Source organism: Aotus nancymaae, unplaced genomic scaffold, assembly GCF_030222135.1.
Source record: "Aotus nancymaae isolate 86718 unplaced genomic scaffold, 86718_ANA_hifiasm-v0.15.2.pri h1tg000033l, whole genome shotgun sequence".
Taxonomy (NCBI): Eukaryota; Metazoa; Chordata; class Mammalia; order Primates; family Aotidae; genus Aotus; species Aotus nancymaae.
The window spans coordinates 12134904-12206992 of NW_026988447.1; the positions used below are offsets into that span (position 1 = coordinate 12134904).

The 72089-nt window shown below is 35.9% G+C and overlaps 1 long non-coding RNA gene across 1 annotated transcript; it reads left to right on the top strand.

The window, feature by feature from the left end:
- The first annotated feature begins 17515 nt into the window (after nucleotides 1–17515).
- LOC135277722 (uncharacterized) lies at nucleotides 17516–35814 on the top strand. Its single transcript, XR_010345320.1, has 3 exons — nucleotides 17516–17611; nucleotides 34674–34758; nucleotides 35346–35814. It is a non-coding gene; the product is annotated as an uncharacterized LOC135277722 (long non-coding RNA).
- The last annotated feature ends 36275 nt before the right edge of the window (nucleotides 35815–72089 follow it).

The window sequence follows — 72089 nt, forward strand, 5'->3', positions numbered from 1 at the left end:
CCATCTGGCCCACCTCTTTTCAAAGCTTATGTGATTAGATTGGTTCCACCTGGAGAATTCAGGTACTTTTCTATATTGAAGCCAATTGATTAATTGCCTTAATTCTGTAAAAACATTACTACCTCTTTGGCATGTCCTTGCATATTCACAGTTTCTGGGGATTATGGCACGGACATCTTTGGGGGAGTTGTTACCCTACCTAATACAGCCTTCCCTTGCTTGCAAATAAAGGAGTAGAGCTAGGTAGAAGAGGTAGATTATATCAGGAAACAGAGTGGGGCAAGAAAGGGCAGCAGCCAGAGGCCCATGAATGGCTTTCAAGGGGAATTAGAATGCACAAAGATGTGGAGGTTTGTGGCAGCATCACATCGGCAACAGCTGATCTCACAAGGCTCTCCAGTCCAGGCCTCCCCATGGTGCTGCACCCTTCTGCCTGGGAACCTCACTCCATCTCATCCCCATTTACCTACCTGCCACCTCCTCATCCTTTATTGATCAGTTTAGTGTTTTTTTTTTCCTCCAAGGAGCCTTCTTTGACAAGGCCACTCTGGCTGGATTCGCTGTTTATCTCTTTATTTTATTTTATTTTATTTTTGAGATGAAGTCTCTGTCACCCAGATGCCTTTATAATGCCTTTATAAAACTGGAATGCAGTGATGCGATCTCAGCTCGCTGCAATCTCCACCTCCCGGTTTAAGCGATTCTCCTGCCTCAGCCTCCCGAGTAGCTGGGACTACAGATGCCCGCCACCACGCCTGGCGAATTTTTGTATTTTTAGTAGAGATGGGGTTTCACCATATTGGCCAGGCTGGTCTCAAACTCCTGACCTTGTGATCTGCCCACCCTGGCCTCCCAAAGTGCTGGGATTACAGGCGTGAGCCACCTTGACTGGCCAGCTATTTATTTCTCTACATTCTTCTCATTCAGAAATATCCCTCTATGCCCATGCCCTGTGCATATGTTTACCTCTTCTAAATCTCCTACTATACTGTAAGTTCAAAGAAGACCTGCAAGTTTTCCCCTGCCCCCCACTGATTATGTTCCCTGTTCTCAGTACAGTACCCAGGTTCTAGAACATGCTCAATACACAAGTATGTGTTTAAATGAAGGACTTGCTAAAAGAAATAAATTATATTATGACTCTGGGCTTCACTGCTAACCAAATGAAATTTTCTGTAGAAGGCTAACTGGATAAAGGAGATAGTGGAGTGTTTTTCAGAAGGTGCCAAGCCCTGATAAGAGTTAGGAGTGACTGTAGATTCTCAGCAAATCTGGGTGTAGATTTGAGCCAGATAACACTCTTATTACAACCAGAATTTTGATTTTCTCCATAATTATAGGAACTGGAAAAACTGTATTACATATACCCTCATGTCCTTTAGAGGGAAACTAGACTTGAAGTTTCTAGGATTGCATTTAAATCTCAACTCTGACCCTTTCTGGGTTGTTAGACCATGAAACAAGTCATACAACCTTCCTCACATATATCTAGCTTCCTGCCGGTATTTATGAAAGTGTGTTAAATACTAAAAATTCCTCTAACATGTAAGATATGGTTAGCCTAAATAATGGATGAGAGCTTCACGTCACTGTTAACATTGGGTGGACCAAGGGGTAACTAGATTATCTGCGTAACATGACCCCTCTCAAGCTATGTGCACATTTGCCTGGCGCCTACTGCTGCAGTGCTTGGATGCTAGAACAGACACATTAGACTAAATTAATTACTCAGGAGTCAGGGAAAGGCCAGTCTTTTTCATTTCATCTGTGCTGCAGTCATGTGGGAGACAATTATTTTACTTTTCAGATGCACTCTGTCAAGAATTTAAAGGGTAAGAGGATAGTGAGGCTGAAAGCAGAGCTTTCCTTGCCTCCTAAAGACTGTAATTCTGCATCCAGTCAGACGAATGAAGGTACCCTTCACCACAACAGAACCTGTTCTCTAGAATGACCATCTTTTTATGTCATCTCCCCAGGGACACATGTGTGCAAGGAAAAATCAAGTCTGGTAGCAATCCATCCATTCAGGAGAAAACAAAATAAGTTTTTAATCTATAGAAGTTAACATCTGGTTAGGTTTTAGCCAGACTATTATTACTAAAATTATTCAGGAATTATTTGTTGTCATTTTCAAATTTTTAGAGGTACATTGCACGATTGCACCATTTAGTCAAATCCTTTCTGAGTTTCAGAGCTAACTAAGAAATACTTAAGAAGTTTATGATGAGACAGTCTGTGGAGACACCTAGAGAAACTTACTATTATCAGGATATGATATAGGAATTTGCATGTTTAACTAACATCCCTGAATGATTTTTTAGTAGTTCTGGAGTTTGACAATGATTGTACTGTGTAGAGAGCCAGAGTAGACCACCCACTCTGGGGGAATCAGCAGCAAGGCTGCTGTGAACTGTGGGAACTCCAGAGATGTGAAACCATAATAGGGGAATGTGTATGTCTCCAAGAAGAGCAGAGAGGCCTAGAAAAAGATAACCAGGTCTCACTGACCTTGCTGAAAGATAGTCGTTAGCTGAAGTATGAAAATTATAACCACAGGCTGTTCTAAGTAACTGTACTCTCTGTCTGCTATGTGCTTTGTGAACATATAAAAGAAAGTAATCTGAGGCAGGTCGGGGCTGAAGAGACTGATATCATCAGCTTTTTGGACCGCCTGGCCCAGATTTCTATATGTCTGTCTCTGTGTCTTTCTTTATCCCCTGTCGTTCCCTCTTAGGTCTTTGAACCCTCATGCAGTGCAGAACGCAGCACATGCCAGGGTACTGTGTAGCCTTTTATGGTCCATCTCGCTATGAAATTGGATGATTCTATCATGCCAACCAACCATTCCTGAAAGAACGCAGAGGCTACCCTCTCAAATATACAGCATTAATACTGATCTTTAAATATCTCTTGAGTTAGGGAGCTTCACACTTTCCCTCTAACTGATGCCATAATGGAGAATCTTATGTAGTAGTGCTACAGTGAAGTGCCCTAAATATCTCACGTCTTTCTTCTCCCCTTTGAGCAGGGACAAGCCAATGACAGGTAAGGCTCACAGCCTCAGTAGGCTTATAGCTCCACTAGAACAGAGCATCTGAAATACAGCAGCCATAGCACTATCTCCATGAGTATATCTTGCATGTTCCTATGTCTATACGCATGCTTGGATTTCATCTTTCAAACCGCATTCTTCTGTAGAAGATGTAGTCTGAATTTTCTAAAATATTCAGAATAAATTCGAGGGTAAAAAGGTGGGAGACAGAAGTGCGATGATGTGTGACCATGTTTTCAAAGGGATACACCAACTATTATTCCACAAGCAAAGAATTAGAATCAACTGGCTGGGTGCAGTGGCTGATGCCTGTAATCCCAGCACTTTGGGAGGCCGAGGTGGATGGATCACCTGAGCTCAGGAGTTTTAGACCAGCCTGGCCAACATGGTGAAACCCTGTCTCTACTAAAAATACAAAAATTAGCCAGGTGTGGTGGCGGGCACCTGGAATCCCAGCTACTCAGGAAGCTGAGGCAGGAAAATTGCTTAAACCTGGGAGGCGGAGGTTGCAGTGAGCTAAGATAGTGCCGTTGCACTCCTGCCTGGGTGACAGGAGTGAAACTGTGTCTCAAAAAATAAAAAATAAAAAAAGGAATTAGAATCAGCCTTATGGGTATAAGTAGGCCAGAGAGAAGACAGATGAATTGTGAAGTAATAAGAAAGGAAAAGTTAGCCTTTTAAATTACAATTCTTCAATCAGAAAAAAAAACCTCTTAAGCAAACAAGGTAAAATAGCTAATATTCTACAAAGTAATAGAAATTTACCCTGTAGTACTCTCCATTTTCTTATGCAATATTCTTCTCTCTAAAGAGGACAAGACTGATGGAGCCTATAAAGCCACAAAGGAAAATAATAATCTAGTAAAATAGTTCCTCTTAATGTTGAAATAAAAATGACTAATCGATATCATTTAGCCTTTTCCCTAATGATCTATTATGAAAAGAAAATTTGAATAGAGAACTCAGTAATAATTATTGAACCCCATGAGAAACTCTACATTAGACTAGAATAATATTTCTTATGTTTCATTGTGATGTCATTAAAGATGCCTATGTTTTCCATGAACAAATAAAAGTAATAATATTTAGGTTTTATTCCCCTATCCCCAGCAATAAAACTTGATTGGTAGTAGCATGTAATAATGGAGACAAAAATTTCAAAGAACACATCTTTGGAATTAGAATATTCTGGGTTTACATCTCAGTTCTCCTGCTTAATATTTATGTGTCTTGAATAAGAATCTTTAAGCCTCAGTCTTATATATAAAATGTAGAAGCTTTGTAAAATTTTTTGACAACAAAAGAATAATAAGAATAGTATAATGGCATAGAAGTGCCCTGCTGGAGATTACATTTGCTATTAGGCAGTTGCTTTTCTGGATTTAGCAGGTGAGAGGGCTGCTAAAAAATCCCCTTGATCACCCAAGGGGGGACATTAATTTTTTAAAGTGCTGAAATGTCTTCCCTGTCTATTAGAGATTGCATAAATAATGCTATTATCCAGAAAATGGAATATATGAACACTTTGTATTTAGGTTTATTAGGCAAATATGCCAGATTTGGAAGGGATAGGAGGGAGTTGAAGTGACCTGGATGTTTTTTTAAGGAGAACGAGAAGATAGCCATGTTATCTAAGAGATTGTTATAATAAGGTCTTGGGTTAGATGGTCTAAAAACTTGGGGTGGGAGAAGATGGTAGGGTGGTCAATAATAGCCTATTTGTTTATGACTATGGTCCAAAAATAATGTGCATTGAACATAATGACTGAAATGCTCTGAGATCAGCGGGTAAATCAGGAGACCCAATCTGGCAATGTGTATTCTAATAAAGACCAAGTCAGTAGCAATGTTTCTGTCTTCAGGAAATATTTCTCATTAATTTCAACCAGCTTATCCATAAATCAGAAACTGGGGGCTTAAAACATTTTTTCTAGATATAAACTAGGACAAAGTCCTGTAAATCTCATAAAATAGAAACTCCCCCACCTCAGCATCTGTATCCTGCTTGATAGGACATTCACTACATATTTTTGTCTCTCTCATGACTAAGATGATCTTAATGATTCCTTTAGTTTGACTAAATTTCAGACAGATTTCTTCCTGACTGTTGATGTGTGCGATACTCCTTTTCTTTAAGCATTGCCTGTAGAAAACTTGCTATTGTAAATTCTTTCTCTGCCCCCTTGAAATGTAAATCTTCTCTCAGCCTTTTATCCGTTTGACTACCCAGGAATGTCTTTCTCGAGGACCTGGGATTCATTCCTTTGTAGTGCAATCATCAAGGAAAATTGCTTCCCTATCTTCCAGTCTCTGGGGTAAGACAGAAGCTTAACTTCCATAAATGCCAAATTAGCAACAAAATGATCTGACCACATTGATGCCTTAAGATCCTCCAGTACTTTTCCATTAGTTCATCTCCATAAGTAAAAATCCTCCAGGTTTCTGTTTTAGGGGAGTTGAGTTCAGTCTCTCTCTCTCTCTCTCTCTCTCTCTCTCTCTCTCTCTCTCTCTCTCTCTCCCTATTGCAATAATCTTGAAAAAAGTCTTCCTTTCCTGTTTACCATGTCTGCTGCAATGTTTCTTTGATAGTCCAGAGGAAGGTAAGCTCCATGAGGTCAGTTATCAGTCTGTTTTGTTACTGTTGTGTCTCTATCACCAGTGCACTCACTCATTATTTATTGGATCTGTAAATCATGCCTTCTAGAGTCAATTGTACCAAGCTTTGAATCCTGCCTTTTATTAGCTATATGGCCTTGAACAACTTGTTAATTCTCTAATTTTCAGTTTAACTCAGTAAAATGGGGAAAAATAAAAGTAATCTAATATTATAAATTTGCTATAAAAATTATACAGTGTATTAATATACATAAAGCATTAGAAATAAATGAAACCTTTTGTAATTATTGCTATAGGTTTATCTGATGAACTTAGAATGTTATATGTGGGCATTTTATAAGGCCATGCTTTCATAAAAACAAAGATAAGGAATAGAGAAAGTCCAGGAAAAATGAAAAGGACAGAGTAGCTGATAAAAAATATCCAAAAGAAAAAACCCCACCAAAAGCAATGGCAACAAAAGCTGAAACAGACAAATGGGATCCAATTAAACTTAAGACCTTTCTGTACATAAAAGAAACAATCGTTAGAGTGAACCAGCAACCAACAGAATGGGAAAAAATTTTTGCAATCTACCCATCTTACAAAGTGCTAATATGCAGAATCTACTAAACTCTTCAACAAATTTACAAGAAAAGTACAAAAAAATCCATCAAAAAGTGGGCAGAGGATATGAACAGATACTTCTGCATAAAAGAAGACACTTATGCAGCCAACAAGCATATAAAAAATGCTCATCATCACTGGTCGTTAGAGAAATGCAAATCAAAACCACATCGAGATACCATCTCATGCCAGTTAGAATGGTGATCATTAAAAAATCAGGAGACAACAGATGCTAGAGAAGAGGTGGAGAAATAGGAACACTTTTACACTGTTGGTGGGAGTGTAAATTAGTTCAACCATTGTGGAAGACAGTGTGGCGATTCCTCAAGGATCTAGAAATAGAAATACCATTTGACCCAGCAATCCCATTACTGAGTATATACCCAAAGGATTCTAAATTATTCTATTATAAAGACACATGCACATGTATGTTTATTGCGGCACTGTTTACAATAATTCAACAGCACATCTTATTCATGCAGCTGCTCAATGGAGGCATCTCTATTAGCAGTGGCTTTATTCCATGAGGTGCTTTAGCAACCTAGGTCCTTTCACCCTGTGTTTCCACTGTTTCTTAGCATCTCAGAGTCTTCTCCATTCAATAGATGCAGAAAATGTGCGGAGAAAGATAACCTTCTCCTTTACAGGATTAGCCTGTGTATTAATCTGTTCTCACACTGCTAATAAAGACAAATCCAAGACTAGGTAATTTATAAAGGAAAGAGGTTTAATAGACTCATAGTTCCACATGGCTGGGGAAGCCTCACAATCATGGTGGAAGGTTAAAAACGAGCAAAGGGATGTCTTTCATGGCAGCAGTCAAAGAGCATGTGCAGGGGAACTGTCCTTCATAAACCATCAGATCTGTGAGACTTATTCACTATCACGAAAACAGCATGGGAAAAACCTACCCCCATGATTCAGTTACCTCCCACCAGGTCCCTCCCATGACGTGGGAATTATTACAATTCAAGGTGAGATTTGGGAGGGAACAGAAAGCCAAAGCATATCATTCTGTCCTGGCCCCTCCCAAATCTCATGTCCTCACTTTTCAAAACCATCATGCCTTCCAACACTTCCCCAAAGTCTTAACTCATTCAGCATTAACCCAAAAGTCCGGAATCCAAACCCTCATCAGAGACAAGACAAGTCCCTTCTGCCTATGAGCCTATAAAATCAAAAGCAAATTAGTCACTTCCTAGATACAGTGAGGGTACAGGCATTGGGTAAATATAGCCATTCAAAATGGGAGAAATTGGCCAAAATCAAGGGGCGAACAGGCACTATGCAAGTCGAAAATCCAACGAGGCAGTCAAATCTTAAAGCTCCAAAATGATCTCACTTGACTCCATGTCTCATATCTAGGTCACACTGATACAGGTGGGCTCCCATGGCCTTGGGCAGCTCCATCCCTGTGGCTTTGCAGGGTACTTTTCTTCTGGCTGCTTTCATGTGCTGGGGTTAAGTGTCTGCAGCTTTTCCAGGTGCACAATGCAAGGTGTTGGTGGATCTACCATTCTAGGGTCTGGAAAATGGTGACCCTCTTCCCATGGCTCCACTAGGCAGTGCCCCAGTAGGGACTCAATGGGGGCTTCAACTCCATATTTCCCTCTGTACTGTTCTAGCCAAGGTTCTCCTTGAGGGTCCTGCTCCTGCAGCAAACTTCTACCTGGATATCCGTGCATTTCCATACATACTCTGAAATATAGGTAGAAGTTCCCAAACCCCAATTCTTGACTTCTCTGTACCCACATGGGAGCTGCCAAGGCTTAGGCTTGCAGCCTCTGAAGTCACAGCCTGAGCTATACTTTAGCTCCTTTTAGCCACAGCTGGAATAGCTGGGAAGCAGGGCACCAAGTCGCTGGGTGGCACACAGCAGTAGGGGTCTGGGTCCAGCCCATGAAACCATTTTTTCCTTCTAGGTCTCCAGGCTTGTGATGGGAACCACAAAGGTCTCTGACATGCCCCGGAGACATTTCTCCCATGGTCTTGGTGATTAACATTGGGCTCCTTGTTACTTACGCAAATTTCTGCAGCAGGCTTAAATTTCTCCCCAGAAAATGGGCATTTCTCTTTTATTGCATTGTCAGGCTGCAAATTTTCTAAACTTTTATGCTCTGCTTCCTCTTGAACACTTTGTCACTTAGAAATTTGTTCTTCCAAATACCCTAAATCATCTCTTTCAAGTTTAAAGTTTAACAGATCTCTAGGGCAGGGGCAAAATGCCACCAGTCTTTAAGAATAGCAAGAGTGATCTTTACTCCTCCAGTTCCCAACCATTTCCTCATCTCCATCTGAGACCACCTCAGCCTGGACCTTATTATTCAAATCAATATTAGCATTGTGGTCGAAGCCATTCAACAAGTCTCTAGGAAGTTCAAAACTTTCCCACATATTCCCGTCTTCTGAGCCTTCCAACTCTTTTCCTAAAGAAATTTCAAACTTTCTCACATTTTCCTATCTTCTTCTGAGCCCTACAAACTGTTCCAACCTCTACCTGTTACTCAGTTTTAAAGTCACTTCCAGGCAAGAAGGCATGTGCAGGGGAACTGCCTTTTATAAAACCGTCAGATCTCATAAGACTTATTTACTATCACGAGAACAGCTCATGGGAAAAACCTTCCCCCATGATTCAATTACCTTCCAAGGGATCCTTCCCATGACATGTGGGGATTATTACAATTCGAGGTGAGAGTTGGGTGGGGACACAGAAGCAAATCATATGAGCCTGAAACTAACATTTCTTCTGCTCATATTTTATTTGTGAGAATTAGTCACACATGGCCCCACCTAAAGGTAAGGAATAGGGAGCTGGCACAGGTAGTCCCTGGCTAGGCACCTGCATCCAGCTGACAGCTCTGTAACATAAAAGGAGAAGCACAAATTTTGGTCCCCAGAGAGCAGTCTCTACTGTAATTGCTACTGCAAACATAGCCTATGTTTTTCTCTGCATGTCAAACATAAAAGCGTATTAAGTAAAATATATGAGAGGTTACTGTTGCCATGAACAAATATCTTATCATGCAGCAGTGCTCAAGAACACCTCTCAACATATACATAACACTCAGTATTATGTTTTCTGCAGTAATCTAGGAATTATCTATCATATCACAAGGAATACTTATTGTGGTAGTTAACTTTACATGTCACCTTCACTAGGCTATTGCGACAGACTGAATGTATGTGTCCCCCCAAAATTCATACGTTGAAACCAAATCCCTAATGTGATGATATTAGAAGGTGGGGTCTTTGAGAGGTGATTGGGTCATGTAGGTGGAGCCTCATGAATGGAATTAGTGCTCTGATGAAAGAGGCACCAGAGAGCTCTCAACCTCTTCCACCATATAAGGATTCAGGGAAAAAACTGCCATCTATGAAGCAGAAAGTAGGCCCTCACTAGACATCTAATTTGCCAGAGCCCTGATATTGGACTTCCCAGACTCCAGAACTATGAGGAAGAAATTTCTATTGTTTTTTAAGTACCTCAGTTAATGGTATTTTGTTCAGTAGCCCAAATGGACTAAGACAGTATGGCAACCAATTGTTTGGTCAAACACCAGCCTAAATGTTGCTGTAAAAGTATTTTATGGATGTAATTAACATTTACAATCGATTTACTTTAAGTGAAGGAGATTAGCCTTGATAACATGGGTGTACATCAACCAATCAGTTGGAGGCTTTAAGAACAAAAACAGGTTTCCAGAAGGAGAAATTCTGCCTTCTGAATGCAACATCTACTCTTGCCTAAGTTTCCAAATTGCCAGATTGCCCCACAAATTTCAGACTTCCCAGGCCCCATTAACTCCTGAGTCATTCCTCCCCAGTCCTCTGTTTCAAACTCTATTTCTCTCTCCCTCTCTCCTATTGGTTGAACCCTATGAATCTATGAATATTATTTCCTTTTATCAGTCAAAATAGATACCTGAATAATTAGTTAGAAACCTTACAGAAATGACCCCTCTAAGTGTTTGAGAACCAGTTGTTAAATAGGTTAAGAATTAATGAAATATAAGTAGGTTTGAAGATAAAACATAAAGAAAGATTACTTTCTAAACCATTGGATGATACTTATAAATAAACAGAAAACTACATATAAGCATGAGTGTCCATATTTAACAAATATATGCATGCACATACACATTGACTTAACACACCACACACTGCTGCTAACACCATTGCAAAGATAAATTCACCTAGATTTTATCAATTTGAAAGGATAGGGTTCTTCTTGTACAACCTTCTGATTCTGAGATAATCTAGTGTTGTAAAGAGTAGTCTATTTGCTTTCAAATCCCAGCTCTGTGACTTAGTCAGTGTAAATACAGATAGGTTATTTAACCTCTTAAAACCTCAATTGCTTAATATAAATAATGGATATTATCATAGTTCCTAACACAGAGAATTTTTTTGTGAGAATTGAAAGATGTAATTGAAAGAGAATTGAAAAAGAATTGAAAGGTGTTTTATACAGGTGAAGTGTAAAACATTTAGCAGTATATAATTAATTAATGCTGATAATTATTATTGTTGCTATTATTTTTATTATCAGACATTATATTTCTTCTCTTTCAAAGATAGAACAATAACATTCTTCAGATAAATCAAAAGGATGTAATGCCTTGGGCTAGATGTTGGTAGATTAAAAATTCACATGTAGAAATGTAGCTGTATATAGATAAGGTAAGAATAATCTTTTTTTTGGTTGCGGCAGCAAAAAGAGTAACAGAAAAATTCAAACAGAATAAAATAAATAGAAATGTTAGAGAATAATACTTAAATTGTATGACTGCTATTTTATTATTGCCTTGAAAGGAAAAGAGAGCTCCACTAATAAGTCACAGATGTGTCATTAAAATTAAGGGAGTATTTAATTATCTTTGGAGACAAACTAAGAAGGATTTTTCAAAGTGATCTACAACTCACATTATAGATTAAAACCTCCCTGGAATTTTATTATTTCATAACTGATATTAAAGTTCTATGGATTTTTGAAAAGCCATTAAATACAATTTGCCATAAAATATAATTTAAAAGCAATCAGAAGAGAATTTTCATAAACCTCCTTTACCACATTCCCCATCCATGCCAGCTTTTGTGCCCATATATTTTCCCTTCCTTTCTGTTATTGAAGTGAAATGTCTGCCTCCTCTTCCGGTAGAAATATGATGCATCTCATCACTTGACTAATTCCCTATCTGGTACGCTAGACTCTGGATTTACTGTTATCTCCCCCACTCAGGGACATCATGTCTCACTCTAGCAGTTCTCCCCTTTGTCTTTCTCCTATGCTATCAAAACATCAAAACATGCTTCTCTACTGTATCTTCCCCATCAGTACAACTCTGCTTTTCTGCCATCTCTTATATACAAACAAACCTAAGACACAAACTTACTCCTCTCTCTCTAGTTACTGACACATCCCTCTATTCAATTTTACACCAAAAACTCCTTACCAGACTCAGTTTCTCCAGTCCCCACCTCCTGCTCTTCTTTACTTACTCCAGTCCAGTTTATGTTCCATTTAAATGGCACTAGTCAAGATCACCAGTGACCTCCAAGTTGCTGAATCCTGTGACCAATTCTCAGCTCATATTTAACTTTATCAGCAGCATTTGACAGAGAGGATCATTTCTTTCTCCTGGAAACCCTTTCTTCTATTGACTTCAGCGCTCTCGGATTTCTGACTCCTGAGCCATCCTTCTCAGTCTCTTTGGAAGTTCTCTTGTCCCACAAACTGATCTGGTGGATCAGGATTCAGTCCTTAGTCTTCTCCTCTCTAATCACACTCTTTATATCCAGGCATTGGTTTGATATATGCTTTGTATTTTGAAGACTCCTGCCCTAGTCTGTTTTCTGTTGGTTATAATAGAGTACCTGAAACTGGGCAATATATATATAAATATACATACATATATATACATATATATGTGTGTGTGTGTGTGTGTGTGTGTGAGAATATATATACATACACACACATAATATGAATCAATTGATTTTTAATAATTATGGAGACTGAGAAGTTGAGGGTTGAGAGCCCACATCTGGTGAGCACCTTCTTGCTGGTGGGGACTCTCCACACAGTCCCAAGGCAGTACAGGGTATCACATGGTGAGGGGACCAAGTTTGCTAACTCGGGTCTCTCTTCCCCCTGCTTATAAAGCCACCAGTCACAATCTTGTGATAATTCATTAATCTATTAATTCATGAATAGATTCATTTATTCAGGAGGGCTCTGCCCTCATGACCCAATTACCTCTTAAAAGTCTCACCTTTCAATATTGGCACATAGGGAATTACATTTCAACATGAGTTTGGAGGGAACGAACATTCAAACCGTAACAATATCCACAATTATGTCTTTAGTTCTGACTGAACTTCTTAACTCCAAATTCATACTTTCAATATTTAAATGTCTACTGTAAAATCTAAAAGACATCTCAAACTCAACATATTCAAACCTGAACTTTCCAACCCACTGCCCCTATATGCCATATTCATAATATTCTCCATCTCAGTCAGTGACAACTCTATTTATCCATTTGTTCATGGACTCCTTTGACAACATTGTTTTTTTTTTTTTTTCTTTTGAGACAGGGTCTCACTCCATTGCCCAGGATAGAGTGCAGTGGCGTGATCTTGGCTCACTCCTGAGCTAGGGTAATTCTCCAACCTCAGTCCCCCAAGTAGCTGGGACTACAGGTGCATGCCACCATGACTGGCTAATTTTTTATGTTTTTAGTAGAGACAGGGTTTTGCCATGTTGGTCAGGTTAGTCTTGAACTTCTGGCCTCAAGTGATCTGCCTGCCTCAACCTCCCAAAATGCTGGAATTACAGGCATGAGCCACTGCACCTGGCCTGACATCATTCTTGAGTCTTCTATTTTTCTCACAGCCTACATCTAATTTATCAGAAAATCCTGTCTTCAAAATATATCCAGTGATCCCACCACTTCTTAGCATCATCATTGTGTCAAGGAAAAAATTACACTATACAAAGTTACACAGGTTAGAAAGACTTTATTCAAATCTATTGCAATAGAGGAGAAAGGTCTGGAGTTCAACTTTTCTGAAACACAAAGCGGGAAAGTGTTTAAAAGCTGTGCCAGGAGAGGATCATTGGCCACCTGTTTGGCCTTACCCAAAGGAAAATTGGCCTTCCCCGATGGAAAAATAAACTTTATCCTATCTTCATGATGGGATAGTTTCACAACTTGGAATAAGCCATTCCTCAAGTCAGACTGTTAATTCCCATAGAAACTGGGAGACAGGGCCACAATCCCCTTTAACTTCATTTTATCTCTCACTTAACTTGCCCCAGTGACACTAGTCTTTCTGATGTTCTTTGAATATGAGAACCACACTCCTGTCTCAGGGCCTTGGCAATTGTTTTGGACTCTTATGTAATTTGTCCTATAATTTCGGAGATTATTTTACATCTACATAACGTAAGAACAATTATTATTTACATATTTTGAATACTTTGTATTTCTATATTGGGGCTCATAATTTCCTCAAAAGATTATGTTGAACTTTAAAGCAATCCTTAGTGATACATTTAGAAGCCTTTAATTTTATAGACTTTTTAAAAAAACCAAATGTACATAGCCGTGTTCTAAAATATTGAATCCTGCATTTGAGGGACTTTTTCTTATCTAGGAGTTGAATCAACATTTTCTAGGTACCTTCCATATGCCAGGTCCTGGTACTAAGCATGAAAATCTTCCTACCTTAGTGCCCAATACAATGCCTCGTACACATAATCAATATTCAGTAAAATATTTAATGGTAACTTCTACATCAGTATCACTCAACTAAATACTATACATGAAAAAAGTGGGCATTTATTGTATGTCAAGAGCTTTACATTAATTATTCTATTAGATGCCCCAAAAGGAAGGAGTTATTTACATTTTGAAGATTTTATAAAACAGAGTTTAGAGCCATTTTCTAATAGCCCCAAGGGACAGAATATGATGCAAACTTTGGAATACAACCCTAATCTATCAGACTCCAAATTCCATGAAATTGCTGTACATCATACTGCTTTTCTCATGTTATAGGTGAGAAAACAGATCCAAAGAGGTTACATGATTTCTGCAAACATTAACTTGCCAGGAAAATATAGCTTGCAACAATCTGAGTAATGGCTGAGTCCCACTGAGCTGAAATAAAGGATAGCATGTGACTATGTCAAAATGGATCAGGAATATGAAAGAGGAAGAGACAAACGTGGGTGGGAATAGCTGTGAAGTCTTCATGGAGGAGATGAGGATTGAATTAAGTCTCAAAGAATGTAGTAATGAGAGAGAAGAAGGGAATGCTATGAGAAACACAACTAGCAGAGTCTCAGAAGCAGGAATATGCATCAGCATTCAAGGGGAAATAAAGAAATGGGCTGAATGATACCAAAGTGTGAGTTGGACAGTGGTATGAAATCAGGTTATAGATTGCAGGTAAACAGACTCTGAAGCCCTCTGAATGCCAATATGAATTAATTGAATTATTAGAGAATTAAATAAATTGAATTAAAGGATATAATTTTTATATAATACAATTAAAGCATATAATCTAATAGAGGGCCTAGGTTGAGTTAAAAATCATCTGAGTATACCAAAGCCCAGGTAAAGAGAGACCTTATTAATCTAAAAAAATTAGCATCAAATTTAGAAGGAAACACACAAATTTAAGCTCAAAAGTAAAAGGTACTGAACAACATGCAAAACATGTTAACATTTGGTGAGAAAAAAGGCTACCAATTATACATGCATATATATTTACATATCCATAGGCTAACTCCATGACGATACAATATGCAATTAGAAACAGTGGTTATCTCTGGGAAGGGGAAGTGAGTGACAGGGAAACACAGACAAAAGAGAGATGAGATTTTCATTGTATTTGTCCTTTTATACCTCTGGGATTTTTCTACCATCTACTTGTATTAGCTATTGTAATCAACTACTTTAAAAGGACCAAAAACATGAACAAAGACAGTGGGGCTGATAAGAACAAGATGTGTCTGAGGTTTCTGGTGAGGCTGATAGCTTGGGGGAGTGGGGGAATATAAGCCTGAAACAAGTCAGGAAGGCATTGTGAACATGCTTTTATGCTATTCTGGGGTTTCGTTTATGATTATATCTCTGCCAGCCAACAATGCTGAGACACAGCAAGTATTCAGTAGGTTAATAAATGAAAAAGAAGCAAACAGCAATCCGTGAAATTGTTCCTGTGTATTACGCTCTTCTTTGAGCCTAATTTCTTATCATTAAAAGCAGGGCTTTGAGCCTGGATACTTTTTAAGGTCCTTTCTTGTTTTTATATTCTATAATTTGAATTCACAATTTGTCTCCCAAGAGCATGGATTCTTTCAGATCACTGAAACAATGACCAAGAATCAGTTATCTTTTCTCAGAAGATATTACATTTAAAACTAAAATTTTTCATCCAGATTCCCAAATGCTTATTATCTTTAAAATACATTAACTATCTTCTGAGTAGTTTTCAATGGCAACTTATTAAAAGGATAATATGAGGCTATATAGGAAGGTATATTTTAATTAGGTTCTGTTCACTAAAACTCCTAAGTAGGTAAGCAGTTACTAGGGATGGCTACTACATGAATAAAATACAATTTCCAATCAGAACAGCATATATCCAAGAGCAAGCTTCTTGTGGCTGCAATATCCTCACTCTCCCCACCAAACTCCCACCTCTCCTGGCAGAAATCATTTCCTCACTCCTAATAAAAACTAATTCATACAAGTTATAAGACTTTTACTTGCTCTTTTCTGTTAGATTGAGCATCTCTACAGTGTTCTCTTCTCCCCAGACTCAAGAATGTATCCAGATTGTAAATACCAGTAGGATTGGATATTCATGAAGACAAATGTGTTTATCAAACTCTCCTTTTGTACTGTTTGCCAAAGACAGGATGTTCCTGGGATATGGCCTTACCTATTTTATAGGTGAGAAAACAAGTCCAAAGGGATTGGACTCTCATTGTTTGGCTGTTTAATTTAGACAAGTCATTTTTCTTTCTTCACTTTCAAGGGTCAGTTTTCTCATATCTACCAGGAAGGGAGGTTAACTGCATGTATACAAATTTGCCAATGTCTCCACCTCTAAATTATTTCCATGCCTAGTGGTGTTGTAGGAGTTATGAAGTAATTGTTTTCGGCAGATAGGACCAGGGGTCCTTGAGAAGTTTTCATTTTCAAAGCAGCTCTTAGAGCCAGGCCAGCAACCTTTGATATACAAATGCAGACCATTAGAAACTGGGTTCACCCAAACATGGCGATTCCCTCAGCCTTCTTACCCTTGTCCCACATGTTCCTAGCAACATGGTTGCCCCCACATATCCCTGGGCCAGCTTTGCAAATCAAACACCGCCTTCTCCAGCCTACTCATAAAACTGGCTGGTATCTGTGGCATTTGGGATTTCCTCTTTCAGCTTTGGAGCCCCCGTCCCTATGCCTTAGTATTGGGGAGCCTCTTCCTTCTGCCTTCTTTTTTTTTCTCACCTGTTAAACTCTCTGCTCCTTAAAACCAATCCATGTGTGTCCATGTTGTTTTATCTAATTCACGCAAGACAAGAGCCTCGGTGTCCCTCCACTCATCAGAGCCGTATCAGTGGTAAAACTTAATCAAAACTACATCAATATAACATAAGCAGTGCCATCAAAGTAGAGACTATTCAGGAATAAAGATGAGGATAACCCCAATAACAGTCATGACCATATTCTAAAGCATGAATCAATGGACTGAAGAAGTGAGAAAAAATTCCGTAACTGATAAATACATTATGTGGTAGAGTTACTAATCTAATTTTTCCTTCAAATGATATGAATTTCTTAAGGAATATACTGTCTATTAATTGTGATTAGCATAGTATGCCTCCATTCTGTACAGTAATTTACTTACATATTCTAGTTCCTTAAGGAAGCTCAGTAGAGAACTTTCTAAGGAGTCCTTCATAAATCCCTCAAGATTAGCAGCTGTAATTTGACAGTGACCCTGCTTGTTTCACGCAGAAAAGCAGCCACCCCGTAACCAAATGCCAGGTATTGGAAACTAAAGATGTGCTTCTTCTTTAACATGTACTTCACCCAGAATTGCTACTATGAAGTAGTCAGGATTCTGAACCTCATAGTGACATAGTGACCTCAATATCTGGCTCTAGCACCAAATGATGAAAATGGAAAAAGAATAAAGAGAAATGCTTCAAAGGAGATTGATCCAGGACTACCAGTAGTTCTCTACTAGTTTTACAAAAGCTGACCCAGCAATGGAATGCAAACGCACTGGTGATCCCAGCCAAGATACCAGAACCTGACACAGGTCAGGTGACCCATAGCACATTTAGAAACGATACACGATTTTAAACAGTTTTTTGGGAATGGTTTGTTATGAAGCAGTAGCTACTGATATAACTGTACTTGCCCTAAGGCTGTTCCTCCTCTCACCCTTCCTTATTGGCAGAGTCCACCTCCCATACCCTTGCTTTCTCAGCTCTCCTTGCACCACCTCCACTGCTAGCTCATGGGAACTGAAGAGAAGACTTCTAGGAACTTCTCACAAGAAGCCTCTCCCTTCTTCCATGCTTTGCACTTTTTCTGGGAGGATATGAGGCTTGGTGCTACTAAGACCACCCTGTAACCCTTAATATTCATAGGGATACTAATAATACTAACCTCACAAGAAATTGACAGGATTAAGTAAATATGTGTAAAGTACTTAGGAAAGTTCCTGGAACATAATGTCATTTATTCTTAGCTAAAATTTGACTGCATGTGAAGTAAATATACTGATAACATAAGTTTATTATATACGAAGAACAATGGCATTTGGATGGAACTTACTAAGTGATAACCATAGTACTGTTATTAACAAAAAGGAGAGTTTTATTGAATTGTGAGATTTATGATATATATATATATAGATACATATATACACACACACATTCAATTTTATTTACTATGCCCAAATATATTTTGATTATTAACAATTTAATTTAAAACAAAAAATTAATTTTTAAACATTTAAAAATACTTTTAAATTTAATAATTTATAATTTTGTTAATAATTTATAATAATTTAATAATTTTTATTTAAAAATAAAAATTAAAGTTTTAAAAATAAAATATCACAGTTAATAAACATTCATGAAGATATTAGTCTGTCTCAGAGACAGTACCTATGTAAAATATAATTTTTCATGTTTTCATCATTATTTATGGTTCCTTTTCTTTTAAAATAAAGGATGCTTTTTTTTCTAAAGACTTTTTCTTTTAGAACAGTTAGTTATAGGCTCACAGCAAAATTGGAGATACAGACATTTTTCATATACACCTGCCCTGACACGTACACATCTTCCCCTGTTATCAACATCCCCCACCAGAATGATACATTTGCTATAATTGATGAGGCTACACTGGCACATCATTATCACTCAGCGTCCATAGGATACACTAGGGCTCATTATTGATGTTGTACATTCTTTGGGTTTGGACAAATCTATAATGATATTATCCACACTGAAATATCATACAGAATATTTTTACTACCCTAAAATCCTTTGTGCTCCTCCCGTTCATCTCTCTCTGCCCCCTAACCCCTGGCAACCACAGATCTCTTTGCTGACTTCACAGTTTTGTCTTTTCGAGAATGTCATATAATTGGAATCTTATAGTTTGTAGCCTTTTCAGATTGGTTTCAATTATTTAATAGTGTTCATTTGGCCGGGCGCGGTGGCTCAAGCCTGTAATCCCAGCACTTTGGGAGGCCGAGGTGGGTGGATCACGAGGTCAAGAGATCGAGACCATCCTGGTCAACATTGTGAAACCCCGTCTCTACTAATACAAAAAAATTAGCTGGGCACGGTGGCGCGTGCCTGTAATCCCAGCTACTCAGGAGGCTGAGGCAGGAGAATTGCCTGAACCCAGGAGGCGGAGGTTGCGGTGAGCCGAGATCGCGCCATTGCACTCCAGCCTGGGTAACAAGAGCGAAACTCCGTCTCAAAAAAAAAATAGTGTTCATTTAAGTTTTCTCTATGTATTTTCATGATTTGATAGCTCATTTATTTTAGTAATAATAATTCATTGCTTGGATATATCATAATTTATTTATTCATTCACTTACCAAAGGACATCTTTGTTGCTTTAGAGTTTTGGCAATTATAAATGAAGCTGTAATAAACATCTTGTGTGGGGATTCAGTCAGGCTAGTGGGATAAATTTTAGTTATAGAGAATATACACAAACCCTTTTGGAAGGCTTAAGGGTTTTATTATAATACTTAGCTGAAGGCAGCTTTGTCCCCTTAGTTAAATAAATTAGAGTAGAAACAAAGTAATGTAGGAAATTTACTTAACTTGTTTACTCATGTGGTCCTATAAACTAACCCTTGCTCATTTTGGATGGCTCTCTCAGAGGGAGGTCCACTAGGGATATTATTTGCTAATGGTGTTTGATTTCGGCCTCGGAACCTGGCCTTTAATCTTCACCCTCTAGTGGTATTGATGCAAAGCCTTTGTCATTTAATGTGTGCTGAATAAAGGCGGGGAGGCCAGTGTGTTGTGGCCGGCAGCTGCTATCTCTTTACAGCACTCTCCTCGAGTGTCTGTGAGTGGCCACGGTTGTTCACTGAATATTGTGTCTGAGTGAATTTATTCATCCATTGTTGAGTTCAGGTCTGCAGGACAGACCCCTGCCGGTTGTGACCCCGGCAATCTGCATAAAGAATGTTTCATTTTAAATGAAACACTGTTTATATTTTGTTATCTTTAATTTTTGCATTGTTGTTATAAAGAAGTAAGATTACTAAAATGATTGGAATAACAGACCTAAGTAGAAAAACATGAACTAGTAATCACAACACCTGGGTATTTTTCTTAATTCTTCTACCCATTAACTATTTGGTCTTGATGAATCTTAGATATTTCTGGTCCTCCATGTATTCATTAGTAATTTGAAGAGACATAACAGACTATTACTAAGATATCTTTTAGATATGAGAGGCAATGAATTAAAAATACCTTTCAAGTGAATCCTCATAAAATTATACAATATTTCATACTCTTAATAACTGATTGAAAAACTTTCATATGTTTTCCAACATGTTGGTCTTTAATTTTTTTTTTTTTTTACTTTACCTGGGTCTTGTTATTGTTGAAAACTTAGAGCAATTGTTCCTAACACCAGTCCCCGGGTTGAAATTGAGCACAGAAGTCAAAGTTAAGTCTGAGCCCAGCTCACCTCATAGCATTTCCAGACATGTTTACTTTCTCCGAGAGAGACAAACTTAGGGTGTGGCAGAAACAACATCCATAGTTATGTTACTTAGCTGAACATTTTGCATGATTATTTGTCCTTTCCAGAAAAAGAAATGATAGCATTAACATTCATAGAAGATACATGTTTATTGCAGCAGTTCACAAAAAACTATCTAAAATGGCTTTGCAATTTTGTTTTCCATTACATAAGTGAGTATCATTAAAATTGTCAATAATCTTATAAAATAGCTGTTGGTTTTTAAAATTTTTATCATGTTCTAATACATTTTATAGTATGTGATGATTTATTTATATTAAATGGGAAATATATAAATTTAGTGTTTATCTGTATTTCTGTTCTTTTCTGTCACAGAAAAAATTCATAAACCTTTTTTTAAAACAATTGTATACATAAAATATTTACATGGACTTGGGAGAAATTTTAGTGAGCCTATTTCTAGTCTTTATATCAGCATTCAGTGTGAAAGACCACAACGTATTTGCCAATCCCACAGCTGTATTTTGTGTCTTTATCTTATCGTTAATCCAACATGATTTTTAATAGATATTCATCATCCACAAACTTTCTGGGCCCCTCTTAGGTCTCCAAGCTGGAGTACAGTTTGGCCTAAGCCAATCAATACAATTCACTCTACTTGCATTAGTAAGGCAATTGATTAGTTCAGGCAAGGGTATATTGCCTAGAGAAATTTACAGGGAAGTGTGGTGAGGCTTCCTGAGACAGTGTTTCTGTTTCTGCCTTTAGACATTATTATGTGAGGCCTGATGATCAGAGAAGCTGCAGCCATCTTGAGAGCATGAGGAAAAGCTCAGAGGATCACAAGACTTTGAGCTGAACTTTCACTTCATTGGGTTGTTAATTTAACCTACCTTGGAACCATCTACCTCCAGAGTTTTTGTTATATGAAATAGCATGTATTCTTACTGCTTAAACCACTTTAGGTAAGCATTTCTGTAATTTGAACCTCAAAGCACTAATAGAATTTCCTTGCCCTGTTCCCAGTATTCTTAGGCAGTGAGGGACTGAGAACTCTTTGTATAGCTCCTGTATTCCCAACAGATAGACTTGAAATTGTATCCATCAAATATCAGCGTTTGAGTGTTCCATCATTTCATATTAATCATGATAAATACAATGCTATTGGAGAACATTTATATTATTTAACAAAGGAAACAGCACAGAAAATGTACATACTGCATTTTTGTCTTATATAAACAAATATAAATATTTTTGATTCTCCAACTATTTGTATTACTGAAAATTCTGTACTTTAAACCATTTTCTTTTAATTGTCTCTTTATTCTGCAAAACCTATTTTGGTATCTTAGGTGGTTACTAACATTAATAATACAAGATGTCAGAATTTTCCTGGAAGGCATATATAATACTTCTGTTTATATTTTATTGGCCAGAATTTGTCACAAGACTACTTGCTGCAAAAAAAATCTGGTAAATAGATTATTTATCCACCAGCATTTTTTATTACCATCCCTGTGTCTCCATATTCTTAGTTGCTCTAACATTCCTAATTCTCTAGCATTTGGCAAGTTAATTCTCTAGCATTGGCAGGTTAATCTTCTAGATTCTTTACACAATGTAATTAATGACTTCATTACATTTAATAGGGCAGTGTAGTATATCTAAATCATCATAGACTAAGTCTTCAATGCTGTATGCAAGGCTGAATAAAATTTCTTCTTGCCATGATTTTAATCTTTTTAATGGTAACAAAGTCACTTTATATTTTAAAATGCATCTCTGTTAAGTGGGCACACAAAAAATAATGAATGAATAAATTAAGAAACAAAGAATTTTAACCTCAGGTCATATAAAAAATTCTGCACTATCTGATGGTACTTTGTTAATTATTCACATAATTAGACATTGAATTCATGTCAATTTTCACTAAAAAAGTGCCTAGCTCCATGTCTAACACATGGTAAGCACTAAATAATCATTTGTTGAATGGATATATGAATGAAAAAATAATAACCAGCATTGATTTTATTAGGAATAGAATCTAATATTTTTGTGTTTTCAACGTTTTTAAGATCACTTTTTCAAGATTATAGTAGTGCTAGAAATATTTGTCCCATTTTCTTTCAGTTTTAACAAAATTAAAGATTCTTTCTCCATGTTTAGAGTTTCACATTTGGATATGTGAAAGAATTTCACAATATGTGAATTAAGTTGTGGCTCCAGGGTGTGTAACACTAAATATTATATTAACTGAAATTAATTATCAGTAAGAGACTAAAAAGGCATCTCTTGATTATGATATTACTTTTAAAAGAATATCATAGTATTCTTAGGATAAACATAATCTTTATTGTATGTTGCATTTTTTTTTTCCTGTTCTCAGAGATAGAAATTAATTTTGATTCCATTAATTCTATACGTGGAAATAGTTTTGTTTTTTCAGTATTTGGTTTTATTTTCTTCTGTGAAGGTCAGTAATTTCGTAAAATTTTGTGCACTGGAAATAAGATGGCTATCAAAATCTTAGATAGTTACAAAATGGTTTTCTATATTAGAAATATTTGTTTAAAAATTGGCAAGCTTAGGGCGGGCACAGTGGCTCAAGCCTTAATCCCAGCACTTTGGGAATCTGAGGCGGGCAGATCATCTGGGGTTGGGAGTTTGAGACCAGCCTGGTCAACATGGTGAAACCCCGACTCTACTAAAATTACGAAAACTAGCCAGGCTTTGTGGGAGGCACCTGTAATCCTAGCTACTCAGGAGACTGAGGCAGGAGAATCACTTCAACCTGGGAAGCAGAGGCTGCAGTGAGCTGAGATTGCCGCATTGCACTCCAACCTGGGTGACAGAGTGACATTTCATCTCAAAACAAAAAAACAAAAAACCCCAAAAAACTGGCAAAGTTGTTAATGTAATTGGTAAGATCACATTTATTACTAAACTAATACAATTGGTAAATTTTGATAAAATAATACCTCTACTTATGAACTTAACTTAGATTTGATTCCATACATCCTGAGGACAAAAACTATTTTACCCATCTATAAGATAGGAACAATAATGATACTTACCTCAAGATCATTGCAAATAATAAGACAAATTAATGGCTTAGAACAACGACTGGCATGTATGAAGTATTCCATATATACCTGGCTGATTCTTTTTCTTCTCACTCTTGTTATTGCAATTATTTATTGCCTATATTAATTGTTCAATGCTTAGCAAATGAAATAAAATATTTGGATATTAAATCGTAGACCTTTAGAAGTCTGCATGAACAGAGACCACACTTTGGACATCTTTTGTATTCTGCACAGGGCCTATCACAAGGCTGAGCATTGTGTCAAGTATCAACTTGGCCATCTCCTTGATTCCATGTTCAAGTAGTCATATTACCTTCATTCATTATTCATAATTGATTCTTAAACATTTATTATTTGTCATGCACCATTGGCAATCATAAAGATAAGAATAATAAAAGAAATGGACCTGAGTCTTGTTCTCATATAGACATATGGGAACCTACAAATATTCTTAAGCATATCTAAATATTTATAATATGGAAACTCATACTGTTCCTTAAATCAGTTTCTTATAGTCCTCTCTTTTCAAAGTCAAATACATTTACATTATTTATGAAGAGATAAAAATTAACAATCATCTACAGTATAGCATTAGACATTCTGTATCAGCTTTTACTCTGCACCTGAATGAGTGATAGGCACTCAACACCAGCCATGAGATCACCTGTGGAGGCCGAACCCTGCAAAGTCACAGTGGCAGAACTGCCCAAGATTTTGAGAGCCCACCATTTATTTGTGCAAGCCTGCCCGGGATATTGGACAGGGAGTCAGCAAATATTATTTTGGAGCTTTAAGATTTAATAATGTCCCTGCTATGTTTGGAACTTGCATGGGGCCTGTAGGCCCTTTCTTTTGGTCAATTTCTCCCATTTAGAACTGGTGGGTTTACCCAATGCTTATACGCTCATTTTATCTTAGAAGTAACTAACTTGTTTTTGATTTTACAGGCTCATAGGTGGAAGGGACTATGTGTGTTGTCTCAGATTACACTTTGGATTTTGAACTTTGAACTTTTGAGTTAATACTAGAATGAGTTAAGACTTTGGGGGACTGCTGGGAAGGCATGATTGCAATTTGCAATGTGAGAAGAAAACGAGATTTGGGAGGGGCCAGGGGCAGAATGATATGGTTTGGATTTCTGTCCCTGCCCAAATCTCAAGCTGAATTATAAACCCCAGTATTAGAGGTGGGGCCTGGTGGGAGGTTGTTGCATCATGGGGATGGACTTCCCCTTTTGGTGCTGGTCTTGCGACAGAGTTCTCATGAGATCTGATTCTTTACAAGTGTCTGGTAACACACCCCGCTCCCACCCCACTTCCTCCTGCTCTGGCCATGTAAGATGTGCCTGCTTCTTCTTTGCCTCTGTCATAACTTTCCTGAGGCCTTCCCAGCCATGCTTCCTGTACATCCTGCAAAATCTGTGAGCCAATTAAACCTCTTTTCTTTATAAATTACCCAGTCTGAAGTATTTCCTTACAGCAATGCAAGAATAGACCAACACATACAGGTTTTAGGTTTTAAAATAATAGAGTTAAAAAAAACTGCTTCATAAGGGAAATGACCAAATTAATGTGCTTGAAATAAAGCCATCAATGCTCATTTGAGGATTTTTTTTCCATCTAAGAAATGCATCTACATGGAAAGCACATACTCAAATCTGTTGTGGGCTATCATAAATGACTCCCCAAAGGGCTGACTTAATGCCAATTATCAGATGCCAAGGAATACACCTTATTGCATCAGCTCAGTGAGGGAGGAGGTCTGGGCAAGGGATGGACTCATTAAGAGAAACAGTCTCCAGTGAATTCTTCCCAAATCTTTTGTGATTGAAAATCCAGTCAGCACTTTATCTGTCAGTTGGTTGCTATGTGAGGTAACTGAGGTCAAGGCTTCTAGAACTACTATTGCTTACAGAACATGACTTGATTAATTTTTATTTTGTATTCAGCTGTGTTAGAAATGTCACAGTCCTCTCTTAACACCTATTTATGGGGTCTTCTGTTTCTCTTCAGTTGTTCATCAGCTTATGTTCAGAGCCCAGATTAATAACCCAGACCCATTTTTTGGGTGTCTCTATGGGGATACCTGAAGCAAAATAATGAATGTTGCTCTAAATTATTGATCACTTGGGAATATTTTCTCAATTACACACTTTACACATTTGGTTTATATTAGGTAGCTTACAGAACACAATATACATTCAAGCTTCAGTTTCAATTCTGCTGACCCTGACCACTAGGATCAGTCACACCTAGACATACCTAGTGGGAAAGCAGGTTAGTTTCTTCAAGATTTGCTTGACATAATTGTTTGAGATCTTCTGAGTAAAGAAATGGGACTTATAAGCTTTATCTAAGACTTATTTTTTAATATCAGAGAGAAGGGGTGATTTGGAGAAATTGTAGCTCAGTGTTATGTGTTAAATAGTGTTCCCCAAAGATCTATATTAAAATCCTAACCCATAGTACCTTCAGAATGTGACTAAATATAGAGATTAGGCCTTTAAAGAAGTAATTAAGATTATTGGAAGAAATATCTTTCTGTAAACTTAAGTTCAAGTGGTCAGGATCTGTAAATTAATGGACATACTAAGAGGAGAAAAGATAAGTTTAATTCACACATATACAGAAACACACAGTAATGAGTGAATAGCTAGAGGCATAAGTCCATATACTAGTTAAACAAAAGGAGGGTAATTGGCTGTGGCCAGTGTCTAGGGTTTTAGTGGGGAAGTATGGAAAGTCCTGATGAGTTTTTTGATGCTAGTAGAAATGGGCAGTGTTCTTTCAGGCTGAAATCTCAGCCTGAAGGGAAGGTGGGTGTTATGACAGTGAAATTTGTGCTTCCTGGTGCTAAAGGCCAGTCTTCTCCTATATCAGGGTTCTCCAGAGAAATAGAAACAATAATATATATTGACGTATTATTGATAACCAATTATATATATGTATATATATAATATATAAATACATGAAGAGATTTATTATGAGATATTGGCCCACATAGTAGGAAAGTTAGTGGTATAATTTTAGTCCAAGTCAGAAGGCCTGAGACCAGGGAAGTCAATGGTGTAAATCCTGGTCCAAGGGCAGGAGAAGACTGATGTCCCAGATCAAGTATGTGGTAGGATGCTTTCCCATTTAGGGAGGGCTGTCTACTTTACTAAGTCTACTGATTCAAACACTAATCGCACCTGGAAACACCCTCATAGACACACCAAGAAATAATGTTTAATTTGGGCACCTCTTGGCCCCATTAAGTTGCCACATAGAATTAACCAACCTAACCCTCAAATAGGAAACTGCATTGGAGGGGGTAAATGGCAGTTGTATTTGGCGAGTCTCTGCTGAGTTTAGATGATGTTTCATTCTGTGGCTGCTGATTGTTTAGATATTCTTAAGGTAAAGTTATCTTCATACCATTTTGGTGGATTGTTTACCCTTTCAAGATTAAATGAGGTCATTAGGGTGGGCCCTACTCTGGTATGACTGGTGTTTTTATGAGAAGACACAGACACACAGAGAGAGCACTTCATATGAAGATGAAGACAGCCCTTCTACAAGCCAACAACAGAGGCTTTAGAAGGCATTGACTTTGCTGACACCTTGGTCTTGGACTTCTAGCCTCCAGAACTGCAAACAAATTTCTACTGTTTAAACTAGTCAGTTTGTGATACTCTGTGATGACAACCCTAGCAAATGAATACATTCAACTTTTTTTTTTTTTAATCCTTATGAGTTCTGTCAAAAAGAGAAAGAAATGTCTTCATGGCAAAGATAAACTTAAAAGAATTTGAACTCATAAAGCCTCTGTGAGATGTTGTGTGTTCAAAGAGGCATTTTCTAAGGTCATGTGTAAATATAGCAAGAAAGAATGGACCCACCATAGCACAGGAGTGTCAGCACTGGGGTTATTCATAGCAGGAGGCACCATCTCCAGCAGTGGATTTAGCTATGGCTTACTGAGGCCATTCCTTTGAATAGAACTTAGAGCCCTCAGAGGGTAAAACCTCACACAGCCCAGCTTTGCAGGCACTATAGAACTCAGTAGACAGTGAGGCTGAAAGGACTTGCCTGTGATCATCTGTAAAGCTTCTCTGGAAAGTTCTGGAAGTTATTTGAGGAAACACTGGGGGTGCAGCATGGTCACAGAGGGAAGTAGATTTAGAATTTACTATAGCTGGATGGTATCAGTATCAGAGAAGTAATTATTTATTTACTTATTCATTTTTCACATTAAAATAATATTATTACCTCCAGACTGGGGAACATGACACTGGGACAGAAAGAGGTCCTCACGCTGGCATTAGAATAAACAAACTATAGACATATCAGAGAGGATTAGACTTTGTAGTCAATAGATTATTCTGTCTCCAGAATTGAATTTGACCCTTCTACATTAAATCTACCTGTATTTTGTTTTAAATATTTATCCTTCTCAGATGTGAATTCACTTAATAAGTGACTATATATCTTCATCTTTATTAATGACTTGGGCATCCCATGAAAATCAACTGCTAACTGATACAGAAAAGTACCCATCAAGTGTAATGGAATTGGCAAAAATCTTCATTTCTTAAGATGGCAGCCACCAAAATGATTTAATAAAGGGAAAAGGAAAAAGGCCAATTCAATAATTTTGAATAATGACTTTGATTTTATCTTAAAAATGGCTCTTAAATTAAAAATATTATAATTTTGCATTTGAAAATAATCATTGTTTTCCTAAGGACTTCAAATCATATATTAAGGTGTTATTACATATATTCTAGCTCAATGTACCAAGGTATTATCACTCTTTATTTTATGGAAGATTTAGAACTCTTTTTGTTGTTTCATAAGCTGAGTCAGTGCCAGGTACTAAAAAATAAGCAAGGTGTTTGCAAGTCTCAATTAAGCCATATTAGAGATTATAACTGAGACACAGAGAAATGACTTAAAGAGAATACAAGCAATTATGATATAAACCAAACATAAAATCCTAAGCTCAATAACCAACTAAATGGTGTCCTCGTCTCAGCCCAGGGCACTCCAAAGTTAGCCTGAAACACTAGTTCAGGCTATGATGGGATAGAGGAGTCATAAATGCCCCATTATACCCTGCTATCTTTAAAATCCAGTCACAACTGACCAATATTAACATTAAAACAGAGACCTCATGACTGTCAAAGCAGACTCTGTAGCAATATGATACCAACATGACAAATAGCAGGCCCTGAAAGAAAGAAAACATTTTAGCTCAAAGTATATATTTTTTCAACATATTTTAAAAATGGCCCTGTATAGCTGTCTCTTATGGGGGAAAATCTACAATCCATAGAGAATTTCCTTTCCTTTCCAGGTCTGTCTCCTGATCCAGAAGAATATTAACTGAGTCTGGCACTTGATAAGTCTGATAAATATTTACAATCTATTCTGTCTGAAGCCTGCTACTTGGAGACTTCATCTGTATATTAAGAACCTTGGTCTCCACCATCCTTTATTTTAACCCAGACAGTCCCTTCTATTGATTCTAAGTTTTTAAATAAACCCTTTCAACCAATTGCAAATGAGAAAATCTTTGAATCCACCTAAGACCTGAAACTCCTGATCCCCTTTGCTTTGAGCTGTCCCATCTTTCCGGACAAAACCAATGCACATCTTACATGTATTGGTGGATGTCTTATGTCCCTCTAAAACATGAAGCTGTAGCTCCAGCACCCTGGGCACATGGTCTTAGGACCTCCTAAGGATGTGTCACAAGCATGTCCTTAACTTTGGCAAAATAAACTTCTAAATTGATTGAGACCTGTGTCAGTTATTTTTTTATTTTTTTTTTTGGTTTACAGTGAACAAAGGGAAAACACCTGGATAATTTTATTCTTTAATTTAGGGGATATGGTCTGACTGAAAATCCAAACGTGCCTCCTACTACTCTCTACCATGTTCACTCCATTCCAGGCTCAGTGTCCTTGCTGTTTCTAATTCCCCAAGCATGGTTTTCTTGGGTCTAGGTATCTTTACACCTGTTTTTTATTTTAACCTGGGATGCTGCTTCACCATAGCTCTCCTCTGCATCTCTCTGAGGTGACACATCCTCAGACAAGCCTTCTCTGGTGCCCTGTCTCAAACAGTATTCTCCTTCATTGCTTTATTTTTAATTGTAGCACCTATTCTTCCTGCATTTAATAATACAAGTTTACCTTCCTTTAACTCAAAACTTTGAGAATAAATGTGCTTCCAAAATAAGACATGTTCCTCCCAAATTTTAGAAAGATAATATAGGACATTTACTGTGTATTATGTACCCCTCCTAACACACTTGGCCTCAGCCAGTGACTTACGGTAAAATTCATCACTAGTAATGAATTTTAAGTGGGATAAATAAAGACTATAGATAGCTTTATGTCAGTTCAAGACAGGTTTTTGCCGCCAAATAAGTTATGAAAGAATCTTTGGTTTTCATAACTTCTTGAATTGTAGAACTCTGGGTAGATTTGGAGAATACATACAAAACTATAAATGTAAATACACAGAAAGACATGCTTGCTCATGTGTTTGTTTGCGTCTCCCACAAAATGTAAGCTCCATTAGGTCAAGGGCATGATCTATAGGTACTCAATGAGTATTTTGTAATTAAATTAATAAGACTACTTTCCAACTGATGATTCTTTGGTACGATTATAGTAGACACTGATCTAGGCTTTCAAAAATCTCCCATATATATGTAAAGCATCATTGGTCTGAGGGGCACTGGACTCTGAGATGGAAATAAAAATAAAAAAATAACGATTATCATCTTTGAAAGACCTTGTTAGGATAAAAACACAAGCTACATGTGGGGTCAAAATATTTGAAAATCATATACCTGACAAAAGCCTTGAATCTAAAATATATAAAAACTCTCAAAATCCAAAAAGAAACAATACCACCACCAAGTACTCCAGTTCGAAAGTAAGCAAAAGACATAAATAGGTATTTCTCTGAAAAAAAAATACAAATGGTAAACAAGCACATGAGAAGAAGATTAGCCATTAGGGAAATGCAAATTTAAAACCATATTTAGTAGGCATTCCTACACACTTATTAAAATGGCTCAGAAATAGTGATAATGTCAAATGCTGGTGAGAATGCAAAGAAAGTAGACCACTTACATATTGCTGATGAGAATGTAAAGTAATATAAACACTCTAGGAAAGAGTTTTATAATTTCTTAGAAAACTAAATCTGCACTTACCACATAACCCAACAATTTCACCCTGTACATTTATCCCAAAGAAATAAAAATTTATGTTCACATGTAAACAGGGACACACATTCACAGAAACTTTATTCACAGTAGCCCCAACTGTAAACAACCTCATAGTCTTCAGTGGGTGAGTTATTGAAAAGCATTAACACCGTGGATTACTATTCAGCAACAAAAAAGAACAAACTAGTGGCACATGCAACTACTTGAACTGATCTCAAGGGAATTATACTACCTGAAAGTAGCTACTCTCAAAGCTTATGCATACTATGAGGTTTCATTTGTGAAACATTCTTGAAATGACAAAATCATAGAGATAGAAAATATGTTAGTTACCGTTAGGGACTGAGAAAGGGGGAAAGAGAACAGATGGAAGAGTGTGTAACTGTCATGGGATTCTTGTGGTGATGGAACTGTTGCATGTCTTGATGGTGATGGTTGTTAAATAAATCTACACCTGTGACAAAAATAAAATGGAACAAGGCACACAGACACATACAAATTAGTGCATGCAGAACTAATGAAACTGAATAAGGTTAATGGATGGCACTGTCATTTTCCTGGTGGTAATTCTGTACTATAGTTATGTAAGATGCTACCCTTGGGGGAAACTGAAAGGTACATAGATTTCTCTGTATTTTTTTTTAACAAATGCATGTAAATTTAGAATGAACTTAATTAAAATGTTTAATTAAGGCAATGTGTGGTCATGAACTTTTTTTTTTTTTTTTGGGTCAGGATAAACCAGTAAGTAGGATATATTTTCTCTGATTCAATATAATTTTATAAATTTTATTTTTTAAATCTGCAATCTTTCCATTACTAGATAATAAATGATTCATATAAAAGAGTTAGCAAGTAATTGCATTCCATTAATTAGAAAATTAAAATTATGAAGATGAATCAGCTCAAAATGGAAATATTTCTTTTCTGGAAAATTTATCTTGCTGTTTCATGCTGCAATTGTCTCTAAAAATGCATGAGTTTATAATCGGGTAAAAGTCAAAATTTCCAGAATCTTGGTCCAATAGATCATTATTTCACATAAACATTCTTGGATCATAATAACCTTATAAATGGAAAATTAGGTTTGGTTATGATTTCCCTACAAAGCCAATAGGTAATCATAGCTGTACTAACAATCAATGACTCAAATCTCTGCTTAACTAAGTTGTACATACTTGTCATAGATGAAGATGATTTTAATAGTGATTTGAAGAAAAAAGAGTTTATTTTTTAGAGCAGTTTTGGGTTTACAGCAAAACTGAAAGGAAGGTACAGAGATATTTCATATACTACCTGCTCCCACACATACATAGCCTCTGCCCTATTGAAATCCTCCACCATATTAGTACATTTATTACAATTTATAAACCTATACTGACATATATTAGTATTCAGAGTCTGTAGTTTATATTGGGGTTTATTTTTGATGTTGTATATTCTATGGGCTCAGACAAATGCATAATAAAACTTATCTACCATTATAATATTATATAGAGTATATTTAGAGCCCTAAAAATCTTCTGTGTTTCACCTATTCATCTTCCCCTGTCCCCTAACTCCTAGAAACCACTGATTTTTAAAATCTATAAAAATTTTGCCATTTCAAGAATGTTATATAGCTGGGATCATACACTATGTAGCCATTTCAGATTGTCTTGTTTCACTTATCAATATGTACTTAAGTTTCCTTCTTGCATTTTCACAGCTTAATAGCTCATTTCTTTTTGTGCTGTATAATATTCCATTGTTCGGGTGTACCAAAGTTTATTTATCCATTAGCCTACTAAGTGACATCTTGGTTGCTTCCAAGTTCTGGCAATTTTGAATAAAGCTGATCATTGCTCATAATTATAATCATCTGTGTGCAGGCTTTGTGTCGATGTAAGTTGACACTCCTTTGAGTAGACACTAAGCAGCACAATTGCTGGATTGTATGGTGAGAGTATGTTCAGTTTTGTAAGAAACTATGAAACTCTCTTCCAAAGTGGCTGAGCTCTTTCTCATTTCCACCAGCACTAAGTTCTTGTTGCTCCACATCCTCACCAGCATTTGCTGTTTGATAGAGAGCTCTCATATACCCCATGCTCAGTTTCTTCTATTATTAGCACATTACATTATTATAATGTATTTGTCTCAATTAATGAACCAATATTGATACATTATTCTCAACTGAAGTCCATACATTATTCAAATTTACTTAGTTTTTATCCAATGTCCCATATCTGCCTCAGAACCCCATCTAGGATGCATAATGCATTTAGTTATATCGACTACTCACACTTGGCTACAACAGTTTATCAGACTTTGATTGGTTTGGTGACCATGACAGTTTTGAAGATTACTGGTGAGGCATTTTTTAGAATGTCCCTTAACTGATATTGTCTGATATATTTCTCACTATTAGAATGGAGTTATGGGTTTGGAAGAGAAAGACCAGGGGTAAAATAGGCATATCATCATATATATATTAAATATATCATATTTATGTTATTAAATTATTTAACATATCATATCATGGTTATTAAATATGATTTTAACATCTGGAATTTTACTGTGAGAGCATCCACAAACAGCTCAGGAGAGGCAACCAGGTCTCAGTTCTAACAGAAGCAGTTGGAGAACTGTGAACTGTAAATTTGCCTTTTCTAGGTTTCTGTTTGCTCACTGGAAAATGACATTTTCTTCCATTCCTAAAGTTCCGTTACCCACACTAGCCAAAAGCAATGGGACTGTTCTGTGATGTTAGGGCTCATAAATTCCTTGGAATATGGGGCATTTCCTTTGAATAGATACTTCTATGATACACCTAATGCTGGTAAGATTGGCGTATAGGCCTGTATCCTAAGTCAAGCGGCCACTGTGATACTGTGCACAGCACCTACTTTTTGCCTAGTGGAGAATTTTAGCACCATTCAATCAGAAATTTTGTTCAAAAAATGAAATGCATTCTCCCTCCATATCTCCTCTGCTTTCCATCCCTTTCGTTTCCCTCTCACATCCATTTTGGAATCAAACTTACACTTCCATTATTGTAAGTTCAATAAATTTAAGTTATTATGCCTAATTGAACCACATGTAGAGCTATGTATCTGTTTCCATTTGAACGCAGAAATTAAAATTAGATTTGCTTAGAAACACCATAGCTAAAAACTTTAAGTATTCATTTTTCTTATTTTATGTATTTGTATTGATTCTCTCACCATCTGATATAGTTTTGAAAAAGCACTACAAAGGTCAATGCAAATGAAAAAGAGGTATGGACAGTTCATAAATTGGGTCATTTGTGTGGAAAAACTGATAATTTAACTATACTGAGCTGTGTCCTGTGCCCCACATGGAAAACTCTCAATCTCATAGAGTTAGAAAGCTCCTTCCCTCTCCACATGGTCATTGATTGTCAGGTCAGTCATCAGGAGAAAGCCAAGCAGGTACACAGCCCAGATTCCTGCAATGTTCAGAAAGTTTGACAAATACAGATGGTGTATTCTAAGAGATAAGGGAATCCATCAGTTTTTATCTAGTGGAAAACTGCTATCTACAGCACAGAGTTTTCTCTGTTTAAGTTTCCTTACACGGACATTTGGAAAATACCAGTATTCACAGATGGAAAGAATAGTCTGCTAGCTGTAGAGTTAGACTCCTACATTTTTAATAGGCAAACCACCAATCCCAAGGTGTGTACTATTAATATGTATTTGTTGCTAATTGTTATTTTAAAATAGACTATTTTATATTATGACAGTCTATTTGCTATCAAAAAGCTAAGAGAAGTGAAAATTCCATTAAGTTTTTCATTTCTCTTAGCTTTTTGTATAGCAAATGTTTTGCTGCTTTCATCCAGAATAAACATTTGACTTTGTGGAATGACTTTAAAGTTTGGCAGAAAAGAAGTAGAATCAAGGCAGGAAAACATTTACTTTGGAAGCTTAGATCTTTAAAAACAAACAAACAAACAAAAGTACCAATTTGCCTATGATTTCAAAATGTTCATACATAGTGGTCCATAAACTGGATCATTTATATATACCTATTGGCCACTAAAGTATGTATTTTATTTCTAAAGCCAAATGGAAACAAGTATTCCGTTTAAATTTCAGTGCATATATATCTTGTTTACCTCTAAGCTCTTAGGCTCTTTAAATCAACAAAAGGTATCTCAGAAGTTGGGAAAATATCTAAGTCTCTCTACTCTAGAGCTTCCTTCTCACATTTTCCCCCTCCACCAAAGTATAGCAACATCAGTATTGAGAAAAATAATGAATATTTGCTCATAAGTAAACATTATATTCGACACTCCCCAATATTATCTTTATTCTCTAAGATCTGGCTAAGAAAAGATTACTAATATTTTTTATACTAAAAACCATTTTAATTATGGAGTATTTGTGTTATAAGTGCTGTCAATAGGTAGAAAAAAGTTTGGTGTTCAATTTGTTTCTCTTATTTTTTACTCTTCCTTGTCCAGCAACAAAAATTTCTTGACCTCAGGACCTGGAATTGCTTCAGTAAAGTTGTAAGATACACAATCAATATACAAAAATGAGTAGCATTTCTATACCCTAGTAATGAAACAGCTGAAAACAGAGAGCAATTCCATTTACAATAGCTACAAAAAAGGGATAAATTTAACCAAGGAGGTAAAAAATCTCTACAAGGAAAAACCATAAAACACTGATGAAAGAAGTTGAAAAGGATGCAAATGGAATGTGACCCCATGCTCGTGAAGTGGAAGAATTAACATGATTAAAATGAACATACTTCCCAAAGCAATCTACAGATTCAGTTCAGTCTATACTAAAATATCAATGTCATTTTTCATAGAAATAGCAAAAAAAATCCTAAAATTGGTATGGAACCAAAAAAGAGCCAGAATAGTCAAATTCTGAGCAAACAGGGCAATGCCAGATGCATCACACTACCTGACTGCAAAATACGTTTTCATTGTAAGTCTATAGTAACCAAAACAGCATGATATTGGTATAAAAATACACAGAGACAAATGGAACAGAATAGAGAACATAGAAACAAATCCATGTATTGATAGCCAATTGATTTTTGAAAAAGACATTAGAACATACACTAGGGAAAGAATACTCTCTTCGATAAATGGTGCTGGGAAAATTGGGTGTCCATATGCAGAGGAATGAAACTGAACTGTCTCTCACAATATACAAATATATAAAAATCAACTCAAAATGATTGAAGATTTACATGTAAGACCTGAAACTATAAAACTACTAGAAGAAAGCATAAGAAAAACACATCAGATCAATGACTTATGCAAAGATTTTATGGCTAAGACCTCAAAATCAATGACAACTAAAACAAAAAATATATATATGGGACTAAATTAAATTATAAACTTCATCACAGCAAAGGAGACCATCAATAGAGTCAAGAGACAACCTGCTGAATGGGAGAAAAAAATTGCAAACTATCTATCTGATAAGGAACTAATATCCAGAACATACAGAAAACTCAACAATAAAAAATAAATAATTTTATTAAAAATGGGCAAAGCATATGAATAAACAATCCTCAGAAAATACAAATGGCCAACAGTATATGAAAAAATGCTCAACATCATCACAGAAATGCTAAGCAAAAACACAATGAGATATCACCTTACACCAATTAAAATGGCTATTATTAAAAATACAAAAACAATAATAGATGCTAGCAAGAGTGTGGAGAAAGGGGAATTCTTATACACTTTTGGTGGAAATGTGAATTAGTACAGCTACTATGAAAAACAACATGGAGATTTTTCCAAAACCTAAAAACAGAACTACTATATTGACTTTCCAATCCCACTACTGGGTATCTACCCAAAGAAAAAGAAATCAATACATCAAAGAGATACCTGTACTCACATGTTTATCACAGCACTATCTACAATAGCAAAGATAGGGAATCAACTCAAGTGTCCATCAATGGATGAATGAATAAAGAAAATATGGTATATATATGAATGGAATACTATTTAGTTATTAAAAAAAGAATGAAATCATTTTATTAGCAGCAACATGGATGGTGCTGGAGTTCATTGTGTTAAGTGAAATAACCCAGGCACAGAAAACAAATATCACATGTTCTCACTTATATGCAGGAGATAAAAAAAGTTGATTTCATATTAAGGTCAAGAGTGGAGTGACAGATATTAGATGCAGGGAAGGATGAGTGGGGGTAGAGAATGAAGAAAGATAGATCAATAGCTATCATTTGACAGATATTAGACAAAGGGCATAGGTTAGATAAAGGGCGTAAGTTCTATTATTTGACAGCAGAGTGACTATAGTTAACAACAATGTATTGTATATTTCCACATACTTGGAAGGGAAGGCTTTAATTATTCCCAACACACAGAAATGAAAAAATACTCAAAGTGGTGGATAACTCAAACACCCTGACTTGATCATTACACACTCTAAGCATGTAATAAAATATCGCATGTATCTCATAAGTACATAAAACATTATGTATCAGTCAATAAATAAAAGGTAAGTTTTAAAAGAAATAAAGTAGGAAAGAAATTGGTCTTTCAACTATAATTCCTTTAGAGGGTGAGCCAGTAGTTGCTTAGAGAACTGCATGGAAGCACCAGCCACTGTGGCTGATGCCTGTGATCCCTGGTACTCAGGAGGCTGAGGTGGAGGATCCCTTGAGCCCCGGAGGTTGAGGCTACAGTGATCTGTGACTGCACCACTGCACTCCATCCAGGGCAGCAGATAGAGAGTGTCTCAAAAATAAAAAACGAGACAAACAAAAAACTCGAAGAATTGCATGGAAGCATGAGGAAAATACAGGCATAGATTTAAGAAGTACTGATTTTTAGATGCTCTAACAGAAATGCATGACGTAGAGGAAAATCATGTGTGAATATTTCAGTTGTTACAAGTGTTTGACAGAAAATGAAAAAGCTCTAAGTATGAAGCTGTCGGCACAGGGAGACCCTCCTTCTTCAATCACACTCATCCCTGTTCTCCTTCACCCTTCCAGGATTTCTGAATGGGGAGGTGGTTTTGTTCATATGTCCCCTGGGACTAAGCTTGATCTGATAAATCATCCAGGAAGACGAAGAAGCCCCCAGACTAGTCAGGATCATATTTGGTATGTACAGTTTTCGAGTTCAGCACAGGAGAAAAAAATGATTCAAAAAAGCGAAAAAAGGTTCTAGGTCAATTAGACTACAATTATGAAATGTGAATAGTTGCCCAAATATTATGTACTTAATCATCTTTCTGTTTTATCTATCCCTCTGCCTTCCTACCCTTTCTCTGCTATACACTCCCTTTTTCCTCCCTCATATCTTCTCCATCCAGATTATTATTTTGTGTGTTCGTTCAAATTAACTATGCCAAATGAAGAAAGAAGCACCTCAGACTTCATCTGTCTGCAAAGAATTTTGAGTTACCGAGTGCAGAGGATTTATCGGTTTTCTATTGCTGCAGAACAATTTACCATGAATTTAGCGTCTTAAAGCAATGCACACTTATTACCTCATAGCTTCTGTGAACCAAGAACCTGGGAATAGTTTAATTGAGTTCTCTACTTAGGGTTTCACAATCAAGGTGTTGGTGAGGATATATTCTCATCTGGAGGCCCTACTGGACAAGAATCTGCTTCCAAGCTCACTGAGGTTGTTGGCAAAATTTATTCCCCTTCTTTGGTAGAATTAAGGGTTCTAGGTGCTTGCCACGTATTGATATGTAATGTGACGTGACGTGACGTGACGTGACGTGACGTGACGTGACGTGACGTGACGTGACGTGACATGACGTGATGTGATATGATGTGATGTAATGTAACGTAATATAATAAGGCTGCCCTCAGCTCCAGGGGCCACACACAGTTCTAGAGGCTGCCTTGGGTTCCCTGCTATATGGTCTTCCCAACATGGCCACTTACTTAAGCCATCAAAAAGTATCTCTAGCATGAGTCATATATATATATACTTGCAGTGTTCTTATCTAACCTCTCCTGTGAATATTATATATAATATATGACTACTGGCTGACACTGAAATTAAATATAACCTAGCATATTGATACATTCCATGTCTCATACATATAACCAGTGTGCTCAGGACTGACTGTTTATTGCAAATTATGATTGTTTCTAAGGAAGCACACATAGGAGTCTACAGTGGGCTCCTTGATATACTTACGCACTGCCCACTTGTGTATTTATGCACAGAAACACTCAACATCAGTGTTTGATCTACAGTACCCTCCCACCAAACCTGCTTGAGTCTGGAGACTAGCATATCAAGTTCTTAGTATTTAACTAATACTGCAAAGCATTCAACTAAATACTTTGGCTACAAGAAAAAACATATCATGATGACTTAAAATTTAAACCCCAGAAGGATTCCAAGAGAATTTTTACAAGCTATGCTCATAATTCTACTCATTTTTTCATAATAGAATTGTCAGAGTTGGTAAAGTCAAACAAGAGATGTACTGAACTTCAAAAAAAATAATGTATTTTCTCCACTGAAGCATATATCATTCTTACCTAAAAGTATTTGATTTTAAACCTTTTTTCTGTCCTATAAGTATCTCTACTCTCACAAAAGAATTAATAGATACAGTGCTTTCAAAGATCATGTAAAATATAGTTGAAAATTACTAGCTGGTGAATGATAAACACCAAAACAGACTGGTGACATGTCCCCTGCGTTGCTCACATCCCAGATCAGTAGCTTCAGAAAATAATGCCTTAATTTAAATCACGATGCTAGAATTTAATCAAGATTATCATGGTTTCTTTTGCATTAATTATTCTCTTTTTACATACTTTTGGAAGGGGATATGCAATTATACCATTTAAATACTGTTTTGATTTATCTCCTCCTCATCTTACTGATCTCATCTGCACTATTGTAATGATCTGCCTACCTTTATCCAGTTTCTCCACAGTGTAGTTTATGCTTTGCACAAGCTCAAATGTGATTTTTCTGATTACAAATTTTCAGTGGCTCAGCATTACCTGCAGGGTTTCAGTGGCTCAATATTACCTGCAGGGGAGTGCTCAAATAATTTATCATGACATAAAACTCTTTCATTATCTGGCCTCAACCTGCCTTTGCAATGTTAATCTTTGTTGTTCTTGTCTAATTACATAGAACAAATGCTCATCCATCTCTAAATACATGTGTTATTTTTACATAATTATTTTTCTTTATATAAATAGCATATGTGTAAGTTGTTCATGAAACCAATTTTCTTCTCATTCTTTTTATGTTGATCTTCAATGCATCTATCAAGACCCAACTGAATTGTCACCTGCCTTGTGAAGGCCTCCCCACTTCTCCCAGGGATTAAAAAGAGTCTATATTCTGATCAGACTTTAAACATACATATATAATTAAACTATAGTATAGTTATTTGTTAGTTCTCTAACTAGACTGACTGTGAAATCCTCAGAGACTTTATCTTATTTTTCTTTTATTCCAAGCATGTTTGATGACATCTGCTTCACTGTGAAAAAATTCCATAATTGTTTATTAAGTTAATATTTTATTGATTTTATTAAAATAGGTTTTTGATACTTTAAAAATTTCATAATTAAATTAGTACATATATTTTTATTTAGCTAATTGTTATTTTTTCTAATTGAGAAAGCTAAAAAAATATACAGAGGTGCTTCAATAAATACACTTTTAAATTCTCCAAATATAAATGTATTGAACATTTATTGAACCTATGCCATACTTAAACAATGCATGTATTGGATACCTACTCTGCACAGCGCACTGCTTAAACACTTGGAATGATCTCAAAGTTAAATATAAGGAAATATTAGCTAACACCCCACAATATATCTAGTGCCATCCTAGAGATATGTATAGAATACATGAGAACATAGAAGATTATGTGATTCATTATGTTTAGAGATTTCAGGCAATATTCACCTCTGTAGTGGTATTCGGGGTGAGTTTTAAATTTGAACAAGGGAAGGAGATTGGTAGGTAGAGAATGTCATGTGCAAAGATATATAGACATGTTAGCAGCAGAAGGCATCCACAGGAATGGAGTTTAGAGTGAATGAAGTGGATGTGGGAAAGTTAACCAATAGAATTCTGCAAAGATAGGTTGTGAATTTGGTTGTGCAACAGGAGAGTATAGAAGGAAGTGGAAATTATACTAAGTTGCTAACAGGAAAGTTCCATAGTCTACTCCAATTGTCTTCCATTCAGCATCCATTTCCATCTTTATGCCAATATTAAGCTTCTAAACAACAAAAAGAATAACATCATGTTTCCATCTAAAATGATGCAATTTTCCTTGTACAAACCAAGATGAGCTTAACTTATCCCCCCAAAATGAAAACACAACATTTCAGAAAACATCATATTATATCTGGATTATGTTATTTCTTTTTCCAGTTAGTCACAGCCCTTCAGGGCATTTTATAACCTAGAGAATAAATTACTAAGTTAACTCCCCTCAATGCACTTTATGTAAGATAGTTAAATGAAGAGGGAAATTTCATACATAACACATACATACCTAACAAAGAAAGGGAAAAACATGCATAGCTACTACTGTTTTCATTTCTGCAGTTGGCCATGAGGCCATAAATGATATTAGTTGCACTCCAGAGAACTAAGAAGTGTTCTTAATCAGCAGAACCTAAGGTTGTGCTAATGGGAATCAACTATTTTGTAAGTGTGTCATTAGGTATAGATCAAAGTTTATCAGACTTACCACCACTGAAATTTCAGACTGGATTATTCTCATTGTAGGGAGTTTTCCTGTTAATTGCAAGATGTTTAGCAGCGTCTTTGCCCTCTACCTCTCCCACAGTCCTGAAAATAAAAAACCTATCCAGACATTGCCAGATGTCTGGTGGGAGTAGGAGTGCAAAATTAAGCCCACTAGAGAACACTATGTAGAAAAATAGAAATAATTCCCTTTCCACACATTGGTTTTTGAACTTGTGTGTGCTGCCATTGTCTGCAAGCATATATCACAAGCTGATAGGGGAGCTCAGCATTCCTGCAGGATTTGTCAACCAGTAAATAACATGTCAATATTAGGCTATCGTACCATTTCATCAAGTCGGCTAATACCCGTGAATCTCATGAGTGTTGGCTTTTTCTTACCTGTTTTACTCTAAAATGAGTTATTTGGTAAGATACTGTAAATGGCAAATGAGACATTCAGCAGCTTCACAAATCGTTATATTGATACAAGTATTGCATGCAGGAAATACAAATTCATATCCAGAGTGTCTATTTGAGAACAAATCATCACTGATGCCTCTATGCAATCAACCAACCACAATATGGTTGGCTGGTTCTCTGAGGAATGGGGCTAAGGAAAGGGCTCAACAGTACTCTCTCATCTTGACAGTTTGGGCACTTCGATGGCCACTTAACAGTCAGATAAAACTTCATGAGGACCAGTCTATATTGTTGTGTATATTTATAACTTTCGTCTCTGCCTCCATGGCCACATAAGCCTATTGTGCAAAAACCGTGCAAGGGAAAGAGGATGATTAATATTTACAGAACACATATTCTTGTCCACCTTTTCACAGAGAACTTCCTGATTAGTGGGTGCACTTCAATGACTATTTCCTTGAGATGCAAATATTCTCACATTTTGTGACTATTCCAAGAAATTCATTAACATAACTTTTCTGGACATCCTTGTCACTAACTTTCTCATTTCATTCCTTCCAAGTTCATGAGAAGCTGACAAAACCTTTAGCCACTTCTAAAAAGTCATGCTATAAACCTACACTTTGGGCCATTTTATATTACTAAGCAAGTAGGCAACTGCTCGAAGATTTGGCCGTTTGTAGGACTTTTCTTTCCTCTGTCATTCAAGGTCACTCCTGATAAACTGTAATGTTGCAGAAATCCACTTCCATCTAGCAACAAGATAATGGGTGAAATGATCTGCAAGTAAAGTGTGAATCTTTTCTTAATTAGTAGGAATTTTTAAAAAAACTCATCATGAGGTCAAAGGTCAGGATGATGCAAGAAGTGATAGATGCTATTGGCATCTGAGCATTCTGTGAATGAAGCATATCTGTAACTTCAGTGTCTACTAGTCCCCTCTCTCATATATCCCTTCTACTTAATCATAGAGTTAATATGTTCAACTTAGGTGAATTAGGTGAATCAGCTGACACCTAATTCATGATGGGAAGCTGAGATTTCCTAGTCATTTGGTGTCACTTGGTCAGATATTTAGTCTCTACTACAGAACATTAGTGAGCTAAGAAATGTATGTTTTGTTTAGTTATTTTATGTTTTTTAAAAAAGGTTTTTCTCTGAAAGTGGTATAGTTTCCTTCCAAAAACCTATGAAACAGAACTGTGATTCTCTTATTAGAGTTTGCTAGAGACTCCATACCTACTACAGACATTTTGAGCATCTTTGAAATTTTGGGGTAATAAAACTTAATTGAAAGAAAATTATTTCGGAGAATAATCTAGCTAATGAGCTTCCTCTGGTTCAGGGATCTACTAAAAAGAAGCCTTCTAAATTTCTTAGTAAATGAGCCAAAGCATCATAGAGAAATGGACATATGTTGCCTAGAAATTACTAAGAGATCCATCAAATGTTGTTCCTCTTTCTCAGTGGCAGGTTATGCAATGTGCAGCAACTCTTCTTATACTGTGGGTTAGAAAAACTATTATGTCCTAGGAAGCTGGATGTCTAGAAACTTCACTGAAGAGACCAGTACCTAATTGTAATGGGGTTGGTTTCTCTCCCCCTGACAAAAACATGTTTTACTATGTGTGTATGCTGCTTCCTATTTAAAGGTACAATAAACATGATGTCATCAATTTAATAAACAAAAAATAGATCTCTCAAGGAATGGTGAAATATCAAAGTCCTTGCATCTTCTTTTAAAACACAGAGTTTGAGAGGTCCTAAAAGAATATACTACCTTTGCATGTGAAAACAAACTACTTCTGGAAGTTTTTGCTAATCAAAAAAAAAAAAAGTTATTTTGCCAGATCAAAGCTTAGTTGTAGCCAATAAAGAAATCTCACCCGGGCCAGGCATGGTGACTCATACCTGTAATCCCAGCACTTTGGGAGGCCAAGGTGGGTGGATCACTTGAGGTCAGGAGTTCAAGACCAGCCTGGCCAACATGGAGAAACCCTGTCTCTGGTAAAAATATAAAAATTAGCCTGGTGTGGTGACACACACCTGTAAACCCAGCTACTTGGGAGACTGAGGTACGAAAATTGCTTGAACCTGGGAGGCGGAGGTTTCAGTGAGCAGAGATTGTGCTAGTACACTCCAGCCCGGGTGACAGAATCTCAGAGCAAGATTCTGTCAATCTCACTCTATCAAAAAAAAAAAAGAAATCACATCTGGAATTGCAACTGTACTTTGAATCACCACCTTATTAAATTTATGATGATCCATTGTCATTCCACAAATGCTCTGCTTTTCTTCACATAGTCTTAATAAATGAGTTAAATAGAGGTGTAACATCATCCCTCATCTTATACACCTTTGATGATGGAATACACTCTGTGATTATTTTTTAAGAATGCACTATAGTTTTTCAGTCTACTCTTTTGATGGAAAAGGAACATCAAGCTTCTACTTAATGATTTCTTTTTTTTAATCATAACAATTCTCATTTCGTGGTTTAAAGAGCTAATCTAAGAATTCTACCATCTGCTTAATATTTCCATGTCTATTCCAAATATGCATTTGTATAACCACAGGGTGTGTTCTTAAACTCATTGGACCATTGTAAAACGAGTTCTCACCAAATGTTCACACATTAACTGGCTGCCATAACTTCTCAACCCTCATTCTGATCACAGTGATGTTTCTTGGATCACAAAAAATTAAAGTAGCTTAAAGAAACAAGAAAAGAAAAGTATAGGCCAATATCCATGATGAATATAGATGCAAAAATCTTCAATAAAATACTGGCAAGCCGATTACAACAGCACATCAAAAAGCTTATCCACCATGATCAAGTAGGATTCATCCCGGGGATGCAAGGCTGGTTCAATATACGCAAGTCTATAAATGTAATTCACCACATAAACAGAACCAAAGACAAAAACCACATGATTATCTCAATCGATGCAGAGAAGGCCTTCGACAAAATTCAACGCCCTTTATGCTAAAAACCCTCAATAAACTAGGTATCGACGGAACGTATCTCAAAATAATAAAAGCTATTTACGACAAACCGACAGCCAATACCATACTGAACGGGCAAAAACTGGAAGCATTCCCTTTGAAATCTGGCACTAGACAAGGATGCCCTCTCTCACCACTCCTATTCAATATAGTACTGGAAGTTCTAGCCAGAGCAATCAGGCAAGAAAAAGAAATAAAGGGTATTCAATTAGGAAAGGAGGAAGTCAAATTGTCTCTATTTGCAGATGACATGATTGTATATCTAGAAGACCCCATCATCTCAGCCCAAAATCTCCTGAAACTGACAAGCAACTTCAGCAAAGTCTCAGGATACAAAATCAACGTGCAAAAATCACAAGCATTCCTATACACCAATAACAGACTTAAAGAGAGCCAAATCAAGAACGAACTGCCATTCACAATTGCTACAAAGAGAATAAAATACCTAGGAATACAACTAACAAGGAATGTAAAGGACCTCTTCAAGGAGAACTAAAAACCGCTACTCAACGAAATAAGAGAGGACACAAACAGATGGAGAAACATTCCATGTTCATGGTTAGGAAGAATTAATATCGTGAAAATGGCCATACTGCCCAAAGTAATATACAGATTCAATGCTATCCCCATCAAGCTACCAATGACCTTCTTCACAGAACTGGAAAAAACCACCTTAAACTTCATATGGAACCAAAAGAGAGCCCGCATAGCCAAGTCAATTCTAAGCAAAAAGAACAAAGCGGGAGGCATCACACTACCGGACATCAAACTCTACTACAAGGCTACAGTAATCAAAACAGCATGGTACTGGTACCAAAACAGAGATATAGACCAATGGAACAGAACAGAGGCGTCGGAGGCAAAACAACATATCTACAACCACCTGATCTTTGACAAACCTGATAAAAACAAGCAATGGGGAAAGGATTCCCTGTTCAATAAGTGGTGTTGGGAAAACTGGCTAGCCATATGCAGAAAGCAGAAACTCGACCCCTTCCTGACACCTTACACTAAAATTGACTCCAGATGGATTAAAGACTTAAACATAAGACGTAACACCATAAAAACACTAGAAGGAAACCTAGGCAAAACCATTCAGGACATAGGCGTAGGCAAGGACTTCATGACCAAAACACCAAAAGCATTGGCAACAAAAGCCAAAATAGACAAATGGGACCTAATCAAACTCCACAGCTTCTGCACGGCAAAAGAAACAGTCAATAGAGTGAATCGGCAACCAACAGAATGGGAAAAAATTTTTGCAGCCTACCCGTCTGACAAAGGGCTGATATCCAGAATTTACAACGAGCTAAAAAAGATTTACAAGAAAAAAACAAACAAGCCCATTCAAAAGTGGGCGAAGGATATGAACAGATACTTTACAAAAGAAGACATACATGAGGCCAACAAGCATATGAAAAAATGCTCATCATCACTGGCCATTAGAGAAATGCAAATCAAAACTACATTGAGATACCATCTCACACCAGTTAGAATGGCGATCATTATAAAATCTGGAGACAACAGATGCTGGAGAGGATGTGGAGAAATAGGAACACTTTTACACTGTTGGCGGGAGTGTAAATTAGTTCAACCATTGTGGAAAACAGTGTGGCGATTCCTCAAGGACCTAGAAATAGAAATTCCATTTGACCCAGCAATCTCATTACTGGGCATATATCCAAAGGATTATAAATCGTTCTACTATAAGGACACATGCACACGAATGTTCATAGCAGCACAGTTTACAATAGCAAAGACCTGGAACCAACCCAAATGCCCAACGATGATAGACTGGACAGGAAAAATGTGGCACATATACACCATGGAATATTATGCAGCCATTAAAAACGAGGAGTTCGCGTCCTTTGTAGGGACATGGATGAACCTGGAAACCATCATTCTCAGCAAACTGACACAAGAACACAAAATCAAACACCACATGTTCTCACTCATAGGCGGGTGTTGAACAAGGAGAACACATGGACACAAGGAGGGGAGCACTATACACGGGGGTCTGTTGTGGGGGAGTGGGGGGGACAGCGGAGGGGTGGGGAGTTGGGGAGGGATAGCATGGGGAGAAATGCCAGATATGGGTGAAGGGGAGGAAGGCAGCAAATCACACTGCCACGTATGCACCTATGCAACAACCTTGCATGTTTTTCACATGTACCCCAAAACCTAAAATGCAATTAAAAAAAAAAAGAAAGAAAAAAAAAAAAAAAAAGAAATGTTCAATGGTCCCCTCCGAGTCTCAGTATGTCCCCCTCCCAATGCACTAACACTCTAGTAAATGACTACATGTCTGTGGTAGAGACTAGAAGATTGATAGCACATACGTGTACCAGTAGCTTCGAAGGGAGCTGAACTTTGCTTTATTCAGAGTTCCAAGTTCATGAACAGGCTAAGATCTGGCAATTGTAGAAAAAAAGTTGTATCTTTCTGATATGGACTATGAAGATAGATGTTTCTTATGATATCAAGTTTGTTTTTCAGTATGCAAATTAAGCAAGACTCAGACTGTGGATTTTTCTATTTTCCATTAAGTAGTAGCAATTTTTCTTTGTTTGTTTAATTATTATTTATTTATTTATTTTTAGATAGAGTCTTACTCTATAATTCAGATCATCCAGATTGGAGTGCAGTGGTGTGATCACAGCTCACTGCAACCTTGAACTCCTGGGCTAACATGATTCTCCAACTTTGGCCTCCTGAGTAGCTGATATAGAACTATAGCTGCAGGCGACTGCACCTATTTTGCATATATTCTGAAGCTCTTTTATTAAACGTTATTTCATTTGATGAATTGACCACTTTATCTCTGGTGATACTGCTCGCTCTGAAATGTACTTTGTCTGATGTTAATGTATCTACTCCAGCTTTCTTTCGATATATACTTGCATGATATATCTTTTTGTATCATTTTACTTTTAATTTATCTATGTTTATATATTTAAGAGGGTTCCCTACAGAAAGAATGATTGTTTCTTCTAATTAAAATAAAATCAGGAAATATCTTCCTTTTCCTTGAATTTCTTAGACAATTGATGTTTAATGCAATTACTGATATTGTTGAGTTTAAATCTATCCTCTTGGTATTTGTTTTCTAATTTTTTATATCCCTTTTGTTCTTTTCCCCTGCTTTCTTGTTGACTGAGTATATTTTATGACTCCATTTGATCTCTTCTATTGACTCATTAGCAGTATCTGTTTTCTTTCTTTTTAGTGATTGCTTTAAAAAGGACAAAACACATCTTCGATTTATTCCAGCTACTATCAAATAATATTATACCACTCAGTGTACAGTGTAAGAATCATACAGTAATGGACTTCCATTTTCCTTTTGTGATAATTTTGTCATTCATCTTACTTCCACATAATTTATAAATCTTTCAATATATTGTTACTACTATTTGTTTAAATAGTAAATTATCTTTTAAAAAGACTAAAAAATAAGGTACAAACTTTTATAGTTCCATACACATTACCATTTTAGTGTTATTTCTTTAAATCCAAATTTCTATCTAGTATTATTACTTTTCTGCCTAGAAAATTTTCATAACATTTCCTATGGTGCTGGTCTGCTAATAATGTTTTCCCTACATTTTTAAAATTTTTTATTAAATTTCTTCTTATCTCTCTGTAGACACAATTCTAGGATGATAGGTTTTTTTTTTTTCAGTACATTAAAATACATTGTTTTCTGGCTTCCTTAGGTCATTACAAGGAATCTACAATAACTCCTAAATTTGCTTTTAGATAGATAGATAGATAGATAGATAGATAGATAGATAGATAGATAGAGTCCTTTTTCATTGGCTTTGTGTGACTTTTTCAGTGGTTTTTAGTATTTCTATTGTGATATACATTGGTATTATTTTCTGTATTTTATCTTATTTTAAAATGTTTCACTAAGTTTAGAAAATTTTGCCTTTATATCTTCAAATATATTTTCTTTTCACTACCTTCAACACCTTTTCTTTTTCCTAGGACTCCAATTACATATATGTTGCACCACTTGACAGTGTATCACACAAAACTGATGCTCTGTTCAATTTTTTAAGTCATATTTTTTTTCTCTTGGTGTTTCATTTTCCTCTTGTTATACAGATTTTTATAGCTAAGTATGTTTATGGTTTTGCTTCTGCAATGTCTAATTTCTATTGATCACTTTCAGTTTTATTATCCATTTCAGATGCTGTAATTTTTTATTTCTAGGTTTCGAATTTTTTTATATTTTATGTTTCTCACCTCATAATCATGATTTATATACTTTTTGAACATATACAGCATATTTAAAACAGCAGTATTAACTTATTTATGTTAATTATTCCATCTCTGTGTCTCTTCCTAATGATTAAATTTTCTCCTAACTATATGTTCTAATTTTCAATTTACTTGCATGCCTAGTAATTTTTGAAAAATTGAATACCAGCTATTTTGAATTATGTTTGGTACTAGATTTTTTTTATACTTTATCTATTGATAGAGTTTACAGTTACACATTTGCCTTAATTAAGTTATTCAAGTAAATTTTACCCTCTCAAACCTTGTCTAATGCCTTGTTAGGATGAATTCAGAGAAATCTTTAGGCCTTATTTGGACCCCTGACTATTGCAATATTCTCAGGTGTTGTTTAATAGTGTCCTCTATGGCCTCAGACTTCGGTTGCAAAGCAGATAAAAATGTCCCCTGTTCCTGGGAAGTATCTCAGTAGATTATAATAAGAGAAAGATCAAGCACAGCAAGAAGTATATAAGAATTGTTGGAGTTCTGGCTAACTTATTTCTTTGGCTTTTCCAAGGCCCAATCTTAATTATACTTGTTTTCCAATTCATTGCATTTACTTTTACTCATTTGGCATGATATATAAGAGGGAAAATGAATGCAAAATAACATAAGGGAGCTTTTTGGGATGGTAGGAATGCATATCTTGATTAGGGTGGTTGTTACATACGTGAATATATTTTTCAAATGTTTTTGGCCTCTGCATTAAAAATGGTGCATTTTAGCATAAATTTATGTTAACTGAATTGGCTTATAAAAAAATTAGAGAAGGAAGAGCAAGTCTTAGAGATAATGATAATAAACTCAAACTTCTCAAACATTCTAGTATGCAGTTGAAAAAAAATTACTTGAAGTTCTTGGAAGTAAATTTGGAAGAATCAGAAGTTTGAGTTTAGAATCTTCAGCATTGAAAGCAGCAATTCTGAATCATGAATGCACATTTGAACCATTGGGAGAGATGTTGGGTGTACTAGTGACTTGCCTTACTCTAAAAAATTATGGAAGTAGAGAAGACCTCTTTTAGGTATCTCATAAAATGAGAAAAGAAAACCAGCGAAGATTATAACCTGTAAATTACCAATATTTAAAAGGTTAAAAAAATTAAAAGTAGTGAGTCTCTAGTATAAGCTTTATGATAATGCCCTTACAAGAAAGACATTAAAAGGATAATAAGAAAATGCTGTGAACAATTTTACGCCAACAAATTTGACAAATTTGAAATAAGGGCACATTTTTGAACTTGCCAAATCAACAGGGGAAGAAACAGCTCTATGTCTGTTACAAAAATGAAGTGTTTTTATCTAAATCCTGATAGGAAGCATCCAGGCAAAGATATTTTCACTAATGAATTATTAAAACATTAAAAACATTTAATGAGAAAATAGAATTAATCTTCTACAGATAATTTAGAAGAGAAGAAATAAATGCCCAACTCATTTTATGAGGTCAGTATGACACTAATACTAAAACCTGATGAAGAATTATAACAAAAAACCCAGAAGAATATTACAGAGCAGTATGCGTCATGTAGATAGATAGAAGAAATACTTTTAAAATATTGGCAAATTACATCCAACAATACATAATTCATTAATTACCTCTTGAGTGCAGGAATTGACCACTATGGAAGAACCACATGAGGTATCGGAGGAGCAACTCCACAGCCTGAAGTTGAATGTGGAAAAAAATAATAACAAAAACAACTGGTACCTTCTATAAGGGGTAACATTTCTGATATTTCTGATGACTTCTGCTGAGATGACTAACTCAGATTTTAGAGGTGCTATTTTAACTTGAATATATGAATGCAACTCCCTGAATATCAGTGAAAAAGTAGTTAGGACTAAAAGAATATGTCTCATTAAAGAGGATCCTAAACCATTTGAGAGTGGTAAAAATAGGATCTTTAACTCCTAATTTTCATGCCAGGGCACTCATGAGTTAACTTAATTAAACTTCCAAAAATGAGTTCTAAGTTCTGAGAGTCTCACACATCCTCTGCTTTTAATATGCACTCAATATACTTCTAAAAAATCTGGTCATCCTGACCTAATTACTACACAATATCTTGCCTCTAAAGCAAGATATATTTAGATAATTTCTATCATCTGTGTAGGATATAATAACCATAGAAACTTGCTTAGCAGTGGAAGTTATTAGTTATTCTATCATCTGTGTAGGATATAATAACCATAAAAACTTGCTTAGCAGTGGAAGTTATTAGTTATCTCTACTTTAAAAACTTACCATAATCATGATATCTAAATATAGCACTCTATAGCCAATTAAGCCTACTCTAAGTAGAATATGTGAAGCTTCAAGATACACACTCTTTTATACCATTTCAATTAGATTTCAGGACTTACATCTTGTGATAGCGCATCCAGTTTCCTATTTATTCTCTGCGTTCTTGGCTGGTACAGTAAAAATTTAAATTAAAACCATTACTTGCTTCAGCTATCGTCAAGTTTAATCCAGTAACATAATTATGCTAGTGGAGACTCCTTTTTGTGCCAGTCTTTAATCTTATCCACAAATTGGAAAGAGCGCTGAGAAAAAGACAATCTCAGATGCTGGACAGAGCACTTCACTGATCAAAGCTTACAGTTTTAAGATGTGCCAAGTAGAGCAAAACAGAGCTTCTGTAAATTTTGGTATCTTTTTCCACAGCTCAGAGAAAGTAACTCTTGACTTCAGTGCCAATAATAAGGCTAAATGGTATTCAAAAGTGCAGCTCGCTTGGTAAATGATAAAGGAGTGATGGAGGGGGGCTAAGGAAAGAAAGGAAGAGAAGAATCAGAAACATAAAAGGAGAAGATATGATGAAGAAATAGAAATGACCAGATATTCTATAGAATCTAGTGCCATAAGGCAATAGTCATGGCAGGCTAGATGATATGGTAGTAAAAAGGAACCTCTGACCCTCTGTGGCTTGTCACCATATATAGGCTTCAAGCTTCGTGCCTGTTATTATCAACAGAGGAGCTCTGTTCATTGTATTCACTCAGGGTCTTTAGGGTGAAGGAGTTATCACTATTTGGAACGCTACAAACTCTGTACCAGAGTTGTCAATTGCACACTAGCTCTTAGTTTTCTCCATAAAATGACACGTATCACTTTTCTTGATGTTATTGGCTAAAACAAGAAACATGGACCCACTTAATTTCAAGGAGGTAAGGAAGTACTATTCTAAATATACCTTGTAGGAGAATTATACATATTTGCTCAAGTAACAATAATATCTGTTAATATTATTGCCCCTGCTAGACAGTGAAGTGTATACTATGTAGTGCACTCTGCTTGAATACCCAGTATCCAATCTCCCTTTATTATCTCTCAACAAATATTTTTTTCTGAAGACAGTAATGGGAACAACTAAGAACTACATCTTCTATTTTCCTTTGTAGACAGAAGTAGCTTTAGACACAGTTCTGGGTAACAGTACAAGTGGAAGCCATGATGGGGAACTTCGAGGAATGCTCTGCAAAACAGTCACAGACAGCCTGGCACATAGCTTTCCTTTCTTCTCCTGCGGAAAGGAAAATTTGTGATTCTGGGGAATAGGGGAAGAGACATCTTGCAACCTTGGGGACCAGAATAAGCCTGAGACACTGATGAGACTGTGATTCTAATGCATTAGCCCTGAATTACCAACTTTCAAACTCCTAGTTGCATGAGGGAAAGTATCTCCCCATTTTGTTCCGCCACATTAAGCACTTTCATATGCTGCTGAACCTATTCCTAAGCAATTCAGAGCTTGAAAGCCAGAGTACAACAGATTCTAAAGGACAGAATCAATTTACTAGAAACCCCATAGTAGCAAGAGTTACGGATCTGTTTGTTTTTCTTTTACCTAAATCTCTTTAAGCACTGTGGCACCAAGACATATTTTTCTCTTAGAAATATCTAGAATCACTTTCCACACTGTTCATAGTCATCTTTTGACTCTGTATTTCTATGTCATAAAGCTATGTAGAAGAGCACAACATCAGCTTCTGACTTGATTATGATTTTAAGATGTCATTTTATTCACATTGATTGGCTTTATTAAGTAGTAGGGTTATCAGTGAATCTCAGATACAGATCTTTTGAACCATCTTCCCTGGCAGCACCCCAAAATGCCTCTAATGCTCCACACTTACGCTGCCCTCCTGTTACATTGCCCCACTATAATCTTTACCTCTCTAAAAGTCTATAGTTTTTTTTTAAGTCATTTCTTTATAAGACAAATGTGTCAACATGATGGCATCAGATGGATTTTTACAGGCAGAAGTAAATTCTCAAGGCAAGGAGGGATAAAATGAGGAAGACCCAGGGTAAGCAGGTGGGGAGTTCTATTTCTACAACTACCATTGTGGGAATTACAAAATTACCATTAGAATTTGTTAGCTTGTACGTATTTAACTTTTTGAAATACTCTCCCAGATTTTCTTCCAATCAGACTATTGCTATATTTTTGTCTTTTTGGTAGGCTTTTAAATTAAAACATTCTGTAGGTAGGTGATGGTGATCATGCGCGTGGCATCACTTTGTTGTTCTCTTACGGCTGATGGACTCCTCCACAGGGTAAACGTTATGGGATGATGCTATGTTAAGCCATATTTTCAGAAAACTGAAACAAAATGGCCAGGAAATAGCTGAGGTCAGTGGCTTCCTGGGGAAAAAAATAGATAATTGTATGCATTTATCCCTCCGTGCCTTAATAAATTTGCTGTCTCTGGCAAATATGAGTGTTACAGAGTGACAGGTGTCAGTTAAGAGAGGTTCAATTAAAAATAAGAAAAACATTGTTAGTGAAATATATATTGTTTAAAATTGCTTCAGAGAAAGACATAAAGAGCACTCATAAGGTGTTCTGGCACATCCCTTTCCACAAAAAATGTACCACAGGAGTAGAGACCCAATTATACCAGTTCTAGAAGGATAAAACTTTCTTAAGTTTTAATTTTACACTAAGGACCATCCTTCATTTAAACAATATTATGCTTCTTTTCTGAAAGTGGTGTTCTTCTATTTTCCTCACTTCCCCTGAAAAAATTATTTAAACATAAGGACTGATTATCAACAAACATGTTTATATTCATGCCACTCTCTCACTGTAGTTCACTAGACTATGAATAATCATACAGCCCATGGTGGACCCATCAATTTGTATGAGCTCCACATGTGGAATATAATGACAGAAAATTAGTGTATGTGGGTGGATAGAAATATAATTTGTAAATTTAACAGCTGTGATGTGGTCAAATTCAATCACGTCGTGCATAAAAGCATTTGATTTAAAAAGCAAAAGAGCAATGCCTCATATTCTATAATTTCCTCATGAATAAGACAAGAACTTTGTCATGTCTTTACCTTCTGGATTCTCTCCATTCTCCCTTCACCAAATGTTGGCATTGAGGTAGCATAACATAGTAAGTAACAGCAGTACCTGGAACTAACTGCCTGGGTATAAATCCCAGCTACACAGTTGATCAATTTGTGTCCTTGAGCAAGGTCAACTAATTCTTTATGTCTTAGTTTTTTAATTTGTAAAATGGGGATATTAGTATTACCTTTCTCAAAGTATTGACATAAGAATTAAATGAATTAATATTTGCCATAAGAATTAAATGAATTAATATTTACCAGATACCAGCTGATTAACATCAACTAGTATCTTATCAGCTAGTATCTTATAAATAATAAATACTACAAAAGTAGTATTTTGTTACATAAATAAATATTAATGTTTTATTAAATAAAAATGGAATTTTAAAAGCAAATTTACAAGGCAAACACTTTAGTCATTGCAAATATTGACAGTATAATTACTACTAAGTCTTTTATTTGTTATTTCTTTCCATATCACATAACTGTCTTCTAAATTTCTTTTCCTTCTTAGTGGAATACATCCTCTTAGATTCTTTACAATGAGTATCTATTTGTGGGAAACACAGTTAATAGTTTATTTAAAATTTTGGATCCTAAAGTGTATTTTTAGATAGTACATCCAGACAATGAAGTTAATTCTAGGAATCCAAGGAGTTCCACATCAGAAAGATATACTAGTGTGATTCTCTATATCAGGGTAAAAAAAATCTACACGGTCACCTCAATATGTATAGAAAAAAAAATCTGCATTGGGCTCAGCTGTCAATTTTGCATTACTCTACCCACCCTCTCATGTGGTCTACTCTGCATTGAAGATGTAGGAAACTTATTTTACAGAATTTTCTTCCCTATATAATTTCAGGCTAGAGCCTGCCAATGAAAGGACTTTGCACTATATTTGGAAAGTGAACTAGAGAAGAGATTTTTATTCTAGGGAGGTTGTGAGAGCCAGATACCACGGCTTCATAAATTTCTGAACAAGTTCCTACTTGGCTGCTGCAGACTAATACCAACACTTTGGCCTTTCTCAGAAACCAGAGAGTTGCAGCAGTTTCCTGGCAAACTTGGGAGAGTCACTTGTTTAGTGGTTCAGATTGAAATCATCAGTGAGTCTTGCCTTGACCTCCCAACTGCCACTCTTCCTGACATTCACTTACTCAGCTCTCTTCACATTCATATTGGCCTCGTTTTCTTTACTAATGGCATTCATTGCAACTACACTTTCATTAATACTGTTTACCGAGTAAAACAAGGCTAATAAAAATAATTTAAAAATCAAATAACCAAGAATAAATAAAAATGTTCTTGTGCTGATAAAGCTTTAATGAAAATCTACAAATACATTTATTTTTATTTTTTCATGGTGAAGAATGCATTTAATTTACATTTCTAAATTTAAATATAATTTAACAATACCTTTTTTATGCATTACAATTATTTTATTGGTAAGGCAGTCAATGGTAGGCTATTAGTAGTTACGTTTCAGGTGAGTCAAAAGTTATACTTGAATTTTCAACTGTACAAGGGATTGGTGCCCCTCACCCCTGCATTGCTGAGGGATTAACTGCAGCATGATAAGGTGATGTTATCATGAAAATTTAATGCTCAGCTTTTATATTTTCATTTTTTCTATAAGATGTGTTATTTAACAATGACATGCAAAATACAAAGTATACAAGTGTTACATTCTGTATCTAAAATTACTGGCACTGTCTTTTTTTTTTCCTTTAAGAGACAAGGTCTTGCTCTCTTGCCCAGGCTGGAGTGCAGTGGTGTGGTCATACTCACTGCAGCCTTCAACTCCTTGGCTTAAGCTATCTATAGCCTTGGCCTCCCAAAGTGTTGGGATTACAGGCGAGAGCCACTGTGCCCAGATAATCTCTTTGAGTTGCATTTTTCACAATGGAACTCTCTTAAATCCTAAGTTTATTTTCAAAAGAATAAGATCTTAATGTCATTTCACAAGAAAATAAACTCTGTTCAGAAACTGCATACATTTAAGTATTCACCGTTCTGATCGTTGTATCTTTGTATCTGTTCTCTGATTATCTGATGAAACATTTATTCTGAAGAATCAAACATAAAATCAGCGTGCTTAAAAGTGAATCAATTCTGTCCTTTTTTTAGTTTCATTTCTTTTTTCTAAAATTTCAGCTTTTACTTTTGATTATGCGGGACATGTGCAGGTTTGTTACATGGGTGTATTGCCCCTAGGCAGTGAGCATAGTATCCAATAGGTAGTTTTTCAACCCCCCTCCATTCCCTCTCTCCCCTACTTGTAGTGGTCTAGAGTATATAAACTGGTCCCATGTTTATAACCATGGTCTTCTAGAATTTTCTTTTCTATATAGTTTCAATGTTCTATACATTTATTTTAAGGTCAGAAACAAATCACAATGTACATTATCACTTCTACTGTTTAACAAAACTGGCCAGGACATTAAATGACCTAGAAAAATTAGAAGTGAAGGGATAAAGTAATTATTACCTGTATTGTTGGAAACATTTACATTAAAAAAAAATCAGCAAATTATACAAAATGATAAAATTGATATACCACATTTGTGGATGAAAAATAATGGTCTCTCCTGCATGTTTTTACTCATAAGTGGGAGCAAAATGATGAGAATGCATGTACACAGAGGGGAACGACACACACTGGGGCCTTTTGGAGGGTGGAGAATGAGAGGAGGGAGATCAACAAAATCAACTAATGGGCACGAGGCTTAATACTTGGGTGATAAAAACATCTGTACAATAAACCCCCATAACAGAAGTTTACCTGTGTAATAAACCTGCACTTGCACCCCTGAACTCAAAATAAAAGTTTAAAAAAAGAAAAACAATGGTATTTCTTTATACCACCAATAACTAATTAGAAAATGTAATTAAAGGCCGGGTGTGGTGGCTCACGCCTGTAATCCCAGCACTTTGGGAGGTCAAGATGGGTGGATCACCTGAGGTCAGGAGTTTGAGACCAGCCTGGCCAACATGGTGACACCCCATCTCTATAAAATAAAAATAAATAAATAAATAAATAAATAAAATAAAATGTAATTAAAAATAATAATAATAACAATTCACTCTTCAGAAATTAAGACATAATCAAAAAGGAAATATTTTAAATAATGTGGCATCTGTGAAATAATAAGTATACAGATGTCTGGAATAGTTTTCTAACTGTCTACCACCTGGCCACAAAGTCAAGGTTACATATTTCAGGAAAATTTATGGCAGCAATCAGCTTCTAAGCACCACTGAGAAGCAAACAACCCCAAAACACTTATTGTCTTAGGGCAACAAATATTTATTACTTGACCATATTATATAAAGCTAGAGTTAGCTATGGCTCTTCTAGGCTCTGCTAGGTTTCACACGCCTTCTTATTTCAAGACTTAGGCTGAGGTAGCAGCTGCTATCTGAACTCTGCTCTTCTCATGGTAGAGAGTAGAAACTTAAGAAGACAGAGCTAAAGCACAAAAGTTTCTCTTTTGACATTATATAAGTCACATCTGCTTATATCACATTAGTCAAGTAATGTCAATGGAACAAGAAAGTATACTCTGCTTGCAGAAAGGTGCAGTAAATGCAGAAGAGGAACAATTAAATATTCTGCAACTAAACACTTTACTGTATGTATGTAAGATCATAGAAAGCTTGTCTGAAACAAGTGAGCATTCCACTAATTTTATCTCTTACTTTTATTTTGTTGAATTCTTACAACTCTGAGAAAATTTTTATTACAAAAAATAGAAGTTTCACAATAAACAAATAACTTGATTAAGGTTATATAACTAGCAGCACTAGGATTTAAATTCAGACTTCTTGACACCACAGAAAAAAAATTTCCCATACCGACACAATGGTGACCATATAGAAACTGATCACAAAGTTGACAGTGTTCTACAATACAAACTCCAATTTCGAATTGAAAAAGTTACAGTAGCTTAAAGAAGCTTCAGCTGGTAAATTTTCTGCAGATAATTTCTCATCTAAGTACATAAGTCCAGCCTTCGAGAATAATTTTCTCATTTCACTCTGTCTTTGGACTCAAACTTAAACTGGAACTATATTATCAGCTCCCCTGGGTGTCTAGCTTGCCAATAGTAGATCTTGGGACTTCTCAGCCTCCATATTCAAATGACAAAAGTGAAACTGAGAGCTTAAGCAAAGTGTGCTGAAGGACACAGAGCTCTGTATAATGAAATGTGTCAACATTAAAAATATCTGTGTTACTCAGTCCACTTATATTTTTCAGTGACCAATATGTGGGATTGCAAAATTATACAAGAGTGTAAGATCTTTCCAAAATGCAAGGTAAGTTGAGCTGCCACACCCTGCCCATGCATCTTGGAACTGGAGAGCTGTCTAGACTAGCACCCAATACCACTGACAACCCTTGCCCAATGACCAGCAGAGCAACTGTGCCTTGTGTATATCCCCTTAGAGCCTGACAATCAACCCATGTAGTGACCCTTGTCCTCAGCAAAGCTGCACCGCTGCCTCCACAAACACCCACAATCTAGGCCACTGAGGCACTTTCAGATGCCACTGATGCTGATTACAGCCAAATAAATCACATGAAGTCTACACTATTGCACCCACCTAGAACCAAAGGCAAAGCACTCTACACAACTGAAACTATAGGGTACTTCTATAAAAAGAAAAAAAAATTTTTTTTGAGACAGAGTCTCACTCTGTTGCCCAGGTTGGAATGCAGTGGCATGATCTTGGCTCACTGAAACCTCCACCTCCCAGGTTTAAGCAATTCTTCTACCTCAGCCTCCTAAGTAGCTGGGACTATGGGTGCAGGCCACCATGCCCAGCTAATTATTGCATTTTTAGCAGAGAGGGCGTTACACCATATTGGCCAGGCCGGTCTCGAACTCCTGACCTCCTGATCTGCCTTCCTTGGCCTCCCAAAGTGCTGAGGTTACAGGTGTGAGCCACCATGCCCAGCCCGAAAATATTTTTTTATAATAGCTACTCCATAAAATTAAAAGAGGCAATTATACCACCAGATGCACAGACATCTGCATAGAGACATAAGAAATATGACAAAGCAAGAAACATGATATTCCCAAAGGAACACAATAATTCTCTAGTAGCAGAACCTAAAGGACACAAAATCTATGAAATGCCTAAAAAATTTCAAAATCATGATCTTAAGGAAACTCAGTGAGTTATGAAAGAATATAAATATAAAATTTGACAAAATCAGAAAAGTGATGCATGATCTGGATGAGAAATTCAACAAAGAGATAGATATCATTAAAAAGAACCAAACGGAAATCATGGAGTTGAAAAATTCAATGAATGAAATACAAAACTGTAATAGAGAGCTTCAACAACAGTCTAGACCAAGCAGAAGATTTTCTGAACTTAAAGGCAAGTCTTTTGAAAGAACCCAGTCAGACAAAAAAAAAAGAAGAAGAACAAGAAGAAAAAGAAGAAGAAGAAAGCCTACAGGAACCATGGGGAACCTTTAAGCAAATAAATATTAGTTAGCATCATGGAAATTCTAAAAGGAGAGATGAGTAAATAAACATAAAACCTATTTAATGAAATAATTGCAGAAACTATACATATACATGTAAATTAAATAATATGCTACTGAATGACCAAAGGGTCAATGAATAAATTATGAAAGGCATTAAAAAATTTCTTTAAACAAATTAAAATAGAAGTATAGTATAACAAAACCTATGATGTACAATAAAACAGTTCTAATAGGAATGTTTAGAGCAATAAACACCTCCATCAAAAAGAAATAGAAAGATTTTAAATAATTAACCTAATGATTTACTTCAAGGTATTATGAAAGCAAGAAAAACATCAAACCCAAAATTAGCAGAAGAAACAAGTAATAGAAATCAGAGTGAAATAAACAAAATTGAGACTAAAAAACCAAGAGATCAACAAAATGAAAAGGGGGTGTTATGAAAAGATAAACAAAATCTACAAACTATTAGCTAGACTATGAAAAAAATAAAGAACTTATAAATAAGTAGTATCAGAAATGAAAAAGGAGACATTTACAACTGATACCATAGAAATATATAATCAGTAGAGACTACTATGAATACACACCAAGAAAAATAGAAAACCTAGAAGAAACAAATACATTCCTGAACACATTCAACCTAGCAAGATTGAATGTGAAAGAAACAGAAAACCTGAACAAATCAAAAATGAGGAATGAAATTTAATCAGTAATAAAAGTCTCCCAACAAAGAAAAGCCCAAGACCAGATGATTTCACTGTTGATTTCTACCAAATGTTTAAAGAAAAATTACCCTGGTATCAAAACAAGACAAGGACATGACAAAAAAAGAAAACCACAGACCAATACTCTTGACAAATATAGATACAACAATTCTCAAAAACAATGCTAGCAGACTGAATCAAACAGCACATCAAAAAGATTAAACGCCATGATCACATGGAATTTATCCCAGGGATGCAAGAATGGTTCAACATAAGTAAACTAATAAATGCAATGCATCACATCAACAGAATGAAGGACAAAACCCATATGATCATCTCAATAGATGTAGAATTTATACTTAATAAAATTCAATATCTCTTGATTATAAAACCTCTCCAAAACATAGGTAAAAAAGGAGTTTATCGCAACATAGCAAAGGCCACATATGACTTACTCACAGCTAACGTTGTACTGAGTAGGGAAACATTGCAAGCTTTTTCCTCTAAGAACTGCAACAGGACAAAGAGGCTCACTTTCACCACTTTTATTCTACACACTACTGGAAGTTCTAGCCAAAGCAATTAGGCAAGAGAAATAAATAAAGGACATCCAAATTGGAAAGGAGGAAGTCAAATTGTCCCTGTTTGTAGACAATATGATCCCATATTTGGAAAAATCTAAGGACTCCACCAGAAAACTTTTAGATCTAAAGAATAAATTCAGTCAAGTTGCAAGATACAAAATCAACATATAAAAATCAATAGTATTCCTATACGTAATAACAAACTGTTCTAAAAGGAAAGCAGAAATGAAATCCCATTTACAATAGCTGCAAAAAATCCTACAAATAAATTTGATCAAAGAGGTAAAAGATTTCTACAATGAAAACTATAAAACACTGAAAAAAGGAATTGAAGAGGACATATAAAATGAAAGTATATCCCGTGTTCTTGGGTTCAAAATATTAATATTGTTAAAATGACCATTCAGCTTAAAGCTATCTACAGATTCAATGCAATCTCTATCAAAAGGCCAAAGACATTCTTAACATAAACAGAAAAAAAAATCTTAAAATTTATATTGAACCACAAAAGACTCTGAAAGGCAATACAATCTTGAGCAAAAAGAATAAAGCTGGAAGCATCACACTAGCTGACTTGATTAAAACAGCATGACAGTTGCATAGAAGAGACAAACAGATCAATGGAATGGAATACAGAAGCAAGAAATAAATCCATACATTTATAGCTAACTCATTTTCCACAAAGAATATACATTGGGGAAAGAATAGTGTATTTAATAAATACTGTTGGGAAAACTGGATGTTTATATGCAGAAGAACAAAACTAAGCCACCATCTCTCCATATACAAAAATCAAACAAACAAGTAGACCACCTTTTTGGATATATATCAAGTAGTATAATTATGGATCATATGGTAGTTCTATTTTTAGTTTAAAAACTAGACCACTATCTGTCACTATACACAAAAATCAACTCAACTAAAATTAGACTTAAATGAAATACTCAAAACTATAAATTTCTAGAAGAAAACATTGGGAAAATGCTTCAGACCATTGGTCTGCATGACAATTTATGGATAGGACCTTAAGAGCACAGGAAACAAAAGAAAAAATAGACAAATGGGATCATATCAAACCAAAAAGCTTCTGCACAGCAAAGGAAACAATTAACAGAGTGAAGAGACAAACTACAGAATAGGAGAAATTATTTGCAAACTATTTATTACACAAGGGATTAATATTAAGAATATATTAAAAAACCAACAACCCAATAGCAAAAATCCAATAATCCATTTTTAAAATAAACAAATGATCCAAATAGGCACTTTTCAAAAGAAGACATACAAATGGCCAACAAGTACAAAGAAAAATGCTCAGCATCACTAATCATCAGGGAAATGCAAATCAAAACCACAATGAGATATTGTCTCATCCAAGTTAAAATGGCTATTACCGAAAAGACAAAAATCAAATGCTAGTAAGGATATAGAGAAAGGTGAATTCTTATTCACTGTTAGTGGGAATGTAAATTAGGACAGTATTTATGGGAAATAATATGGAGGGTTTTCAAAAAACTAAAAATAGAGCTACCATATGATCTACTATTGTAGTACTTGATATGTATCCAGAGGAAAAGAAATCGGTATGGAGAAGAGACTACTAGCACTCTCATTCTTATTAATGAGTACTGCTGTTGTGCAGTACTATTCACAACAGCCAGCATATGGAATCAAACTAAATGTCTGTAGACAAATGAATGAACAAAGAAAATGTGGCCTATATACATAATGGAATACTACTGAGCCATAAAAAATGAAATCCAGTCATTTGCAACAAGGTGAATAAGCCTGGAGGACGTTATGTTAAGTGAAATAAGCCAGGCACAGAAAATAAATACTGTATGTTCTCACTCATATGTGAAAGCTACAAAAAGTTGAGAATAGGAAGAGTAGAGGGAAGGGCAGCATAGGGAGAGGTTAGTTAACAAACACAAGATTAAAATTACATAGGAGGAATAAGTTCTAGTGTTCTACAACACAGTAGGTTAACTATAGATAATAATAATTTACTGTATATTTTCAAATAGCTATAACAGAGGATTTTGAATGTTCCCAACACAGAGAAATAGTAACTGTTTGAGGTGATAGATTGATAGATATCTTAATTACACTGCTTTGATCATTACATACTGTTTACATGTATCAAAATATTACACTGTACCCCATAAATATGTACAATTATTATATAATTTAAAAAGAGCAAGATAGAGCAAGAGATTTTAATGTCACAAATTACCAAAAAAATGTTTAGCTGTAGTTTCAGTTTCTACATTGCAACCAATCTTTAAGAATAAATTAGTATCAAAATTAATTTTCAAACTACCACTTATTTAGTTTTGGTGTACTATCAAAAGGAATGTTCACAATTATCTAAAAAAGTATATTAAAATGTTCTGTCCTTTCCTAACTTCATATGTGTGTTAAGGTTGTATTTTTTTCACATACTTCAACTAATACAACATATCACAATAAGCTGAATGCAGACACAAGAAAAAAAGAATAATTTTCTAATTTCTTCTATAATTCTAACAGAAATTTGACAAATAATTAATGAAGCCATACTATATGGAAAGCATGGGGGAATTCTTAATTAATTGGCACTACTGACCAAAATGTAGTTTTCTATTTTTCATTCCAAGGAGATTTTTTGTTTTCAAGTCAATCATTATCTGCCAGCAGGATTGCTGTAATGTTAGAGTAATAAATTAGCATTTGGCTTTAAGATATTTATCAAACTTGAGAGAATGTTTATTTATTATTTTTATTTTTATTTTTTGAGATGGAGTCTCACTCTCCTGCCCAGGCTGGATTGCAATGGTGTAATCTCAGCTCACTGCAACCTCCACTTCCTGGGTACAAGCAATCCTCCTGTCTCAGCCTCCCAAGTAGCTAGGACTACAGGTGTGTGGCACCACATCTGGCTAATTTTTGTATTTTTAGTAGAGATGGGGTTTCACCATGTTGGCCAGGCTGGTCTTGAACTCTTGACCTGAGGTGATGTACCCACCCTGGTCTGCCAAAGTGCTGGATTACAGGTGTGAGCCACCACACCCGGCCTAGAGTATGTTTAGAATGAATTTGTTTTCTAGGGCCTGATCATAGCAGACCCTAATAAATTACAGATTCTCATTAAGCAAATAAATAAAACAAATATATACAATTTCAACCTCATGCCCATTTACTTCACTAATATTCTAACTTTGCAGGGTCTAGTGAAAACTAGATGTTACAGACTAAATATGTGGGCTACCCTGAATTTGTATATTAAAGCTCTAATCCCCAATAAAATGGTATTTGGAGATAAGGCCTTTAGGAGGTAATTAAGGTTAGATGAAGTCATGAGGTTGGGGCCCTCTTGTTGGGATTAGTGCTCTTGTAAGAAGAGACACCAGAAAGTTTTCCCTTACCCCAACACACACACAGAAGAGGTCATGTGAGTATACGGCAAGATGGCAGCCTTCGCAAGCCCGGAAGAGAGACTTACAAAAACCCAACGATGCTGTAACTGATCTTACATTTCCAGCCTCCAGAATGATGAGAAATAAATTTTTGTTGTTCAAATCACTCAGTCTATGCTATTTTGTTATGGCAGCCTGAGCTAAGACACTAAGTGAGATAAATGAAAAGCACCTGGCATAGAGTAGGAGTTTTTAAAATGACAGCTGCTATGTTTTTGGAGGGTAAGGGTAGGAGGAAAAATAAATGATGAGTAAACCATAGCCACTAATCTTATGAGTTTACAAGCTAACACGAGTTTAAGTTTTCTGCATGTAAAAAATGAAAGTTATAAATACACTGCAGAAGTTTTTTTAGATATTTTTTCCCAGTCATATCTTTCTTTTTTAATTTCCTCTATTAATTAATTTCTATGCTCATTTATTCATCCAATGAGTATTTATTGAGTTACCCACTGATGCTAACTAAGAAATATTAAACACTAAAGCTAGAAAGCTGAAGAGTGTGTAGTAGTTCATTTCATAGTACTTAGTAGTTCATTTTGTCTATCTAGATTCTCATGTCACCACTTCTTTTACAGGCAGATTAGCAAATTGTGTGAGTCCCTTTACTGTTTATTTAAATATTAATTATTTTTAAAAATCATGCACATAACTATCTTTTTTATGTTTTATTGCAAAAGAACATTGTGAAAGGATTTTGATTTTATAGCACATGAATTTTACTTCTCTAACTAGAGTTTAGGATTCTCTAGTCCAGCTTCTAGCAGTTTTAATAGAATACAATGTCATGAACATTCATGTGAAACTCTTTCCCTTTGCTTTCATTTTTTTTCACTAGCAGTTCCCTTCACCCTAACTCCTTAAGTTATTTAATCTTGTCTTGCAGAATTCACATGTTTCTATGGGTCACTTGAAATTCCTTGTGGCTTAATATAAATAATAAAATTGTCTAGTGTCACTCTTGAAGGATAGAGATGAATGTAGCTGTTCTTATAGAACATATTTACACTGTTTTCAATAACTTCTCTGGCTTATTTTTTTTATATCTTAAATGCAATTCCATGATTAAAGCAAACTCTAAGACTTTAAGAGCTAAGAATAGTCATGCTCTACATCAAATATCCTGAAAGGAAATGGAAAAGTAGATATTAGGTTTTCTTTCAGCAATTAATTCAATAAATCAATATTTAATGAACATCAAATATTTTTAGGAAGGATTATGAAGATTGTGTTAAATAAATTACTATAAAAAGTAAGTTATTTTCATAGGTAGGAAACTGGAAAAGGTAGCTTTTTAAAGTCACAGTTACTACAAACTACACTCCCTAACCTTAAATAACTCGGGGGGAAAAGCTTAACATTTTTTTCTCATTGAATTTTGAAGGTATCTGTAATATTCCTATAGTATTTTGTTCCAGGTCCTGTAAGATATCTGCTATGAAACAATTTGTAATCACATTAAGTTGTTATTGTAGATTCGTTAGTCATAACTGATACTCTAGTGTTCTAATATAAATGAAATAGATGTTGTAGTGGCAACTTTTTTATTTCATTTTTTCTTTTTAAAAATTGTAGTAAGAGCATTAAACCTGAGATTTACCCTTTACACAAATTTTTCTGTGTATTATGCAGTATTATTAACTATAGGAATGGTGTTGTATAGCAGATCTCTAGAACTTTTTGCAGTGAGCTGAACTCCTATTGTAAGTATATGCTTGAAATGCCCTGTGACACTGATCATCTCCTTGTGAGAAGTGTCTTTCCAATAAATTATACGTCACACTAAAAAGTGATCTCTAAAGTTTCTCATATAATTTTCATCATGTTTACTGTATTCTAATATCATAGACCCTGAATAACACCATCAGACCCACACAAAGTGCTGGAAATGTTTCCAAGAAGCAAGGAAAAATCATGACATTACCATAAAAAGTTGAATTGCTTTATATGTACCTTAGGTTGGGCTCTGCAGCTGTGGTTACCTGCCATTTCAAGATCAGCATAATGACCCTTGTTAAAAAGAAAACAAAATTCATGAATTTGTCACTGCAGCTATTCCAGGAGTCATAGAAACCTTACACTTTTTGCAAAATATCTTTTAATCTCCCAATGAAAATGCAGCTTTTATGTGGGTGCAGGATTGCTATAAGAAAGGCATAACTACAAACTCTAATACGATTCAAGGAAAAGCAAAGTCATTATATGACAAAGCAAAAGGAAGGTGAAGAATCTAAAGCTGGAGAATTTAGCGCCAGCAATAGATGGTTTAATAATTTTAGAAAGAGGTTTAGCTTTAAAAATGTCAAGATAATAGGAGAAGCAGCTTCTGCCAAATAAGAGGCAGGAACTGAGTTCCCAGGCACCTTTAAGAAAGTCATCCCATTACTGGGCATATATCCAAAGGATTATAAATCATTCTACTATAAGGACACATGCACACGAATGTTCATCGCAGCACAGTTTACAATAGCAAAGACCTGGAACCAACCCAAATGCCCATCGATGATAGACTGGACAGGAAAAATGTGGCACATATACACCATGGAATATTATGCAGCCATTAAAAATGAGGAGTTCGCGTCCTTTGTAGGGACATGGATGAACCTGGAAACCATCATTCTCAGCAAAATGACACAAGAACACAAAACCAAACACCACATGTTCTCACTCATAGGAGGGTGTTGAACAAGGAGAACACATGGACACAGGGAGGGGAGCACTATACACGGGGGTCTGTTGCGGGGGAGTGGGGGGGACAGCGGGGGGGGAGTTGGGAGGGATAGCATGGGGAGAAATGTCAGATATGGGTGAGGGGGAGGGAGGCAGCAAATCACACTGCCATGAATGCACCTATGCAACAACTTTGCATGTTTTTCACATGTACCCCAAAACCTAAAATGCAATAAAAAAAAAAAAAAAAAAAGAAAGTCATTTGAGGCAAAAGAATATCTGTCTAGACAGGTTTTTAATGTAGATCAAAGTGCCCTGTTGTGGAGAAAAGAATGCCACAAAGGACATTTGTTAGTAAGAAGGAGAAGCAAGCATCAGGATTTAAGGTAGAAAGAGATATGTAGTTTTGTGCAAATGCAGTTGGGTTTATGATCCGGACTTCCTTTACCTATAAAGCTGCTAACTTCCGAGCCTTGAAGGAAAAATACAAACACAGCTGCCAGGCTTTTGGTTGTACAGTAAGAAAGCCTGGACAAGGAGAGGCCTCTTTCTGGCTTGGTTCCACATTGCTGTGTCCCTGAAGTCAGGAAGTATCCTGCCAATGAGGGACTGATTTTAAAGTTCTTCTGACATTGGACAATGCCCCTGTCCACCCAGAACCCTGTGAGTTCAACATGGAGGATATCAAAGCGGTCTAATTGTCCACCAAACCCAACGTTGCTAAGCCAGCCTCTAGATCAGATCATAAGAACATTTAAGGCTCATTACCTGTGGTACTCTCTGGAAAAAATTGTCAATAACATGAAAGAAAACACGGATACACAGATCATCAAAATCTGAAAGGAATACATCACTGAAGATGCCATTGTTGTTTAGGAAAAGCTGTGAAAGTCATCAAGCCCCAAACAATTAATTCTTGCTGCTGGAGAAAACTGTGTCCACATGTTGTGCACAACTTCACAGGATTCACAACAGAACCAATCAAGGGAATCATGAAAGAGATTGTGGATACAGCAAAAAAGGTGGGAGTAAAGGCTTTCAGGGTGTGGATCTTGGAGAAATTGAAGAGCTAATAGACACCACACCAGAGGAGTTAACAAAAGATGACTTGATGGAGATGAGTACTTCTGAGCCAGTTCCAGACTATGAAGAAGAAGATGTAGAAGAGGCAGTGCCAAGAAACAAATTGACTTTTGACAATCTGACATAAGTGTTCTGATTTTCAAGGCTGTAATTGACTCTTTTACAATATAGGTTTTTCTATGATATGAGCATTGAAACTAAAGCAAATGGTGGAAGAAAGATTGGTACCAAATAGGAATATTTTTAGAGAAATAAAAGGGCAAAAAAAAAAAAAGAAACCCAGACAGAAATAATACTGTATTTCTGCAAAGTCACAGTGACTGTGCCTGTGTCTTCTGCCTTCCTTTCCAACTCCTCCACCACTTCCACTTCTGCCACTCGTGACACAGTAAGACAGTCCCTCCTCTTCCTCCTCCTCTGCCTATTCAACATGAACAAGATGAGGGTGAAGACCTTACTGATGATCCATTTCCACTTAATGAATATTAAATATATTTTATTTTATTATGATTTTCTCAATAACATATTTTCTCTAAAGTATTATATACTTTATCACCATAACAAAGCATATAATAAATACAACATATAAAACACATGTTAATCAACTGTCTTATAGGTAAAGTTTCTGATGAACAGTAGGATATTAGTTAAGTTTTGGGGGAGTTGAAAGTTTACACACAGATTTTCAACTGTACAGGGGGTTGGCACCACTAACCCTTGCATTGTTCAAGGGTCAACTGTACTATGGACACATTTCTTTTTCCTCCTCTAAATTTCTCTAATAGAAGATTTGTTCTTATTGTAGATCATAGTAAACTCAGCGTCTGAAATTTTTCTTTCCTTATTAAGTCAAGAATTTTCACCTTTTTACTTAGAGGAAGCACTGTATTGCTTTTCTTTGGCATGTGCAAATTCATGTTCAGGGTAGGCAGAATAGCCTGCAATTTAAACCTTATAAGTTGTTTATTTCTGGAATTTTCCATTCAACATCTTCAGACTGCCATTGGCTGTGGGTAACTGAAACCAGGGAAAATGAAACTGAAGATAAGGGAGAAATAGTCTACAAATATCTCTTTGAGATACTGATTTCAAATCTTTTGGACAAAGATCCAGAAGTGGATTCCTGGATAATATGGGAGCCCTGTTTTAAATTTTTTGAGGAAGTGTCATACTGTTTGCCATAGTGGCTGCACCATTTTCCATTCCTGTCACCAGTGTACATGAGTTCCCATTTCTCCACATTCTCACCTATATTTTTTATCTTTCGTCTTTTTAATAGTAGCTATCCTAACAGATGCAAGACAATATGTCATTGTGGGTTTGAGTGCCATTTCCCTGATGATTAGTGAAATGATTTTCAATGCATTTTCAAGACATTAGCTCCTCAGTAATGGGGCCTTCTTGTGGACCAAGTCCTTCTGGTGTTCAATATTCTTATGAAGGCATGGCTCTTATATAGACAGGAGAAGCATTAGCAAAGTTTTGCAACATTTATCTGCATATCTGGCAGCCACATTTTGAAGATTATCCAAACAAGGGTAAGAACTGGGCAAAGAGAATAATAAATGTCTTCTACACTGATAGGCCATACAGATCTACATACTGATCATCTGTCAAGGAAATAGTATAAATTAAGCAAAAAATATATGGTAATGGGAGCCCCAGACCCATGCAGTAGATAATTTTCTTTCACGTGTCTGGGCAACCTGCAGAACAAAGCTGGAGTTGGTAGTATGAGACGCTAGGCAAGGCAAAGCTGTAAGAGGTGTATCCTCAGGTACCTAAACAAAGCATAATGTCTGTAGAGCTTAGCTGGCATAATTATTCATAAATTCAACTACAAGTTTCTAATTTTTCTGAAAAATGAGTTTGAATTGTGCCTTCTGGGAGCTTGGTGTGTGGGAGGAAGTAACAGATCATGAATAACCTAGCATTTATTGCAAACAAATATGGTCATTTAAAATATCAACTCCTTGTAATAGCCAAGGGCAAAACACCAGAAATTAACTCCACAAAAACATTTTTGCAGAAGGTAAGTTTATGTGGCCTATGTTTTAGCTTTATACACTGAATTCAAACTTGGTTAGTACCTAGGAATCATAGCAGAATGGCCAGTCTTAAGATAGCTTCCTTAGACATAAAATTGTGAATATCAGATTTTTTTCTTAGATGCTTTACAACTATCAGCTCAAGGCTGGTCCCTCCAGTAAATAACCACTTCAATTATTGCTTATGATAGAATAATTAAATAATAAATAATAATGAGAATGCCAAAAGGTAATTTTTGCACATACCATGTGCCAAGTACTATTTAAAGTCCTTCACATGTATTAACTCATCTAATCCTAATACACTAGGGAAGTACTGGTATTATTTTCTTTTTATAAAGAGTTTCATATTTTCCCAGTTTCATGAATTTTCTGAGAGGTGAAGTAAAGTTCAAGTACAGAATTCTGCCTCTGCATTCTATGTCACTAACCATTGTGGTTTATTCTCTGTCTCTGTCTCTCTGTCTCACTTTCTGTCTCTTTCTCTTCCTGTTTCTCTCTCTCTCTCTTTCCAGTCTAAATCATCCATTAGACTAGAAAGTCAGTGAAGCCTGACAGTCTTTTAAGTAGGTTTAAACACATTTTGCATATGGGGTTTGGTCAACTTTAAAACCAAAATTAATGTATAATGTTCACTATAATGTACAATGTAACCAAAACTAATGTTTGTAAAACAAACAATGGTGCCAAATAAATTCATATTTAAAATATGAATTTAATCTAAGGTATAATATTATTTTGCTAAATTTAAAATTAAAGTTGGCTCTAATAGTAGAATGATGTAATCAAGTTCACTTTCATACTAAATTAGTTTCTGAATTGCCCTTTAATGATACTCATGTACAGATTGACTATTTGCATGAGCACATTTTTAAAAATTGGTAGACTTACATTCAAGTTTATTTTCTAGATCACTTGCTGTTCTTTTTAAAGCATAAATGGGTCAGGCATGGTGGCTTACACCTATAATTCCAGTACTTTGGGAGGCTGAGGCAGGCAAATCACAAGGTCAAGAGATCCAGACGATGCTGGTCAACATGGTGAAGCTCCATCTCTACTAAAAAATACAAAAATTAGCTGGGTGTGGTGGTGCATGCCTGTAGTCCTAGTTATTCAGGAGGCTGAGGCAAGAGAATTGCTTGAACCCAGGAGGCGGAGGTTGCAGTAAGCCGAGATTGTGCCATTGCACTCCAGCTTGTCAACAGAGTGAGACTCTGTCTCAAATAATAATAATAATAATAGTAATAATAATAATAAAGATAGAGATCCAAGATGGCTGAATAGGAAAAGCTCTGGAGTGCAGTTCAGTTCCCACAAGAACAACGCAGAGGATGAGTGAACACTGCATTCCCAAATGAGTTTTTACTGCCCACAGACTGAGAGAT